The sequence below is a fragment of the Mustela nigripes genome, chromosome 1, assembly GCF_022355385.1.
Source record: "Mustela nigripes isolate SB6536 chromosome 1, MUSNIG.SB6536, whole genome shotgun sequence".
Classification (NCBI taxonomy): Eukaryota; Metazoa; Chordata; class Mammalia; order Carnivora; family Mustelidae; genus Mustela; species Mustela nigripes.
Window position 1 is genome coordinate 135398957 of NC_081557.1, and position 67163 is coordinate 135466119.

Sequence of the window (67163 nt, forward strand, 5' to 3'; positions counted from 1 at the left end):
CCTGGGGATAAAAATATATGTTTATAAAAAATAAAAAATTAAAAAAAAATGTGTAATTTCACAACAATGAGGATACATTGGGCAAACCTAAATTGAAGGCATTCTGCAAAATAACTGATCAGTACTCTCTAAAAATGTCAATATTTAAAAAAGATAAAACAAAAAACAAAAAGCAGGGCACCTTGGTGGCTCAGTTAGTTAAGCAGCTGCCATAGGCTCAGATCATGATCCCAGGGTCCTGGGATTGACCCAGCAGTGGACTCCCTGCTCCGGGTTGGGGACCAGGGGCTGCTTCTCTCTCTCCTTCTGCCACTCCTATTGCTTGTGTGTGCCTGCAGTTTCTCTGTCAAATAAATACATAAATAAATCTTTAAAAAAAAAAAAAGAACAATTGAGGATTCACTGATCAGAAGAGATGAAGGAAATACCAAGAAAATGCAACATGGGATCCTAGGTAGAATTCTGGAGTAGACAAAGGACAATGGTGAAAACACTGGTGAATTTTGAATATGAGATCTGTGGTTTAATTAATAGTGCTTTACTATTATTAATATTTACTTACCAATAATATTAATATTTATTACTATTAATTCCCTGGTCTTGGTAATTGCACTGTGGTTATATGACTTTTTTCACATTAGGGGGTGCTGAGTGAGGGTTAAACAGGAACTCTCAATGCTATTTTTATATTTTTCTGTAAGTGTAAACTCAGTTTAAGACGTAACGTTAAAAACAGAACCAAAACCAAAAACATTAGGTGCTTATTGAATGCTTGATCTTTATACTCTCATGAGCACATTGCACATATCAACTTCATTACAGGTGCCAAATAAATACATTTCTGAGTAAATCATCACCTTATACATGAACTTTATCTTAATAGTAAATATTTTATAAATGTCATAATTTTAATTTCATTACAGACTGTGAAAATAATTTTGTTCTACTCCTTAATTGCTCATTCCACACACCTATTATTTTCCAGACGTTCTGCTAAGTGCTAGAGATACATTATTGATCAAAAATAAGAAATAATTTCTTTGAAGACTCTACTTTTATTTTTCTATTTTTTAAAGACTCTACTTTTAGTAGAGAATAAAGGCATTGATCAAGTTATCACATACATAAATGTAAGTTATATCTACCATAAAGAAAGAAAAAAACATGATTTTATTAAGTTATATATGAGAATTTGAAATTGTTTAATAATTCAGTGAAGTCTCACCTGAAGGAAGTAAACAATTTACTGAAAATAATGAATTTTTAAGGGTAAAATGAATAAATATATGATTTCTCTGTATGAAAAATTTAAAGAAATCTTCAATTATTTGTTCTATCCAGATCATCTGTGTCATGTACATATTTTTTTGCTTCCACAGGCGATAAAATCTTTTTTGATTGGTCAAGAAATAAATGACAATGGAACTTTTTACTATAATTCAAAATCAATTCTTGATTAAAAAATTCAAATTAGTACCAAAAAACTTAAGCACATTTTTTATGCTAATAGCTTTCCTTTGGTCTAACTATTTACCTGCACCTTTTTTTTTCCTGTTAAAAAGTGCATTAACTTATTTTTGAAGTTAAATAACCTATGCATTCCTGAAATAAATCTCATTTAGTTGTCAGATATTATTCTTTTTATATATCATGGTGATATAATCTTTTTAGGATTTTATGTGCATTATTATAAAAGCAGTTTTTTTGTAATTTATTATGTTATATTATCTTTTCAGTTTTGGCAGCAATATTATACTGGACTCCTAAAAAAAGGCTTGGGAACTTTCTTCTCTGTTTTTATTCTTTGGAAGCTTTTATTTAAGAATGAAAGTATCTCGGGGAGCCTGGGTGGCTCTCTCAGTTGGTTAAGGCTATGCCTTTGGCTCAGGTGATGTACTTAAGTCTTGAGTTCAAGCCGAGTCCCCTGCTCAGCGGAAGCCTGCTTCTCCCTCTCTTTCTCCTTCTCTTTCTCCCTCTCCCACTGCCCTCACCCCCTAACTCCATCCCTGCTCATTCTCTCTTTCTCTGCTCTCTCTTTCTCACATAAATAAATAAGTCTTAAAAACAAACAAACAAAAAAGAATGAAGGCATATCTTCCTTAAATAAGAAAAATCACTAATTGCCCTGGAGTTTCTTTTTTCAGCAAGTTTTACTAATGTGTTCTCTTTTTTTTAATGGATATAAAACTATTCAGATTTTCTATTTCTTTTTCTGTCAAATTAACCTTGTTAATTTGCATTTTCAAGGAATTTGTCTATTTCATCCAAACTGTCATATTCGCTGGTATAAAGTTATTCATAACATCTGCTACTATTCCCGGATATGGATTATCAGAAACCAAATTTACTCTCTTATTAAAGAATTAGAAAACTAGATATTATATACGAAACTGTATTTTCTGCACATAGCGGAGACAAGCTGTGATCTCTGAGAGTGAAAATAAACCAGGAAAGCCCTCACTCATATTAGCTTACTATAAGAAGACACTTTCTAGGACATGGTACAGGAGGGAAAAACCAAACAGAGCCTGACTACTGTGCTGATTTGAGAAGGAAGAGTTTGGGGTTTGGGCAGATCAAAGTGGCTAGGATTTGCACAGAAAAAAAGGAGAGACAAGTGGAGAATGTTCTCATGATCTACAGAGATCTCTTTGAGTCTTTGGCTGAGTCCCACTGTGTGTATGAATGAAGAGACATGACCTAAGCCCTAGGAAATGACCACCAGGAAATGTAATAGCAATATGTATTTATTGTAGTTTACAAAATTATTAGCAACATATTGAAAGAAAAGCACAAAACATCAAAATGATAGAATCTCTTCAGCTTTCCTTGAATTAAATCATTTTTTAAAATTTTATTCGTCTATTTGACAAAGAAAGAGATAATGAGAGAGGGAACACAAGCAGGGGGAGTGGAAGAGGGAGAAGCAGCCTTCCCTTTAAGAAGGGAGCCTGATGAGGGGCTTGATTCCAGGATCCTGCACTCCTTAATCATTTTACTGTAATACCTTCCTCATAGTCCAAAACTTTCCTTGTTACTAGAAGGAAGTCTACAAGAATATGTTCCCTGGGCAAGTTCATAGTGGTGCTTGTTATTTTAAGGTGTTGGATCCACAGGCATAAACACTGACATATGTCAACAATGACACAGCCCCAATCTTTGGAGCATAGCAATTACCCAATTCTTGATTGATTTCCTCAGACTTTGCCAGAATCTCTATTCCTTGAAATAGGCAGAAAAAAATGTTTTCCCTGACTAATGTGTTCTTGTACAGTTTCAAATTGCATTTATTCTTTCAACCTAATACATTTCAGTATGACCCTATAGCAAACGTGATTTAAAGAAAACAAGAGCAAACATAAATATCAATTCACTCAGTACAAGCCACCATACAACTCCTGATAGTGTAGTACAGTGTTTTCACTTTATAGAATTATATGTGCACCACATCTTGGGAGATCTGGAAATAAACAAAAAGTGCTAATACTTAAAATTTATTTTCATAACAGAAGTAAACTGTTTCCAAAGGACTGTAAAGGACTGACAATACACGTTTTAACATATGGTAACATTTCTCAAAACCAAGAACAAAAGAATGTTTTTGACAAAGCTTAATTGCCTGGTTAAAAAAGTGTAATATATAAGTGGGTTTGATATGCTTATTTTATATGAGGAGTTATTTCTGTAATGACAAACAGTTATACTATACGCTTTCAGATTTTTCTTACTGAAATGATGACTTCTTTGAAGTTGCATAAGGTTGGGTGATTTGTTTTCAGAAATGTTTTCTGACAGGAGATAAAAGATATTGTTCCTTACAGTGTTTTTCATGCTGAAGTGCAGTTTTTTGTCCTGTTGCATTTATTTTTAAGGAACTTGTGAAACTTAACTATGACATTCCTTTCAAAAACTAGAATAGTCACTGTGATAAAAATAAACATTTGTCTAAGCATGTTTATGCTTTTAATATCTAATTAGGTAATGTCAGCCTGTTAGCAAAGCTAGTGCTGTACATCTTCATCATTCCATAAAAGCATTGTTTTTCTATTTTTAACCTTATATCTTTATTTGATAAGATATTTTAAAGTGTGGTACAAAAAACCTTATTTGTGGAATACTGAGTTAGTATGTGATTATCCAAGTTTGTTTGTTATTATTAATATTTCCATGTACCTAGAAACAAATATACATGGAAGTACACAGATATAAATGAATGTCCTTCATCATGTATATTTGTAGAGAAGAGTTATTCTTTTAAAAATTTGGATATTCATTAAATAATGTTTGTCTAATTTATATAAATAAAAATAAAGTCCTCTAGAAAACAAATATAACTGTATGCTTAAAATCCCTTCTAATGATGTAAAACCTTATCAAATTAATTTGAACACCTTGGTGAAACACGTAACTTTCTAGGACAATATTACCAAATTTGGCCCAGTTGATGGTTCAGCTTCTGGCAGGACAATGGCAGAAGTTTGATTTGTCAAACCTTCCCCTTTTGCTACCAAATACCAGGTAAACCAGTCAGGGTACTAAAGTTAAAACAAATAAGCAAACTTGGATGGCATCTTAAACAGAATATTTTCACAGGAAACATCCCCCAGAAAACAGGTGTCAAGAATGGCAAATCACCTAGAAGACAGCAAGAGCAGAGGATTTTAAAATCAGTGGAGCAAATAGTGATAAGGGAATGATGGTCCTACAAGACACAGAATTCAGAAATAGAAAACATATTTACTCAGTAAATATTATACAATAGTATAACAAAATATTAGAGTTATACCCTAAAAAATGATAAAGGAATCTGCAATCAAGCAGTAAAACGGGATAATGGACCCGCGAGAGCATTCCCTACAGGCTCGAATTGAGTGTGAGTGCCAACAAGTACACCACCCAAGACGGAATTGCATGGGGAGTAACCAGGGACCTCAAAGAGATCAAGGTATTCCAAGTTGTTCCAAGGTTCACTCAGGGAGATTTCAGATATCTCCAGAAGATTTCACAGATCACCTTGCAGATGAATGGGGACTACTCAGGGAAGGAGAGGAGATAGCATGGAGAAAGAAGGACCAGATAGTCAAAATGGATGGTTCCAGGGGAAGCAGATCTGAGAAAGAACCGGCAAAACACAGCTTTAAAAGTGAGAGCTTATCTTTGGAAGGTAAGTCCTCAGTCAACTTTTGTTTTGGTTTCCCTAAGACCAAGATATCCTGCACATCTTGATGTGTAACAACCTGAAGGCAAAGTTGTCCTATATGACTAAATGAAAGCCCCAAGATCTGCACCTGAACTTTTGTGGATGTCTTCTTGCCGGTGTCTCTTTCTCCTGCTTTACTGTATCTTTACCTTTCTTAAAGCTGTAAGATGGAATTCTCTATGGAGTCTTGTGAATTCTCTTGCAGAGACTTGTCCTTTTAGTTATGTGACCATGTATTATTGCTACATAAACTTCCATGCAAGATATGATTGGGCAGATTGCTGGGACTTCACTGAGCTTATGGAACAGGTGGTGAAAATTAGATTGCTTCTGCTATTAATTGCATTATGCTTGCTACTTTATTCTTGCTAATCTACTAGTAACTACCACATCTATATCCAAAATATGAATCATTCCCTTTTGAAAAGGTAGTTTACAGAGCACCTTCATTTGGATACCCTATGTGAATCTCACATTTAATATGTCTAAAACTCAGTTCCCAAAACTTCCACTTGATTATATACTCCTCTAACTATGAGTTTCTAGAATATTCCCTAAAAGGAGTATCTAGAAGGGCCCAGCTATCTTCCATAATGACCCCCAGAGACCCCACCACTTTAAATCCTCCATCTACTCTCAGGTCTCGGCACCACGTCATTTAAGTCCTCAATCAGAGAAGAGCTTGATTACTCTGTCTGTCTGGACTATTCAGCTGATTGCTTCCAAGTCACCCCAGGTCACAGCAGCAAAGGACATTTTTTGTATGGCATTCTTTCCATATGACCCACAAACACTAGAACAGTGATTGCTGCCTATTTCAGACAAAAGAGCATGATTACTTATAAAGTGTTGACAACATAAAGTCCTTCCATGCCTCTGAGGGAATTAATCCTCTCTGGTACACATCTCCTTAGATCAGATAAAGAAACAACTTTATTCTCTAGCATAGCACATCTTCAAGTTAGAAAGATGTGGCTCTAGAGTCAAACAAATTTGGCTCCACTGCTTTATCTACCAGTGTGATCTTGGACAGTTTATATCATGTTTATATATTGGCTTCTCATTTGTTAAACTGAATTAAAAAATAAAGTAGAGTCATAAAGTAAATGTGATTAATAAATGATTTTCTAACCATTTATTGATAAGCATAGAAAAATTTAGTAATAAATTTTATATGAGCTTATTTTAATTATTACAAACAAAAGAATATTCTCTTGTACTCCAGTTAACTACTCAAAATTTTCTAAACATATCTGAGTACCCAGTGCTGTACTCTAAACCATATGATCCTGCCTTCACATTCAGGTTAATTTCAATCCTCCTTAACTATCAGGCGGTACCAACCTCTTCTGTTCACCAAAAGTGCTTGACAATATAATGCATTTTTGCATCATATAGTAAGTTAGCTTTCCAGACATATATCCTACATATTCCATATAATTGTAAACTCTTCTACACAGGGAACTGGCCTCTATTACTTTATTTTCATAGCACCCATTTTAAAGGTTTAGAAATAACTGTTCAAAATGTTGGATATTTTTAAATTATTGACCCAGTATTGGATAGTTAACAAGATGAATTAGCAATTTTTGAGGTAGCAGAGAAACAGAAAAACAAAACACCTTTAAAAAAGTAAAATGAAACATATGAGAATCCCAAAGCCAAGTTACCAAGAAGTTATTGTATTTATACTTTTTAAAAAATTTTTTAGCTTTCCATTTTGAAATAATCACAGAATAATGAGACATCTCGAAACTCGGAAAAAGCTTCCCATACACTTCACACAGGTTCCTCCAATGTTAATATCTTATATGACCATAATGAAATTATCAAAATTAGGAAATTATCAAAATTAGGAAATTAACATTCATGCAATACTAATCTGCAGACTTTGTTGAACCCACCAATTGTTCCACTAACACTCTTTTTCAGGCTTAGGATCCCACACTACATTTAATTTTATGTCTCCTTCTGATCAGGAAGAAATTTGTCTTTCATGATCTTGACATGTTTGAATAGTACTGGCCACTTATTTTGTACATGTCCCTGAATTCAGGTTTGTTTGGTATGCTTTTATGAATCAACTTTGGATTAGTCAACACAGGTGTGACATTGTATCCTTCTCAGGGCACAGTATCAACCTGTGGATTATACTGATACTTCTTATTATCAGTGAGATTAATTTTGATCACTTAGTTAAGGTAAAATATGGAAAGAGTTCTCTAGATGACTTTTTTCTTTGTAATTAATAAATATTCCTCAAAAGAGAGTTTGAGATTACATAACTAACCTGCTTCTTATAACACTTCATTCATTAATTTAGCATCTGTTGATAAATTTAGCATCCATTGATTGCTTTCTGCAAGTGGTGTCCAACAAATGTTGATTTTTTAAATTTCCATTGTTCCTTCTCCATGTATTAATTGGAATTCTACTGTCCTAAGGAACTGTCCTTTCATCCTCATTTATTTATTTATTCAATTTTTCTTCTATATATCTATATAAACTTGTGGGTATTTTCCCCTATTGAGACCCATTACCATTATTATTATTTCTCTCCAACTCCCCACCCCCGATTTGACCATTAGGGGCATCTTCAATCTGTTTTCTATGTGCCTTTGACATGCCCCCAACATGTTTTGGCATTATATTTATTACTAATAAGTTTGAATAATTGTATGTATATTACTCATGGTTTTATTTATTCTTTTATGTACTGTGGACTTGTATTATTAGTAATTAGTAAATTACTAAATTAGTAAAGAAAATTCCAGGAAGATTATTTGTTTTGGGGAGATTCATAGTTATTGGACCATCTTGGACCTATATTTCCAAAATTTCATGGATTCTATAATTTCAAATCTTAACTTCTTTATTATTCTCTCTTTTCTTCTTCTCTCTTCTTTCCTCTTCTGACCATTATCTCTGTATACTTGATGAATGAAAGCAGGCAAATACACTGCATTTCTGTAATACCTGATTTGTAATTGAAAAAAAATAGTGATTTGATATATTATATTTTAATTTGGCTCCAACATCCTTATATTCTAAACTAAGGCTGCTTCTGTAGTTTTTTTTTCTATTTCAGAAAATTTTCCTCTAATGCATAATTATAATTTTTTAAAAGATTTTCTATTCATAGTTATTAGACTTTTCTTTGAAGGACCAAGGTGATTCAAATTTTAAAAAATAAAAAATTATAAAAAAAAGACTTTTTTCCCATAAAATGCTTACATAATAATCTTAGTGTGTTAAAGAGATTATAAAATATAAAATAAGAACAGAGGAGTGGTTGGGTGACTCAGTGGTTAAGCAATTGACTTTAGCTCAGGTCATGATATCACGATCCTGGGATTGAGCACCATATCAGCCTCCTGCCTCAGCATAGAGTCTGCTTGTCCCTCTGCCCCTCCCTCCACTTGTGCTCTCTCTTCTTTTTTCCCAAATAAGTAAATAAAATCTTTAAAATATATATATATATATATATATATATATATATAAAATAAGAATGGAGAAAACTACTATGAGTGAACATATAAAGATAACAAATACCTATGTAGCTTAATTTTTAGCCACCATTTAACCATTTTGAGAAAGGATATATGGAGACCTAACCTAATAATACAATACATTGCATTATTTATCCTACTCTCCCCTCACCTCAAGATCTATTTGTAAAGCAACCCATTGCTTTAAAAAAAAAAAAAACTATTTTTAGGGGTGCCTGGGTGGCTCAGTGGTTTAAAGTCTCTGCCTTCAGCTCAGGTCATGATCTCAGGGTCCTGGGATCAAGTCCCGCATCAGGCTCTCTGCTTGGCAGCAAGCCTGCTTCCTCCTCTCTCCCTCTCTGCCTGTCTCTCTGCCTACTTGTAATCTCTGTCAAATAAATAAATAAAATCTTTAAAAAAAAAACCCTATTTTTGTCATCTCTTCATATCCTTTCTTGGTGGAAAGATGGAATCAAATATCAATGGCAGATGGACATTGAAAGTTTACTTTTCTTAGACAATACTTTTTTTGACAATTCTTTATATAAGAATATTTTGATGCTGCATAAATTTTTCATATGTATAAGTTAACATGACCCTAGAAATAGTTTAAATTCAAGTCTTAAAAATTAATTAATTAAATTCAAATCTTGGGTGCTGCAGACCTTGATTTATAACAAAAAATATTCAAACACATAATTACAATTACAATGATAGTACATATAATCTACTATGTTTTATGTAATAAAATTAATGTAAATGAAATATGTAAATAAGAAAATATAATAATAGATATCAATTGAATATTGTAAATGACAATAAATGTAAGAGAAAAGAAGTTCCTAAACATTTCACATCCTGTGTCACCTTATTTCTCTCCATTATCACCCAGCAATTGGGAATGACATATTTAATATGACTTTCCTCCAGTTGTCATTTCCAACTTTGCTTTTTCACAAGTGATACACTCTTTTTTCCTCATTATGATTTTATCTACTTTCCCTCCATCGTGCTCCCTACCATTTTTTTCCACTATCTTTATAACTCTCTAATATAACAATATGTAAATATATAGTATAAAAAGTCCCAATATCTTTTTGATTAATAAAAAGTAATTAAGAAACATAATGACATTTACAGCAGAGAGGTTATTTTAGAAATGTCTATATTTAATCTAACTTCTTATTTTATAGTGAAGAGATCGAATTCATACCCTCTAAGTTAGCTCAAACTATAAAAAACAAAACTCAGATTTAAATCTTCAAGTTAAATGATATTTCCAGCACCTGCAGGCATTCTCCATGCTCTGTGTATTAAGTTAATTTTTAAAAATGTAACATAAAAGTAATACAGAGTAAGACATGATTGTGGAATAAAACTGGAAAATGAGAAGCTCCTCCTAAAATCTGAAAGACCTACCCGAGGGCCTATAAAATTGAACTTGCTTTGTAACTATAACTCGAAAACTATCAAAGACATGAAATAGTTTGATGAAACTAAAATAATATGCATAAAAATTGTATTTTCTGAATAACTGTATTCAATATTGAGTGCAATTTTATACAATATTGTATACAATTTTGTATACAATTATATTATTGAGTACAATTGTAATATTGAATACAATTGTAATATTGAATACAATTGTATACAAAATTGTATACAATATTGAATACTGAATAATTGAATAATTACATATTATCATTTTTCCACAGGTTTTAAATTTGTTATTCAGTTTCAAGGTATGAATGTCTATTTAATAAATGACAAATGAAGAAACATATAAAAAAAAAGACAATTTTCATTAACAATAATAAGTACTTTAGCATATTTATTATAATATAGGTATAAGCATAGTCATTAAGAGTTCAGATTCTGGAGGGAAAGAGACTGGTACGAAACCTTTTCTACCATTTATTAGCTGTGAGTTATTGAGTATGTTTTTAAATTTTCTGTGCCTCTCTTTCCTAATCTACAAAATTAGGATAACAAGAATAGCAATTTTATAGATTTATTGAGAAGAAAGAGGAAATCATATATGTTTTGTTCTAATTATTTGCTATTATTATTATAATCAAACCTGTTAAAATATTCCTATTCATTTAAGAGACCTCTGTCCCTTTAAAAATTAGTTAAGATAATACTTTTTCAACCTTTTCTACAGCTCCAAAAATAGAAATGGAGAGAATAATAATCATAAGTTTGACTGGAATGAAAAGGTAGTCAGAATTTTTTTTTTTTTTAATTTCAAACCAAGGTGAATGGACCAATGACACCCAAGTTACACACATTTCCTGGCACGGAAGCTTATTGTAAGCACTCTGATCTAATGTCCCACTGAGTACGGGACCCATGTTGGCACTTAATAAATGTTTGATTAAAGAGCCAGACTACTTTGCATTTCAAACATTTATTTCTAGAACTTTGTGTTCTTTCATTTCAGCTACAGGCACTTATTTCTAGCCTCTGCATACATATTAAGTTTCAAAAATGCAAGAATTGGCAGTAGGTACTTCATGAATGGTATTATCAAAACTCTTTTAAGGAAATCCAGATACAAAGAACTGCAACACATGAAAAAGCCTTGCAAGCCATATTGGGTGAAATTAAAGTATAGAGAACTTTCACAACCAGTTTTTCCTGTCAGATGAAGATTTTAAAAGAAATGGAAATACACATTCACTAACCAGGTGAATATTTACAATTTGTACTTATTGTTAAAGATTATATAGAAGAGTGTATGCTATCATGGTCCTTTTCTATTCAAACTGTTTGTGTTTTAAAGGAAAAAGTTCTATAAACTGAGTATCCAGTAAATCTTATACATAAGGAAAATTCCATGACTGAAGAAAATAGCTGGACAAGATTATGCTCAAATAATTTGTTTTCTGTTTACTTTTCTTGAAGACTTCAAAATGAGAGTTTTCTCCAATTTGTTCATTAAAGGAAATTAACTGGTTTTTTGCTGGTGACTTTGTATTAGGATATGGGCCTACACAGAGAGATAATAATTATTTAAGAAGATGATTTTCCAAGGCTCTGAGACTTCCTTTATTTCCTGTAACTCAGGGCTGAAATCCCTCCACAACATGGCTGACAAGCATTCTATTTCTTTTGGACATTTTGAGCAACAAATAAACCACCTCTGATTTCTAGTCAAAACTAAATTAGTTAAATAGAGACCTTTTGAAGCATTTAGAAGAATCTGTTAAACTAAACTTACAGCACTAGAAACCTGGTTTTATACAAGCTAGGCAATTTTTATTACTAGACAACTGTAATAATTAGAAGTAATGTATTTTTTTTTTGCCATTTTATTTTCACACCAGAAGCTCAGCCAGATCCAGACTGAGAACCTTTAAAAAATTGAAAATGTGGCAATTATTTTTAATTGCCAGGTTCAGGGCAAAGCAATTTAAAATTACTAGAGCTTCCATTTTGTTTCCAGCACTTTAACTTGGAACTGTGTCAAGTAATTCTCTACTATGGCAGTCTAAATTACATTAAGCCAATTTACAAATGGAACATTTTAAGAATCATAGATGAGGAAAAGGCCATTAAAATAAATAAAAATGGATATAGAAGACTATTAGAGTGTAACTATTCTGTACTGGGAGCAAGGATGTAGTCATATTTTTTAACATATGATATAGAAGGAGAAAAATCTTATGTAAACTCTAATTTATACTGGTAAGATCATACTCTGATAATCATGATCATTTATAGGCATTATAATTTAAGAGAGTGCCAATCTATAGCACATAAATAGGAGAATAGGTTCTCGATCATTAAAAAAAGATTCAAAATGTTTTATATGTTAAATAAACTGATATAATTGGTGCTATTTAGTTAAGAAAAGAGAAGACCAGGAAATAAATTACAACTGTTTTAAAAGTTCTTGAGTAACTATAATGTGCAGTTGGGATGCTTGTCAATTTTGAGGAAAAACTGGATAAAATTGGAATCAAAGAATGAATGTGACCATATGGTGGGTACACTTGTAATTAACTTGAAAAATAATTTTCTATTAATTAAATTTAGACAAGTGTGCTTAAAATTAGAAGTCTCCATCACCAAAATTACACCTGTAAAACCTAATAGATTAAATTTTACAGAAGTTGTAACAAGGATATATGCATCAAGCAGAATATTATATTAGACACATTACAAAGTTATAACTTGTCTGGTATAAGAAATATGAATGGAGATTCAGAAACCAAAAATTCAATTTCCTTTCTCCTGGCATAGTAGTTTGATAGCTAGTCTTATCTTTTTATAGGAAGTTACAAATTAATATATGTGATCCTTTTCTCTAAATTCAAAACCAGATCTGAAATTAGAATCAAATATTTAAAAAGTTATCCCTTATTTTTATTGCTTTATACCTTTTTATCAAGAATATAAAATTCAACTTAACAACATGCCTGAGCAAAGACTAAAAGAAGTTATTTATAACAAATTGTCTTTCTTAAATATTTTCACTTGAAATAAGCTCAGTATCAGAGGCAAGTCAGTATGTACCCCAGGTCTTAATGTTTGGGTTTGAAATTCCCAACTCAAGTAAAATGTTTCTTTGAAAAATCACTGCGGGCCTTTAAAATGTATTTGAATGTTTTATTCTAATAGAATAAAGTTGTTTAAATGTTCTATAAGGTTTTCCCAAAACCTTTTGAGTTAAACTGATGCTTTAGAAAAATATTTATACAATATGCCATGTTTATAAAGCCCTCACATGAAAACCTGGTCTACAGTTTGAGAGAGACAACATGAAGATGTCAGATATATATAATTGGAAATCATGACTTTTGTTTTAAATTACAATTATTGATATTTGAATATATTATTACCATATTTTAAAATAACTATAGTCAAAAGAACATTGATTCAAGTTAATAAAAACAAATAAAAATATATAATTGTAGAAAAGCTATTAATATCAAAGAGAATGTGCTAGATTTACTCCAAAAGCAATAGCTGAAACTATTTTATATGAAGTGGTTTAATCATTTATTTTCATTTAAAAAATGTAAAGCATTTCAATTCCAATTACTTTAAATTAGTATAAAAGCTTTCTAAAATTGAGTCATTACAGTTTAGACCATTGGTCTAAAGAGCTACTTAAGGATTTGAAATGAAAAGTAAGACTATGACAAATACGTTTCATTTCTCCCTACTGCCTGAGCAACCAAGTGGGAGATATGCTTCCAATAAAATATGATGAAATAATAAAAGTGACAGAATTCTCCATCCAGTACACTGAACCCTAGAATTTACTTCAGAGTCCATCATAAAACTTAAATATTAGAGAATAGTCCCTGAATTGAGAAATGGAAAACTACTGAGTATCCCACTACTCTGCTTCCCAAATATGGCAGAAGAAGCAAAGGACTGATCACAAACAGTTTTGTGCTGATTAAACAGATTTTTCTTAAACCATCAAAAAATTTAAGAATGTTGAGGTGCTCAATCAGTTAAGCATCTAACTCTTGATTTTGGCTCAGGTCATCATCTCAGGGTCATGAAATCAAACCCTGTGTCACTTTACACACTCAGCAGGGAGTCTGCTTGGAATTCTCTCTCACCCTGTGTCTCCCCGGCCCCAGTGTGTGCTCTTGCTCTCTTTCTCTAAAAAAGAAAAGAAAAGAAAGAAAGAAAGAAAAAAGAAATTAGGGCACCTGGGTGGCTCAGTGGGTTAAGCCCCTGCCTTTGACTCAGGTCATGATCCCAGCATCCTGGGATGGATCCGCATATCGGGCTCCTTGCTCTGCAAGAAGTCTGCTTCTCCCTCTCCCACTCCCCCTGCTTGTATTCCCTGTCTCACTGTGTCTCTCTCTGTCAGAGAAATACATAAAATCTTAAAAAAAAAAAAAAAAGAAGGAAAGAAAGAAAGAAATTAAGAATCCGACTGACACGATCTTTTTTTAAATTTTAATTTAAAAAGATTAAATGACTAGAAATTTTGAATAAGAATATGGGAACAGATTAGAGATAGACAATATGGAAGTTTTTAGGTTAAAAAAAATGAACATAGGGAGTAAGAACAGTATTTACAGGATATTAAATAAATGTAAATGAAAAGTTCTGGTAATCAGTTTGATGTAGAAGGGTAGAAAAGATGAAGAAACCCAGAAAAAACTCAAAATGTTTAGAGTGACTGAATGAAAGGGGATGTCATTTTTGGAGAGAGATACTAAAGAGAAAAGGTCAAAGCATCATTTTGCCAAGAGGGGAGATTAAAACAAATAATGCATTTGTATATGGATTTGTTGAATTTGAGATGTGCATTAAACATTTGGGGAAAGATGCCTGGGAGAAAAGGTGTAAATATTAATCTGAGGCTAGAGGAAAGAGATTTGAATTGGAAACAAAGATTTCCATATCATCTGTTTTAGGTAAGATCTGAGTCTGAAGACCTAGGAGATATGTCTGAACTTAATTTGCAGAGTATATTGTAGAGTATAAAAGTCCAAGGATGGAGACTTAAAAAACAAAAACAAAACAAAACAACAACAACAAAACCCAGCATCATTAAAGGATGTTTTACAAGCAGAATTAAAAAAAAAATGTAGTCAGGAAAAAAATCTTCAAGCAGAATTGTCCTGGAAACAAAAAATGAGAAAGCTTTAAAAATACTCATCAATGAGTATTTATTAAAAATAAATTTATTAAAATGAGTATTTTTAATTTATATTTATAAATATAAATAAATAATTTATAAATTTTAATTTATAAAAATGAATTTATTAAAAATGAGTATTTATTTAAAATACTCATGTTCAATACATGAGTATTTTTAATAAATTAGGAGCTGTGTACATTTTCTGTTTGATTTGGTAACTGGATGGCTTTTGGGTTATGATTCCACTTTGGGGGGAAAAAAAGTCAGATTGCTTAGAGTGAAGTGATACAGAAATCCATGTAAATGAAAATCTTTAAGACTTTAGTATCTCTAGAAAAATATGGAATGTAGGGAGGGCTTTATCAGAAGAAGAGATTTAAGATGTTTGTAGCCATAGGAAAGCAAATTAATATACAAATACAGCAAAATCTAGAAAAGAAAACGTAAAATCGTGGATGAGATCTTTGTAAGATTTGGGAGGAGATAATGGTGAATTAGTGGAGGAATTTGGAGGAAAAAAACCTTTCCTTTTAGAATTAAAATAAATGCAGATATAATTTAGTTTTGTTTTATCTAGTACCAGTTAATCAGCTTTTTTTGTTCATTTTTTTTTTTTTTAACCGATGGGGAGTTGCAGTTTCTCAGATGTTTCTTTGCTTTCTCTATGAGTGTTTGATATTAGTTGTGTCTATTTCCAGGGAGAGGCCAAAGCCCAGATCCAATCCTTCCTTCAAGTGTGGGGTAAGAAGGAACCCAGAGGCACGCTGATATTAAAAGATAGATTTGGCCCTGCCCTGTTTTCAAACCCACCGTGGGGGCATGAACATTTAGTCAATCTGTTGATTTCCCTATAGCCCATATGTGTTTGCTTCCTTTCGTCTCAGTCCTCTTGATACAGCATCCCCTATGCCATCCACTCCAGGGTGCGGATGCTACTTAACTCCCTTGCCCAGATGATTTTGCAGACAATGATTTTCCAAAGGCAATGTGGACAGGAGGAAAAGAACTTTCATGAAAATCTTCTATTCCAAAGCATTTTCCATTTGTAAAAAATTCCCCTCTTTTGCTTTCTGCCAAAATTTCTCCCATTCCTTGTGACCCAATTATCTTTGGCCAACCCACCAATTACCTGAGAGTTCATGCTGGATTTTTTTGAGGTTTGTCAGCTTTTTTCTTTGGTACCCCTGGCTATCAGAAGGGAATATTAGTTTATGTAATTAGTCCTTTCATCAGGAACCAGTAAACATGTATCATTTGTTTTGTTTTGTTTTTTCCCCTAATGAACATGATTATGAGAATAGGAATATTTCCTGTATGAAAGTATTATAAAGATGTTTTCTTCAAAACTTTTAAGTATAAAACTCTCTGTTTTGGGGAACAGTTTTTTTCCTTTCTCTCTTGTCCTCTCAGATCTGACTCCCAGAACACAAGTATGTTAAAAGAAATATACTTAGTCAAGTCATCCAATTCAAAATAATCTGCTCATTGTCTTATATTCACAAATAAAACTATCTGGAAAATATGGAGTTGGGTTCTTTTGAGAGGGTATATTCATTAGCATGGGAGAGTTATCTTGTTCCTTAGGCCAATTTGATATACAGGTTTTAATTTATACTACTAAAGATTGAAAGTACTTCTTCCTGTTATTGGATATATATTTTTTAGTAACTTTGTGTACTAACATATCTGTGCCTAAATGTACATTCTCAGACTCATCTCTAGATCTATGAATCAGAATCTTTATCTTAACAAAGTTAACTGTGGGGACGCCTGGGTGGCTCAGTTGGTTAAGCAGCTGCCTTCAGCTCAGGTCATGATCCCAGCGTCCCGGGATCGAGTCCCACATCGGGCTCCTTGCTCGGCAGGGAGCCTGCTTCTCCCTCTGCCTCTGCCTGCCATTCTGTCTGCCTGTGCTCACTCTCTCCCCTCTCTCTCTCTGATAAATAAATAAAATCTTTAAAAAAAAAAAAGTTAACTGTGAAGAACCATTTCTCTAGGCCATAATTAAATCACAACAAATATTTGACATTAAATAGACAGTGTTCTATGACCAGCTTATAATTAAGTTAGAAACATAATGTCAAATATAACTTAAAATAATCTGTGTTTGTGAATTTATCAGCTGAAAATAACTGACAGGGCATAAGTGAAATTGAAGTAGAAACTTAAAATGCTTAAAAAATATAAAATAAAATTAAAATGCTTAAGAGTAAGCAAGTAAAATACTACATGTGATAATTTAGGGATCCGCTAAAAATATTTAGAAAAATTATACAATCTTTCATGCTTATATTAAAAAATATGGAAAACTGAGTATAATACTTAAGATGGTAGGAAAAGAGAACCAGAATAAACTTGGGAAAATTTAATGGAGGGAGTAATTATGATACACATGGAAATAAGCAGAAAATGGGAAATATGGGATAAAGAAGATTTAAAAAGCAGAGGATAGTTTTTCTAAATACTGATAAAATAAAGATATAACCACATTGATTCAATAAAAAAGAGAACTGAATAGTATTATGAAATTAAAAAAAAACAAATTTGAAAATTTGTTGCAGCTACCATTTGTATTTCTGTTTTACAAATAAGAAAATTCAGATGTAGGGATGCACACTGCCCTAGTGAATATAGCTTATAAATAGTTCTAAAATGTGAGCCCAGATCAGTCTGACTCCAGTGTTAGTATAATCAAGTTTTATGCAATACACTATTCCCTTATTATGGCAAGCAAAACCAAAAATGTAGCTTATCAATTCTCCAAACTATATTTGGCATAGTTATCCCTTTCACCTTGAATCTTTTACCTTCTATCTAGCTTCTATCATAGTTCTCAAGCCATTCTGTCCTCTCCAAGCAGAGTACATAGCATTTTTCCTGATAAAGAAAATTGAGGTAATCAGGCATTAACTTTATCTTTTAACATCAATGTATGCCAGAAACTGATCTTTATGCATATATATATGCATTAATTTTGTTTCCATCCATATATTTACATACACACATATATATATGAAAATATGATATGGAGTGTATACACACACACACACTTATTTGCTCACCCAAAAATACCAGATCAAAATTCTTGATCCTTCCTACATCCTCTGGCCATTTAATAACAGCAGGTGAAATGGGTAAGTGGTCAAAGATGTTAAATTCACAGTATTACTAATAAATATATATTAAATAAGTAAATAAATTAGAAAACAAATAGTACTTGCTAAATGGAAGTGAAATTATCTAATAATATGTCTCTCTGACTAGCTATAAGCTCCTTAAGAGCAGAAGTCATGTCTCCTTTTTTCCCCTTATACACCTTATACACCTTTGTACTTAGTATATTAAGTGACCAAGGTTGCACACTTGGGGCAATTTAGTATATAAATATTCCTGCCCATCATTTTTACTTAAAGTTGCACTGCCTCTTAAGAAAGGGTTAGATTTTGTTCTGACTACCCTGTTTATCATTGTAGATATGTATCATTCATATTGTAGAGGCATGAAAAAATACATTTTTTTAAATTTTAATAAATATTTTTGAAGGATTTTTTTTTTTCTCAAAGACAGAGAGAGGTGGGGAGAGAGGGCACAAGCAGGGGGAGCAGCAGGCAGAGGGAGAAGTAGGATCCTGTTGAGCAAGGAGTGTGATGTAGGACTCAATCCTAGGACCCTGAGATCATGACCTGAGCCAAAGGCAGACGCTTAACTGACTAAGCCACTCAGGCATCCCCCAAAAATACATTTTAGAACACTGCTCATCTCAAAAAATTATTCAGAAGAATGTGGCACAATATCCACACACACACACACACACATTTGTCTCCTCCCTACTATCATTTCTCTAACTCTTAATCAAATATTAATGAAATGGGGTACATCAATAAAGAACATAGCTACATTCATGATGCAGTTATTTAATTTGTGCCCTATAAAATTTATATCAGTACACTGCCAGAAAGCAATATATAAGGTGAATATGTTAATTAGTAATAAACATTATTTGCCATGATAAACATCTTTGAAACTTCTGCTGTCTCCCTCGTTATAACTGAAGAACATGCAATGGTTTTCTTTGGGGAGAATCTTTTAAATTTTACAACTAGGGAAGCAAGGGCAAAAATGAACTATTGGGATTTCATCAAGATCAAAAGCTTTTGCACAGCAAAGGAAACAGTTAACAAAATCAAAAGACAACTGACAGAATGGGAGAAGATATTTGCAAACGACATATCAGATAAAGGACTAGTGTCCAGAATCTATAAAGAACTTAGCAAACTCAACACCCAAAGAACAAATAATCCAATCAAGAAATGGGAAGAGGACATGAACAGACATTTCTGCAAAGAAGACATCCAGATGGCCAACAGACACATGAAAAAGTGCTCCATATCACTCGGCATCAGGGAAATACAAATCAAAACCACAATGCGATATCACTTCACACCAGTCAGAATGGCTAAAATCAACAAGTCAGGAAATGACAGATGCTGGCGAGGATGCGGAGAAAGGGGAACCCTCCTACACTGTTGGTGGGAATGCAAGCTGGTGCAGCCACTCTGGAAAACAGCATGGAGGTTCCTCAAAATGTTGAAAATAGAACTGCCCTATGACCCAGCAATTGCACTATTGGGTATTTACCCTAAAGATACAAACGTAGTGATCCAAAGGGGCACGTGTACTTGAATGTTTATAGCAGCAATGTCCACAATAGCCAAACTATGGAAAGAACCTAGATGTCCATCAACAGATGAATGGATCAAGAAGATGTGGTATATATACACAATGGAATACTATGCAGCCATCAAAAGAAATGAAATCTTGCCATTTGCGACAACATGGATGGAACTAGAGGGTATCATGCTTAGCGAAATAAGTCAAGCGGAGAAAGTCAACTATCATATGATCTCCCTGATATGAGGAAGTGGTGTTGCAACATGGGGGCTTAAGTGGGTACGAGAAGAATAAATGAAAGAAGATGGGATTGGGAGGGAGACAAACCATAAGTGACTCTTAATCTCACAAAACAAACTGAGGGTTGCTGGGGGGAGGGGGTTTGGGAGAAGGGGGTGGCATTATGGACATTGGGGAGGGTATGTGCTTTGGTGAGTGCTGTGAAGTGTGTAAACCTGGTGATTCACAGACCTGTACCCCTGGGGATAAAAATATATGTTTATAAAAAATAAAAAATTATATTAAAAAAAATTTACAACTAAACAGACTACTTTCTAAAGTAAGAAATGTTTTTATGTTATGAAAAAAAAATCTTCCAATATCCCTTTCCAGTTCTAATGAGAGATACAATATTAGCTACAAAGTTTATATTTAATTATATAATATCCATTGAGTTTTAAACTGTAAATTACATAGATAAGAAGGAACACACAAAATATATGGGAAAATGGCACATGCTTCTTTCACCAAAAGATAATAGTTTAGAATAAGAAAGACAAATTGACTTTTACACCTGAAGAATAATCACCCCTAAATTTGTCATAAGTTTGTATTCATATAATTAAATATTAAATAACCCAAGGCTAGTTGAAAAAACTAAGAAAATGAGAGATGAGAATTTTAGAAGTGCTTCATTTTGAAGAGAGCTTCACTTTAGAATAAATCTAAGGTATTTTTCAATGACAAATATGGAAAGATGAATAAATGTTTTTACTTAGGAAAAGAACATGCATCTACAATGTTCATCTGTATTCTTTTCCTTAAGGATAAACTGTTTTGAAAAAAATAACATGAAACTATTCAAACAGTATGTGTAATATGCTGATAACAATGGTATGAACCAAATAGACTTGAGACTTTTTATTCATATAGCCTGTAATCTTTCCATAAATACATGCAATCTTTTCAATCTCAGTATGTGATGAAAATGTAATGTCTCAAAATTATTATTACAATAACTAAATGCTGCTAACTGAAGTTATGTTATTCTTATAACTACTTACCTGTGTTTTTCTAATTAGGTCTTTTGTTATAATTATTTAGAAAAAAGTTGGTTTTTTGATTTTCAAATTTTGTATTTAAATCAATCAATTCAGCATTAATACTGACTCATCATCAATAACAATATTGAAAAGAAATTTGTTCTGTAGTTTGAAATTTTTACCATTTGTGAGGATTTAGAGTTAATTTCAGGTTAACTTCAGGTTAATTTCAGGTTGTTTTATAGGTTAGGAGAATAATGTCAGTAGGAACAAAAAGATCTCAAACATAACAGTATATTTTTAAAAATTATATTGATGAGATAAAATTTATAGTGGGTAAAATTCACTCTTTTTAGATATACAGTTCTATGAATTTGACAAATACATTCAGTACTGGAACCACTTCCACAATTGAGATATAGACCATTCCCTTTAACTCATATTTCTTTATGACCCCTTGTAACTTGTTTCTGGACTCTATTCATTTTAGTAATATTTACATAGTTATTTTGCCAATATTACAGTCTTTTCTTTAATTTATTTTTTATTTATTTTCAGCATAACAGTATTCATTATTTTTGAACCACACCAGTGCTCCATGCAATCCGTGCCCTCTATAATACCCACCACCTGGTACCCCAACCTCCCACCCAATATTACACTGTTTTGATTACTGAGACTTGATAGTAAGTTTTGAAATCAGATGGTGTGACTCTTCCAGCTTTTTCCACTCTCAAAATAATTCCAGGTATTCTGGCTAATTTACTATCAACATATATTTTAGAATAATTTTGTCTATTATTGCTCCCCAAAACGTTTTGTTATAATTTAACTGGGATTGTACTGAATCTATAGATCAATACAGGGAGAAAAGATTCCTTAACAAAACTGAGTTTTCCAGATTATGAACATGGGATATGTATACAATTCTATAGGTCTCATTTGGTTTCTATCAGCAGTGTTTTGAAGTTTCCAGTATAAAAAAACAATACTTCTATGTATTAGTGCATAGAAATTATTTTTTTAATATTGACTATGTGTTTTAATGTTGACATACTTATTCTAGTAGATTTATATATTTACCGTTTCCAATAGTCTTCATTTTTTCCGCTGTATTCAGACTAATATGTGATGCCATTTCCCATCAGCCTGAAGAACCTTCTATATTATGCTCTCTATTGTACATATCTTGCTGATGATTCACTCAGCTTACATTTATCTGAAATTTTCTTTGTTTTACTTTCATTATTCATAGACTTTTTTCACTGAATATGGAATTCTGTCTCAACAGATTTTTTTCTTCTGACATTCAAAAAAATCCATATTTTTTGAACATCCAGTATTTCTGATAAGAATCATCATTTATATTGTTTTCTAGATAAAAATTATCATTTTATCTGGATTTTTATTTTTTTAAAAGATTTTATTTATTTATTTGATAGAGAGAAATCACAAGTAGGCAGAAAGGCAGGCAGAGAGAGAGGGAAGCAGGCTCCCCGCTGAGTAGAGAGCCAATGTGGGACTCTATCCCAGGACCCTGGAACCATGACCTGAGCTGAAGGCAGAGGCTTCACTCACTCAGCCACCCAGGTACCCCTATCTGTATTTTTAAAGAACTTCCTCTTTAACTTTGGTTTTTATCATTTTTTTATTTTACCAGTTAGAGCATGACTCTTTTTTAAATCTTTATTTATTTATTTATTTGTTTTTTGTTTGTTTATTAAGAGCATGACTCTTATTCCAAGGCTTTAGCCTTATTTTTAGACAGATTTTATTTACATGGATTTCCACTCAATACTTGAGCTACAGAGTAAGATGTCTCCCTTCTGGCTGGACCAGAAGTTCAATATTTCCAGCATTAAAGGTACTCTATCATCTCAGCCTTTCAAATTTTCCAAAGTCCCTAGGTGACTCTCATGAAGATTTCTGTCCCCTTTTCCCAACTTCCTCCCAGACTCATTTTCTCTGATAAATTGCTCTATAAATTTTAGTTGTCTTCACAACTCAGAATGGATTATCCGTACTTCCTTAGTGAGACATCTATTCCACTTGGGCTATGTCTCCCTGTGTTATGACAAGAAAGTCACCCCAAGTAGGAAACCAGGGCAATCATGGGATCCACTTCTTAGTTTTTACTTTTCACAAAGATTACAATACTGCACTGCCTATTTTTTAAGACCAAAATGGTTATCTCATATGATTTTTCCATTCTTATAATTGCTTTTGTCAGAAAAGAAAGTCTAGTACTCTATCTTGGCAAGAACCCAAAGTCTATTCCAAGGCATATGTAGCTTTAACAGTAAGCTCTTAGCTCTGAGTTCTTTTGCACATGTTCTTTATAATCAGAGAATGTTTTCTGTAATTCTGAGTTTGATAATGGATTGACAGGCTGAATACTCTTAAGATGTAAAATTTCCCAAAATTGATCTGTAGATTCATTAAAATCACTAAAAAGTCTCAGCACAAAATGCTCAATAAACAGTGGCAGTAATTCTAAAATGCAGATGGAAATACAAAAGGTCTAGAGTAGCCAAAAGGATCTTGAAAATGATCAGTGAAGTTGGTGGACTTACTCTAAATTCCTAATCTAGAACAATATGCTTTGTTTTAGTAAAAGGATAAATATCAATAGAACACAATTAAAAATCCAGAAATAGACTAGCCAAAGTTTGGCCAACTGTTTTATGAAGCTGATGGCATCATCAGATTGGGATAAAAACTTTTGGGGAAAAAAAAAAAAAAAAAGAACTGGATATCTCTATAGGAAATAACAAAAACAAACAAACAAAACAGAAACAAAAACAAAAACCCAATCCTTGATTCACACTGTATTAAAATTTATCAGAGGGGAGACAAACCATGAGAGACTATGGACTCTGAGAAACAAGTTGAGGGTTTTGGAAGGGAGGAGTGTGGGGGGGTGGTTGAGCCTGACGGTGGGTATTAAGGAGGGCATGTATTGCATGGAGCACTGGGTGTGGTGCATAAATAATGAATCTTGGAACACTGAAAAATTAAAATAATTTTTTTATTTTAAAAAATTTACTAAAATGGATTATTGACCTAAATGTAAATGATAAATCTATAAACCTTTAGAAAAGCATAGAACAAAATTCTCACAGTTTTGAACTGAGCAGATTTCTCAGGTTACAAAAAAGCACTAAACACAAAAGAGACATTGATTGGACTTCAAAAAAATTAAAAATGTTTGCTCTTCAAAAGAAACAGTGAAGTGAATAAAAAGATAGCCTCATGCTATAGTAAACTATTGGCTGTAATATATCTGAAATATATATATATATAATATTTTTGTATATATTATATATATGCATTTATACACATTATATATATGTAAATATTCATTATTTTATATATGTCTACACTCCCAAAAATGATAATAAGAAGAAGAGTAAATGGGACAGAGGACCTGAACTGATAGTTCATATAACCAATATTCATATGAGAAGTTGCACAACACGAGTCATGAAATACTTTCAGAGAAATGCAAGTTAAAACCACAATAACATGTAATTCAAACAATTCCATGCCTACTAAGATAGCTAAAATCAAAAAGACTTAAAACAGGAAATACTGTCAAGAAACTAAAGCAACTGCAATCTCATACATCTTGATGATAGTATAGAATAGTACTACAGCTTTGAAAGATGACTTGACAGTTTCTTGTAACTTTCTCAACTTGTGCTCTGATCTTGAAATTCCACCCCTAGGAATAAAAATATACATGCATACCTCAGAGATATTGAGGGGCCAGGTCCAGATCACCACAATAAAGCAAAGCAAAGATCACAATAAAGTGAGTCAAATGAATTTTTTGGCTTCCTAGTGCATATAAAATTATGTTTATATGATACTGTAGTCTATTAAGTATGCAATAGTATTATGTCCAAAAAAATACATAACTTAATTGGAAATACTTTATTGTTAAAAAATATTAGCCATCTTTTGAGATTTTAGTGGGTTGTAATTTTTTGGTGATGGAAGGTTTTGCCTCAGTGTTGATGGCTGCTAACTGATCAAGGTGCTTGCTGAAGGCAGGGGCGGCTGCAGAAATTTCTGAGAAAAAGATGATAAGGTTTGCCACATCCATTGACTCTTCCTTTCACAAACGATTTCTCTGATTGCCTAAGCAACAGTTCTCAACAGTGGGCTTAAAATATTCAGTAAACCATTTTGTAAACAGGTATGCTGGCATACAGGTTTTATTGTTTCATTTGTAGAGCAGAGGCAGGATAGATTTAGCATAATACCTAAGGGCCCTAGGATTTTCTGAATGGTAAATGAGCATTAGCTTCGACTTATAGTCACCAACTGCATGAGCTTCTCATGAGAGTCAGCCTAACCTTCAAAACTTTAAACCCAACCATTGCCTTCTCTCTGGCGAGGTAAGTCCTAGGATGACATCTTCCAATAGAAGACTGTGTTGTGTACATTGAAAATCTTTTGTCTAGCGAAGCCCCCTACATTATCTTAGCTAGATCTTCTGGATAACTTGCTGCAGCTTCTACATCAGCACCTGCTGCTTCCCCTTGCCCCAGTTATGCAGACGTCTCCTTTCCTTAAACCTCATAATCCAACCTCTCCCAGCTTCCAGCTTTTCTGCTGCAGCTTCCTCACCTTTCTCAGCCTTCAGAGACTTAAAGAAATTTAGGTCCTTTCCCTGGGTCAGGCTTTGATTTAAGGGAATGTTGTGGCTGCTTTGATGTTTTATCCAGACGACTTAAAATTTCTCCATATCAGCAATAAGTCTTTCATTTTCTCATCATTCCTGTGTTCTGTGGCATAGCACTTTTAACTTCCTTTGAGAACTTTTTCTTTGAAGTTACCTTTTGGATAACTGGCACAAAAGGCCTAAATTTGACATGCCTTTCTCCCTAAGCTGAATCATTTTTAGCCTTTCATTTAAAGTGAGAGAGATGTGTGGCTCTTTCTTTCACTTGAACATGTAGAGGCTATTGTAAGGTTCTTAAGTGGCCTAATTTCAATATTATTATGTCTTAGGGAATAGGAAAATCCAAGGAGTGGGAAAGAGACAGGAGACTGTTCAGTTAGGGGAGTAGAGAACATACATAACATTGATTGATGAATTTTGTTGTCATATCCAGGCACTGTTCAATGTATTGTAAATAACAATTACAATAGTAACATCCAAGAAAATTGATCACAAATCACCATAACACATATAATAATAATGTAAAAGTGTAAAATATTAGAAGAATTACTAAAAGGTGACACAGACATAAAGTGAGTCAATGCTGTTGGAAAAATGACACTGATGAACTTGTTCTACGTAGAGTTACCACAATCTTATAATTTGTTAAAAAAAAATTCTGGGAAGTGAATAAAGTGAGCTGTGATAAAAAAAGATATGTCCTCACTACCTGTATATTTAAAACTAACAAACTAACAATATATGTTAATTATACTAGAATTAAATTTTAAAACTTAATTAAAAACACAATATATCTGCATGTCTATAAAAAGACTTGCACAAGAATATTTTTAGCAACTATATTCATAATAGCTGAAAATTATAAGCAATAAAATTGTCTAATTGAATATTTACCATTTATTAATATTTATTTAAGAAACATTAGAGTATATAAGTACATTCTGTGTGATTTCTTTTATATGAAGTATAAAAACAAATAAAATTATATTATGGTGATGGAAATCAGAACACTGGATTCCTGTAAGGAGCAGGAGTTGTTAGAAGCACTAAGGAACTACCTGATATGGTAGAAATGCTCTTCTGGGTTTTGATTTTAGTATTTGTTATATCAATTTATATATTTGTCAAACTTTATCATATTGGCTCTTGCCATTAGTGGACTGACATGATCTCTGAAAATGGTTTTCTCTTCAGTTCACCCCAGAAACCCTACAAAATCATGCAAATCAAGTGGTTAAAATCTTCAAGTTCACTCTAGAAAGACACTTGAAACTGCCATCAGGGAACCTGGGCAGCTCAGTCTGTTGAGCATCTGCCTTCAGCTCAGGTCATAATTCTGATAACTGGGATTAAGGGTCCTGGGATTAAGTACCACATGGGCTCCATGCTCAACAGGGAACCTGCTTCTCCCTCTCCTCTGCTGCTTCCCTTACTTGTGCTCTCTCTCTCTCTCTCTGTGTCAAGTAAATTAATTAATTAGTTAATTAATTAAAAGAAAAAGAAAAGGAAAGAACACTGCCCAGGCCCTTAGGGGTATGCATATCCAAGTAGCCGCCAAGTATCTGAAAGACGTCACTTTGCAGAGGCACTGTGCCATTCTGTCACTACAATGGTAGAGTTGGAAGGTGGTCCTGGGACAAACAGTGGGTCTGGACACAGGGTCAGTGGCCCAGGAAGAATGCTGAATTTTTAGTGCACATGCTTGAAAATGCAGAGTTGTGCTGGACCCAAGGGTTTAGATGTCAATTCTCTAGTCATGGAGCACATCCAGGTGAACAAAGCCCCAAAGATGCAGTGTAAAACTTACCAGGCTTCTAGTCCGATTAACTCAGAGAGGAACTCTTTCTGCCACAGAGAGATGATTCTTACTGAAAAAGAGCAGTGTATTCCTAAGCCAGAAGAGGTTGCACAGAAGAAAAAGATGTTCCAGAAGAAACTGAAAAAACAAAAATGTATGGCCCAGGAATAAATTCTGCATAAAATAAATGCAAAACGACAACAAAACCCTACACTGAAAATTCTACACTGAAGATCTGTGCCTTAATCTGTACCTAGATTTTACCTTAAATAACTAAATAAATAATTATATACACACATATCCATACACAAACACAAAACACACTTCTTAAACTAACAGAGAAATCTGAGTTATTTTCACATTTTGGCCAAAACCCCTGCATTTTCCCTCCCAGAAGTCACTCACTCTGTCCTGCAAGGTCACATTTGCCACCTTGTTCTTTGTCAAACTCACCATTTACAATTCCCTTGTAGGGTCATTACAGTGTCTTCCCTCTACCTGGGCTACTCTTCCCCAGTGTCTGTGACCAATGCCTTCACCAATTTGAGATCTTTGCTTATATTTCAGCTTCACAATTAGTAAGTGTCCCACTAAGTAGTTTTCCCTTACTGCCTTCTCTCCTTATTTATTTTACTTTACTTATTTTTTTTTTTGCATGAAATTTCTCACTTTCTAACATGCAATATAATTATATTGGTCTTACTCTTATTGCTTACTTTTTCTATTGTTGTTGCAAAACCTAGACATATCAAATGGGCAAAAAATTAGTGTCATTTGCAGTATGTTAAGATAAATTACCTTTGAATGAGATCTTCCTTTCCACATTGAAGTCTACAAGATATATTTAGAAAACGTACTACTGTGGAAAATGCTTAAATCAAACAAGGGGTGTGGTTTCTCTTTTTGATTAATTATTGTAACACTGTCCTTCAGGTGGCTGAGAGAGTTTCATGTTTTCTTTAGACATCCTTAGACACTGGAGCTTTTACAGGACAACTTTGATGCTATATGAATTCTGCCACTTTGCTAGCACTGATATGACTCTTGGGTCCACCACTCCACTAGAACATTAACTCCATTCATATTAATTTTTGTTATAAATCTACAAAGGGGGATGTTTCTGGGTATTTAGATCCACATTCTATCTTAAGACTGTATATTTGGTTTTCATAAATTGTTTCTAGAGGCCCAATTATCATCCCTGTCCATCTTATAAGTGTTGTGTTCATCATCTTCCAGACCCCAGCAAACACTGCCAACTCCTACTCCTAATTGATCCTCTTTTTATTGCTCACTTCCATTTTGTTTCTCCTGCTCCCACTAGTTTGCAAGCCTTTATTTTTGTCACTCCTTTTTACTGGTGGATCACACAAAAACTCCATGGAATTAAATAAAAAGAAACAGTTGCCTTTTGTTCAAAAAAATATATGGAATTGAATAAGAAATGACAGTTTCCTTTCATCTCAGATCTTTCTGATAAAGTCAGACATTGTTAAATTTCAGGGTAGATAAATGACCCAGAATTCTCCAAAAATTTTCCAGCATAAGCTTCTTCTCTTATTGTCCTTCACTTCCTGTCTTCTCTCCTTCACTTCCTGTCTTCTCTCCTTCCTTCCTTCCTTTGTCCTTTCTTCTTTCCTCCCTCCTGCCTGCCCTCCCTCCTTCTTTCCCTCACTTCCTTTCTTTCTTTACTTCTTTTCTATTCACTCTAAAATTTGCAGAAAATGGGATCCTCCTGAAAAAGTAGCCATTTTTTTACCTTCCTAGTAGTGAATTGCAGGAGGAACTAATGAATAACAGAAAAAATAGTCTTTTTTTTTTTTTTACACCATTAATGAATGCTTTCCTAAAAGAGTTGCTTCTTTGTAAGTTTTCTTCATAGCAGGGCTAGAATATTATTATTAAATAAATTTTTAGTAAATGCAATTTTATATTGAATAAATAACACACCAAAAAAAGTTTCTAACAGTTATTTTCGAAGTAACTTTCTCTCTCTTCATTCCTCACAGAAGTTCACTGAATCTACTTTCAAAACTAAAATACAAAGTTTGTAATTGAGCTAGGTAGGCAATAAACTTTTAAGTTATAATTGAAGATTGGAAACATTTCATAAGTCAGAAAATACAGACACTATTAAAATTGAAGAACTATGGGCGCCTGGGTGGCTGCTGACTTCGGCTCAGGTCATGATCCCAGGTTTCTGGGATCGAGCCCCACATCGGGCTGTCTGCTCTGCAGGGAGCCTGCTTCCTCCTCTCTCTGCCTGCCTCTCTGTCTACTTGTGATCTTTATCTGTCAAATAAATAAATAAAATCTTAAAAAAAAATTGAAGAACTAGAAAATCCATACAGATGGAATGCTTTCTTCCCTAGTTTATACCTGATTAATAAAGTATGAATTTTCATAGCCTCTGGAAAGATCAAAGATGAAAGAAAAAATGAAAAAATTCTGAGGTAACTCCCACCAAAAAGCTAACTGGGGAGGTAACGAAAAAGAAAAAATTCTGAGGTAACTCCCACCAAAAAGCTAACTGGGGAGGTAACTTTATATTTATCAGTTGTTGTCAAATTTATTCAGGTGAAACTAAACTTGGTTTATATATAGTATAAATTGAGTGATTTGTACTAAGGCAGCTTAATGCCAGAATATTAACCAAATGTTAACCAAATAGTGAAAGAAATGAAAGTTATGAGTCAATATTAAAGCAAAATACAAAATGAATAGTGGACAATATAAAAATATATTTAAATGTCAAAACTAAATTAAGGCAAGGAAGTAAAAGGAAAATGAACTTTGTAGTCTCTGATTTGTGTGTGATTATCTATATAAAATATTACTATGTTTTATATTATTATACATAATATATATTAAATATTTGTTATATATGTATTATATAATTTCTATTACTATATATTATGTAATATTATAATCTATGTAAATCTATATCATCATATTATTATAAAAAATCACTATAGAAAATAATTAGAATTGTAGAATACAATAACTTATTAAATGTCCAAGCCTTTTTTAACATGGAAAGAAAGTCAAAGACTATAAACTTGTCCAACACTCTAGTTTGTTCAGAACTCTTAGGAAATGAAATAAGGACTGGCAATAATTGAATAATGCTCTAAATATTCTATGCTTTTTGTGCACAAAAGCCTAGGAGCCTTGAGCTTTATGTGATGTGCTTTCTGTATTATAGCTATAATGAAAGTTACAGTCATTGAATAATAAGCACTTAGATTATTCAATCCCTGGAAATAAAGAAGCACTCAATTCAATGTCTGTATTAAAGTAGAAATATATCTTTTAAAATTGTCTCTTCACATAAGTTTTGCTAAATGGCTCATATTTACTATTTTAATTAAATCATGTACAAATTATATTAATATGTCAAGGTCATTTAACTCTTACTATATAGTGCACCAATATTAAATTAAATTATCAAAGAAAGAGCAGTTCTCAAGAACTCAGGTTCTCCAGGACAATGTATTATTGCTACTGGTAGAAGAGTCTGCATTGTGTGAATGGAGATCTCCATCGCTGGATTCCCCACAAAAAGATTTACGTGATGATCCACCCTTGAATAAAGACAGCTGGAAGGAAAGTATCAAACACAAGCAGTTTATTAAAGCAAAGTACAATCTTAATGGTGGGAAAGCAGGAAGGTTCTGGGAGATGGACCCTGTTCATAGGTTGTTCTGAGATTGGTATTTGTTGCCTCTCTGGGTTGGGAGGAGCTGGGAGGAGCTAGGTCCTCTCTAAGAGAGGCTGCTTCTACACCTTTGGAAATTTCCTCCCAAAGATTAGAAGTGGGAGTTTTTGACCCTGGTAGGTTTTCTCCAAAGAGGGGGGAGTATACCTGCAATGGAAATGCATTATAAGAATCTAGGGTTTTCCCTGGAGCAGAGGTGGGAGAGTAGAGTGCTTATTGCTACCTGTGGCTCTTGATCTGTCAGCCCCACGGTCTTGAAGCCATAAGGTCAGGATGTTGTGTCCCTGGGACTTTTACTTTGTGACTTCCTTATCACCATCTTTGCCTCCAGCTCACATCTCTATCAATCCCCCTCAAGGACTTGGGACTCTGCATCCATTTAGTCTTTCCACTGCTCCTGTTTACTTTATATATAACTATGAATATATGTATGTATTTATGTGTATATATATATATATATATTGCTTCCTGCAATCTGATCCCTTTAAGATAATTTTAAAGAAAAGCAATATTAACAATTTTCTGAACACCCTCAAATGTCTGTGTTGAGTTAACCCTCCCTTGGTTGCACTAATGTTAATTTGGTTCAGAAAAAATTATCCTTCTTTATGAATGTAAATAGCTTCATTTAAAATCTATAAACTTGTAAGGCTAGAATTTTAATTAGAAAACAAAACTGTTGCCCCATAGTCTCTAAAGGGAACTCTTGCTTTGATTATAAGTCAAGAATAAAAGCTGCTATAAAATTATGTTCTTACTTGTGTAACAACAACAATCAAATTGATTCAAACTGCCTGTTTTATACTGAGCTGTGAACATAGGTCAACAAGATCTTAATGAGAAAAAGGATGTGTTAACTTGCTTCAAATGGCCAATAGTTTCAACAAACTGAAAACCTATCAAATTATAATTATTTTAAAGTTTCAGTATGTTTAACCATAACACATTCAATTTACCAATATTTATGCTTGTCTTAGTCTAAACCATGGACAGCAACAAGTCTGTGATTAAAATGAACAAGTCTTATTAACATCATTTTATTAAGTATGTCTTTCTAGAAGTCCTTTTGTCGAATGTTTTATATTATTTATATTGCCTTGATTTGTATTTTAAATTTTTATTTTCTATTTTTAAATTTTTATTAATTTTTTTATTTTTTATTACCATATAACGTATTTGCTTCAGGAGTACAGGTCTGTGAATCATCAGTCTTCCAAAATTCACAGCACCCACCATAGTACATACTCTCCCCAATGTCCATCACCCAGCCACCCTATCCCTACTCACCTACCTCCAGCAATCCTCAATTTGTTTCCTGGGATTAAGATCTCTTATGGTTTGTCTCCTTGTATTTTAATTTATTGCATGATTTTGTTGCTGTCTGTGAGAGAGTTTTCAAGTTGTTTTGCTGACCTCATTTAATGAATAGTTAATGATTAGATCTCAACAGTAAATGTTTTTGTGAATTTGTTGCTACCATTTTTACAGATTAATTTCTTACCTCATTTCTTAAAGCAGTTTATTTTCTTTTTCCCATCTAACTTTCATTCTCATTAGCAGCACCTAAAAACTACCATGAAAGTGAGTTTTACTGTAATCTTAAAGAAAAAAAAAATACCAATATAGCTGAAGGATCAAGTTGAATTAACAAACAATTGTTTGTTGTAAAGTAAATTTGTTTTCCAAATATGACACCATATTTCAGAGACACCATCAAAATAAAGCATGTCTTTACATGCATTGTTAAATTCAGAATTTTATTTATGGGAAAAATTTTATCACATACATTTGTTTTTCTTTTTCTTTTTCTATTGTGTCAACTTATGTTTATCACAGACCAGGGTAGTTACAAATATTATTTCAGATCGGAATTGTCATGGAAGATACAGAAATAGACCTCAGGTTAAATAAGCAAAAGGAGAGTGAATCGGAATCACGTCATTGAAGGAATCACAAAATCAACAAAAGACCAGAGGACAAGAATCAGAGAACGCTCAGAAACTAAGAGGTCATTGAAAAGCTGGGCCTAAGAATTTCCCCAAAAGATTTATCTGCAAAAGTTTCAGTCTGCTTTGCTGCCACCACTGATACTCTGTGGTTTTTGTTGATGTGTCTAGATCATTCACATTTAATGCGGTTACCAATATGGTTATGCCATCTATTATCGTAATATCTATTTTGCTTGTAACTATTTTCAATTCATTGCACTGTTACCTTCATCTCTCTTTTTTTACTGCCTTCTTTGGTTTAAAGTTAAGTTTTTATATTGTTTTACATTTCTTAAAATGTCAAATATGCCTCTTTTAAAAAGTTTGCAATATGTATTTTTATCTAACCCACTCTCAAATAGCTCCATTCAGCTTCACTGGTAGCACAAGTTGTCTTCAGAGTGCTCCCGGGTGGCTCAGTCATTAAGTGTCTGCCCTCATCTCAGGTCTTGAACTCAGGATCCTGGGATTGAGCCCTGCATCAGGCTCCCTGCTCAGTGAGAAGGCTACTTCTTGCTTCTTCCTCTCCCACTCCCCCCGCTTGGGTTCCCTCTTCCCTCTCTTGCTGTCTCTCTTGGCCAAATAAATAAAATCTTTAAAAAAAAAAAAAAAGAGTGCTCCCTCTTCTTCCTTCACATCCTTTATAACATCACTGTTACTCATTTCACCTATGCAGAGCTATTATCACCCAATGCATTGTTACTAATATTACTTGAGTAAGTTATCAATTAGATCAATTAAGAATTGATCTAATTGTTCTATGCTTTGCAGTTGCGTATGGTTTCTGTCACAACTACTCAGTGCTGCCATTGTAGTGTGAATGAAAACAGACACTATGTAAACAAATGGGTGTGGGCATGCACCAATAAAACTTGGTGCATGCCCACCAAGAAAAGACTTTATTTACTTTCATTTATTTTTTCTCCAACATTCTTTTATTTTCTTTCAGTTCTGAGTTCTGATCATCCTAGTCTGCCTGGGCTGCTATAACAAAATACCATAGACTGGGTGATTTAAAAAGAAATGTATTTTTCACAACTCCAGAAGCCAAGAAGTCAAAGATTAAGATGCCAGTATAACCACCTTCTTCCTGTGTGCTCACATGGCCTTTTTTGATGCGTACTAATGGAGAGAAAGATTTCACATGTTGTCTTCTTATAAGGGCACTAATGCCATCTTGAAGGAAATACATTTATGAGGATATCTAAACCTAATTACCTACCAAGTGCCCAATTCCATATGCTATAAGATTGAGGATTAGGGCTTCACATATGAATTTGGATGGAAAACAAATATTCATCCCATAATATTTATTTTTATCATCCTTTTCTCCCAGATGTATTTCTTTTAATGTTTATTTCAGGTAAGCTCTACTGGTGATACAAATTCTTTCAGTATATTTGTCCTACAACATCTTTATTTCTCTACCACCTCTTAAGGGAAATTCTGATGCATCTAGAATTCTAGACTTTTCTCTTTCAGTACTTTTAAATATTTCACTTCACTCTCTTCCAAGGTTTCTGATAAATGGTCTGATGCAATTCTTATCCTTGCTTCTCTACAGGAAAGATGTTTTGTTTTTATTGTTTTCTTTTTGTTTTTTTCCCTCTGAATTCTTTCAATATTATCCCTCTGTTTTTAGTTTTCTGCAGTTTGAATATGACATTCCTACATGTAGCTTCTTTAATGTTTATACTAGCTGGTAATCGTTGAGTTTCCTGCATCTGTAAATGGTTTACGCCATTACTTTTATAAAATTTATAGCTATTTTACTCCAGATATTTCTTATGCTTCATTTTCTTTCTTTATCTTCTGGTATTTCACAACCATATATGTTATATTTATTAAAACTGACCACAATTCCTGGATATTTTGTTCTTTTTTTTTTATCTCTCTGCATTTCAGTTAAAGAATTTTCTATTGGCATATTCTCAAATTTGCTAATTCTTTCCTCAGCTGTAACCAGTCTACTGATGAGCCTATCAGAAGCATTCTGTTTTATATTTGTGGTCTGCCCCTGTAACACTTTGAGCAAAAATCCACTGTTATTATACTGCAGCCCTGTTGGCATATGATGAACTGTTCTATAAGCTTCTGATAAAATGTCAGTATTTCAGTCAGCTCATATCTTATGTATGACTGTCACAAGTGTTTTCTCCAGGTGGTAAGAGGTGGTATAATATTAGATTATATTCTCATTAAAGCCAACAGGATTGGCTGATATTTTAGATGACCGACATGAGTAGAGAAGGAGTTGAAGATGACTCCAGTGTTTGTAGCCTGACACTGAGAAGGAAACGGTTGCCTCTTAGTGAGATGGAAGCACTTGAAGAAAGAGTCAGTGAGATCAGAAGTTCAACTTTTTAAAATGTTAACCAAAGTTAATATTTTTAGTTACCCAAAGGGCCAATGGGGGAAAAAAAGGATATAACAGTGATTAAAATTATCAATTAGGTACCTCATATACATTGGGAAAATAAGTAAATATTTAATCATGATATTTCTTCCCTCTAAATAACCATCTGACTTGGCAATGCTATGAGAAGAGAGTAGTCATTATACCTGAAGATTAAAAAGTTACATTTGTAGAAAGGTGCTGAAAGTGCTTCATTATTTTTCTTCTACAAATATTCAAATTCAGTCCTACGTATAAGAAGTTCTATAAAATAGGGATAAACAAGATTACCACCGTGCCCCTGAAGGTGACATGCGTTTCTACACATTTTTTTAGTACAAGTCATCTTGAAAAGCAAGTATAGAAAAGATTACTGCAGCTTAACTTTTAGGACTTGAAAGTTACTTAAAAGTTGCTAATTTGGCAGAAGCAGAACTGCTTTTGTGAAAGATAAAGATAGGAAAATTAATTATTTTCATTGTCTTAGCTTCCAATAATATATGACAACCCCAGATAAAAGTTCTAGTAAGAGGTCACCTTTAGTTGTCCAGGAAAATGCTATTATTAATTTAGCTATCAGAGAATGTACAAATTAATTTAAAATGTCATTACCAGAAACTCCTGTACACCTTAATTGCTCCTGTATTATTTATAGACTACATTGTGAAAGAAAGGGAAGTGAGAAACTGGAAACTATAAGGCTATTGTGTGTTACAGAAGACTAGCAGAAAGAATTTGGGATGGAGGCATTTATTTCTTTAACAAACATTGATAAGTATCGACAATGTGCCAAACAACATTTCCAAAGAAAATGCAATTATGGGATACAAAGCAGTTCTCCTGACGAAACTATGTAGACAGAATTATTTTATTTATTTATTTTTTTGTTTCAGTTGTATCACTGGCAGCTATAAATCATTTGATGATTCAAATTCCTCCAGTAATTAACTAACCCTACAGAACAAACTTGGAAAGCGAGTTCACAGTTTTCATTTATTCAACTTTTCTTAGTATCAGAGTGTTGAAAGAGAGTTCAAATGTTTTTTGGGATTTGTCCACTAAAATTTACATCTAAATCCAACACAATTCCAATGTAATTAGCACAGTCACAAACATTTCCTAAAGAGGTCTTCAGGGAACTGAATGGGTCCTGGAATGATGTACCTGCTTCTCTCTTAATATTAAGCTGAGGCAGAATCTGATAAAAATGAGTTGACACACTGAAATTATTTATACATTAAGACACCTAATAATTAATATACTTAATACATTAAAGTTATCAAAGCAACATCTGTTGGATTTCAACTCCACCTAGCCAGGCAGCTGGAGTATCTGGGATCTGTAATCCTTTGGGCTTCAGTGATATATTGTGTGCCTAACCTTAGTTGTAGATTTGCCCCATCTTGAACTTTTTTCTGTGATTATTTTGGACCACAAAAATTATTGTTGATTATTCTGTCATAAACCAGACCCTGTTCCTTAACTATATTTTATTTGTTATTAAACAAATCAGCAAGCAAATATTTTTTCAGTTTTCCCCGACTTCCTTTCCTCTTCCTTCCAATATTTGTCTGCCTTATTCTATAAAGCCAATTACTTCTTATTTTTCTTCAAATTCATTATATCCACATTTCTTAGGTTTGACCACTCCCTTTTCTAAATCTTAGTTCATGGTCTCTCTACTGGCTACTTCTTTTACTTATGCATTGTATTATAATATCCTAAGTACTTCTCTTCCTTGTCTGTGATAATGTAAATTGTGGTTCAGTGTTTTCCATTTGTTTACTATCTAATCCTCCCTTCCTTTCTTTATTTTGTCCATAACAATAATCCCGCAGTTTTGCTAGTATCCTTTTCTTTCACATTCACTAATTAACAAATGCAATAACCAGCTCTTATTTTTTTTTTAATTCTTTGACACTATTCTCAGCTTTTATTCAGTTAACACCTTTCTTTTGAGATTGCCATTATAGGAAGGAAAACATATTGGGAAATAAAACCCTTATAATAAAGATGGATCAACATTATATATAGAACTGGAAAATTTAATATGAATTCATAATCTTAAATGGCATATGTTCTCCCATATATGACTCTAGAAATGGCCCAGAAGAAGCAGCACTTTTATGTATCACCAGTGCTCAACCAACACCAAGATTAGGCTTACACTTTTATTCCACCTGTGCCAACTGCAAGGCAGCTCTTTCCATATCTTGAGTCAGAAACCAGAACACGTGCCTGTAATGAAATAGTAGTCTATAGTAGCGTGTTTCAAGATAATGCATTAGCTAAATGCCCTAACAAGTGGAACTTAAGGCACAGGTGTATCCTCATCTCCTAGGACATGATGTCTGTGCATAAGATTAATAAGGCAGTTGTAATTTTTGAAGTAATGATAATAAATCAAGTAGCTATATCATTATGATATATAAATTGATTATGCAAGGATGGTCAAGGTTGCCAAAACATACAACATTTAGTGATTGGGGGAATGAACAATATGATGTTATAACTTAATGCTTAAATAAATGGATAGGAATTAAGAGCCTTATTTATCTAACAAGTGAAGTTTATCATAAAAAAGAAGCTAAGCTTGATAATATGAATTAAATGTGAAATATTTAGGGTCAATGAGAATAAACTGATTCATAACCTGATCTGACCTGAGACTTTGTGTGTGTGTGTGTGTGGCTGGAATGGAATGGAGAGGTGCGGTGCTTTAAGATTACTATACCCCTGGAAAATGTCGTGTAAATATTTTTATAGTTCCTAGAAGTTATAAAATTCAAAACAGAAAAATAATGACATGGATTAAACCACCGGTGTTGTAACTTACAATAGACTTAAATTTAAGTATTTTTATAGATTTTATTATTATCTAAAACATTTGGAAAATTTTTTAAAAATCAGACAAAATAAATGCATTATTTTATATTTAAATTTTAAGAAAATTTAATGGGTTTAATTTGTGACCATTGTTGTTTAAATAGTTTTATTACATCAAGTTTTGATGTAAACTGAGTATGAAGCATATTATAGGTAGTAGAAAATGAAATGAAAAGCCCTGGTGCAAAAGAAAATATAATTAATCCAATAATGCAAAAAAATAACTGATATCCTTCTTTTCTATTTTATTGGCATTTCTTTATTGTATGCTTTTTTAAATTACACATATATTTTCAACTATCTGTAGATGTTTTTCCCCTCTATGTCAACTTAGTATGTATAAAAATAAGCACATCATGATCTCCTAGGGAGAAAATGTTATCTCTGTGTACAAATTTTTGGCACCTTTTTCTAGACTCAAACTATAAATCTTGAGGTCATTTTAGCTCATCTCTTTACTTGAGCCTTAGTACCCAATCAAACATGAATTGTTATTTTATTTTTTAAAAGATTTTATTTATTTATTGTGAGAGAGAGTCAGCACGAGTGGGGAGGAGGGACAGAGGGAATGGGAGAGATACCCTCAAGCAGACTTTGCCCTGAGCACAGAACCCAAAGCTGGGCTCAATCTCACTATCCCAAGATCATGACCTGAGCCAAAATCAGGAGTCAGATGCTTAACTGAATGAACCACCCAGGTGACCTTGAATTATTTTTTAAAAATATCTCTAACATCTGGGTCTTCTTTTATATTTCTACTGCCACCATTATGTTAAAAGTTTCTATCACTGAACGGAGTTTTCTAACTGGCACCTCTCTCTCTTTCAGTTTTGTGGTATTATAATTGACAACATTTTGCAAGTATAAGGCATACAGCATCATGACTTGTTATATGTACATATTACAAAATAATTACCACATTGTTCATTAACATACCCATCACCTCACATAGTTACAATTTTTTGGTGCATGAGATAAGAATTTTCAAAATCTAATCTCTTAGCAACTTCAAATATATAATACAGTATTATTGACTACAGTCACCCTGCTGTACATTACAAGCCCAGGATGTACTTATCTTCTACCTGGAAGTTTTTACCCTTTGATTAACATTTCCCTATCCCCCCCAGCTCCCCCTGGCAACACACACATCTTTTCTTCTTCTATGAGGTCTGTTCTTATAGATTTCACATACAAGCAAGATGATACAGTATTTGTCATTCTCTGTCTCACTTGTTTCACTTAGTATAATGAATTCAGATTTCATTGATGTTTTTGCAAATGGCAAGATATACTTATTTTTAAAATCTGAACTATATTTTCTTTGTATTTTTATAAATATCCATTCATCTGTTGATGAACATTCAGGTTGTTTCCATATCTTGGCTATTGTGCAAATGAAACAATGAACATTGGGGTGCATATATCTATTTAAGGTAATGATTTCTGGGTGCCTGGGTGGCTCAGTGGGTTAAGCCTCTGCCTTTGGCTCAGGTCATGATCTCAGGGTCTTGGGATAGAGTTCCACATCCGGCTCTCTGTTTGTCAGGGAGCCTGCTTCCCCCTCTCTCTCTGCCCGCCTCTCTGCCTACTCGTGATCTCTCTCTGTCAAATAAATAAAATCTTAAAAAAAAAAAAAAAGATAATGATTTCTTTCTTTCAAATATAAATCCAGAAGTGAAACTGTTATATCATATGGTAGTTCTACTTTTATATTTTTGAGGAATCTCCATACTGTTTTCTATAGAGGCTGTATCCATTTAGATTCCCACTAATAAGGCACAACCTTTTTGTCCATATCCTTACCAATATTTGTTATATCTTGTCTTCTTGATAATAGCCATTCTAACAGATGGGAAGTAGTCTCATTTTAATTGTCCATAGCTAATAATAATTGTATACACTGTGATCAAGTTAACTTTTTTTTCGGGGGGGGGGGTCTGGTTTTATCAGATAAAATGTCTTAAATTCAAGTCTATTGCCTTCAAATTCAATGGTGTGCTTATTTGCGCGGCTTTCAAGAACATCCACAATCATCATTATCCTTATTTAGACTCAGTTTATATCTTCCCATTCTCCAACTTGAATTATTCACTTAAGTCAAAGTGGTCAGTCACACCACTAGACTTTGGGTTTATCACTATATTCAAAGAGACTATCCATTACTAGTTTAGAACATACTGTGTACTCAATACCAGTTTATTTAATTGCACTTAATGTGTTTCTTAAATGCCAAACTTAGGCATGAATATTCTGAACATTCTCACCCTTGGAACACACTCCTTATATCTCCTACATGTGTACATTTGACTCAGCCTTTAAAGTACACTAATTTCCAGCTGATCTATGACATAGTCCCATAAGGTTGTACACTATCATCTGCTCTTTCTTCATAATATTTTTCCATTTAGAATATTGTACCGTGAGCTTTAGCTGTTTATACAAGTGTATTACAACCTCCTGAAAGAGGATATATTCTCACTTTTTTATGAATTCATTGTAAAATCTACCAGAGTGCTAAGCATATAATAAATAATGAATAAATTATACAATTATTCATTGATAGATAATTTTATATACTAATTACCTCAGCAAATATTGATTAATTTTTCATTGATGTATCCGCTAGATATTGATACACAATGAAAATAATAGACCCTTTTCTGGTCTCTACTCTGCACTTTGCAATGGGGAAAACAAATGTAATTTCAATAGAGTAGGAAGAAAACACACACAATCTGCAATGAGAATATAAAGAAAGAAAGAGAAATGGAATTTCCAGGAAGATGGTTTGCATGTACAAAATATTAAGAAAGGAATATGGAAAATACATATAGCCTTGCATTCCGCTACTCTTTTATTTATTTCCTTTTATTTTGTAGTTTACTTGTTCATTATTAATATCCCAAACTAAAATGTAAATTCTGTGAGAAAACAGATCATCTCCAGCTAGCTCTCTATTATAGACTTTCTGATTAACATATTGCCTTGCATATGATAGCTCCGTCAGTAAATATAATATAAATAAATATTTATTTATTTATATGAGATTTCCAATGACTTGGTTTATAGTCTTTTATGTGTCTGCGTTTGGCAGAGGCTGTGGGCATGAGACATAGGCAGTGGGGAAGAGAGGAAGTTTGAAATGTTATACACATAAAGATTGTGACTCTATCCTGAAAACAAAGATGACCCACAGAAAGAGATAAGGCAAGAGAAAGTACCATAATCAGATATGTCTTCGGAATGACAACTCTGGCACTGGTATAGGTGATATGCTATTACTTAGAAAAGAGAGGTTAGAATACTGGAAAACCTACTTGGAAGCCATTGCATCTGTAATTTGGGACCTAAGCAAAATTAAAAATAATGAGATTCCAGAAATATTAAAGTAATGGGAATGTAGACTGATGGAGTAATTCTGGAAAACATTCTGGCATACTTATGATTAGTAATTTACACTCCTGGGTATCTATCACATAGAAATGCTTAGTTACTTAAGTATATATGTACCACAATATTGTCACAGTATTCTATCTGGCAGGCAGGCATCCTAGGCAATGTTGTTATCTATGATTGGCAGAGTAGATAAGTAAAATATGTATGTACACCATGGAATATTAGCAACAGTTATTAAACAACAGTTTAAATGTATATAGAGCACAACATTGATGGATCATAAAAATATAGTGTTCAGTTTAATAAGTAAGGTGAAGAATGTAATATCCAAGAAAATTATATTTGTGTAAAAATATGCATACATACAAAGCAGCCAATTCTTCAATAAACAAAACAAACAAAATATATAGTTAAGTACAAGAAAATAATCCTGGCTTATTTTAAGGAAAAATATCTGTTGTTTTTATTGGTAATATAGCATAAATATTGGTAGATTTATGAATTTGTACTGGTAGAATTAACACTATGATGTAGTGTTCTTATCCAAAAACAATAATATAGATTTTCATTTGTTCATTCCACTCTTGTCTTTAAGGTTAAAATTTAAAGGCAACAAAAATAAGAAGGCATCATAAATTATGTTTATTTGAGTAACATCTTGTTGCCCTTATGATAAGAATGATTGGATTACCTCTATTATGGATTACTACTCATTTCCTTTTATAATTTTGCCAAAAGTTTAAATAGCATGACTAAGGAATAAAGTTTTTCCCCATTCTGTCCTCTTCAGAAAGGGAAAGGAGCTCTGGAAAACCTTACCTGTGCCTCCTTTATATCTAGCCTTTGGTGCTCTTATAGGTCTTATTCTAAAGACACCACTGAACAAAGACTATTTCAGATATTACTGACCAACCTGATAAATGTTGAGATTATGACATTCACAGAATTATACACTAATTAAATTTAAATAATTATGTAAAGAAAAATACATTAAGGAAAAATCAGGTCTTATTTTTAAAAAATTAACTTTAATTTATGCCTAGAAACCTTTTTTCCAATTGTTAACACTTCTCCAAGTGAAATTGCTGATTCAGATCTAGCTTCCTTTCTTCCATTCTCTCATTATCTCAGAAATTAGGAGGTAATCACTCAGGTTAAGTGGCTCTCATTGTGATTGTGCTCTAACTCCCTGTCTCTATTGACTATCGATTGTGTCACCACTTTGAAGGTGAAACTTTTTCATTTAAATGATCCTGTAATGATGTGTATATCCTTCTGATGACCCTTGAACTAGTTCATCCTTGGCAGGATGTTGCAGAGCATGAATAATTATTGCAGTGTTGCAGACTCTGGTCTTCATGAAACTACTCAACACTTCCTAAGCCCAGTATTAATGATCTTCCACTTCCTCAGTTATTCTAGCTATTCTTCATTTTAAGCTAATTTTGAAAATGTTAACAGAAATTTCCTTTCAAAGAATGGCAGAGTTTATAAATAATTTCACTGACACAGCTTTCATTTATATTTTTATTGCAGATTAAAGAAAAATATAAATTATACTCTGCTTTTTTAAAGATGCTATAATTTTTTAAATTTCTTAGAAAAATTAGAGAGAATTCATCACTAAATTCTCTAAGTTTTAAGATCCTTGAGAAGCAACACATAGTCAATGCGACAACTGAGCTGGGGTTTAATGCTGCTCTTTCTAGTTATAAAACATCATTCAAGTTACATAAGCTCTAAATATCAGCTCTCTTCTATATAAAATGAGAATAATACTGTCCACCTCTTGATTAGTCAGATTTCTCTAGAAAACGGAATGAATGGAATACAAAGAAAGATATATTAAAAGAGATTTATTATGAGGGGTTGGCTCACAGAATTATGGAGGTTGAGAAGTTCCAAAATCTGCCATATGCAAGCTGGAGCCCCAGAAAATCCAGTAGTGTAGTTCCAGTTCCTGGCCTAAGTACCAGGGAAGCTCGTGGCTCATGGTGGAAATCCCAGTCCCAGTACAAATGTCTAAGAACCAGGGGTGCCAATGTCTGAGGACAGGAAAAGATAAAGGTACCAGTTCAGGCAGTGATAAAATTAGCCTTTTCTCCACCTTTTTGTATTATTATTCAGGCCCTGATGGATTGAACAATGCACACTTATATTGTTGAGAGTAATAATCTTTATTTAGTCTCTCGATTCAAATGCTAATCTCTTCCAGAAACACTTTCCCAGATACACCTACAAATGTTTATTAGCTCTGTAGACTTCCCTTAGCCCAATCAAATTAACACATAAGATTAAACATCACAATCTTATAGAATTATTGTGTAGATTACAAGTCATAAATAGGTTGTTGGCCAGTGTTGCTACTAAATAACTGGCAGATATGATTACAACAATTTAGAAATATAATAGTGAAGTAAAATAAGGGATCGGGTTTATTTACTTATTTTAGATTGAGAGAGAAAGAGCATGCATGCAAGCAGTTGGGAGTGCAGAGGGAGAGAGAGAGAGAGAGAATATTAAGCAGGCTCCACTCTCAGTGTGGAGCCCAGTCGGGGTCTGGATCTCAGGACCATGACCTGAGTCAAAATCAAGAGTTGGATGCTTAACTGACTGAGCTACCCAGGTGTCCTGGGGACAGGGATTTTAGAACCTATCACAGATGGAATGAAATCTTAGTTCTGACCTATCAATAATATAACTTTTCTGATATATATTTCCTTCTCAGTAGTGTGTGCGTGAGTATGTATGTAAGAGTGTGTGCGTATGTTTTGTTAAAAGAGATCCATTTATAGATCTTTACTAATATTTTGTTGGAGAAAACCTGGGAAACTCCAAGTTAAGAATCTTTATGCATTGTTTTTTTAACTGAATATTTTATCATCTGACTGAGGACTACAAGTTGTTCACAATTTTCATCATTCCTTCCAAAAATTTAAGTGTTTTTTATGCCTTTTCAAATTTCTGGTCTTGGATGTTCCAATAGGTTTTGGTCCAATAGACACCAATCACAGAGAACCAACAGATATTTTAGTTATATCCAACAACAAATATATGCATTATGCATCTTCTTTCCAGGTAAACAAAATCTCACCTCTGGTCACGGTGGCACAGTTTTCAGCATCCCTATCCTCATTGCTTGCAGGTAGGAAGTCAGCAGCAGTAATTTGAGATGTGTTATTTCAAGATATCTTCAAGGCTACATGCAATTTTCCATATTGAGCACAAAACCATCTTAATTGACATTAGTTTTACGTCACAGAATAATCATATATCTAGCAAATTTTACCAAGCATTGTGTCTACTGCATTCAGCAATGAAGATGAGCAAAAGACGGTGGCCAACAAATTATTCTTGGAATATGATACAAAAGGAAGAAGAGATCATTACCTCTGAAAACACTTTAATCAATAGCCAAGATGGGTACAAATTCTCCACTTATTTATGAGTATATATAATCAAATTTGGGGGTTTAAGATTTAGTCTTATTTTATACCTAAAAATAAAAATTACATCACCTCAATGTTTCTTATTAATTTAAAATAGATTATCCTGATCTCTTGAATATAATATACAAAAAAGATCATATTTGTACAGTGACAGTTGTACAGGTTTTTAGATCATATATATATGGGGGGGGAGATGGTGTTGGTAAGAATCAGTTTATGTAAATATACTAGAAGGAGAAAGTTTGGTTCAAGGTAACTCCACACAGTTTGTTATCTATAATGTTCCTTTTATACCTATGTTATCAGTTGGTAGTTCCTTTCTAAACTCCTCTAAATGTGACTTCTTTTTTTTTTTTTTTTCCTGTACTTCTTTATACAACTTGCTTCTGTAAATATCTTCAGTCTAGCCAAATCCCTGGTTGAACAAAGCCTGATTTTCTGACAGGGACCAGTTAGTGTTAATGTGTTTATGTAGCTGAACACATTCAACTTTGTGAGGGCCACAAAAGTCTCCATAACAGCATTGTGTATTTATATCCAAACACGTTTCCCCAAGAGTTTGAGTTTGAATTCAGTTGATGACCTTGTGGGGGCTGATGGTCTTTGTGGAGTTAAAATATGTGAAATTGCTTATTCAACTTCAGTTCATATAACTCCTCAAGCTCAACAACCAATTAAAGCTCATCAAAAATCCTACTTCCATTATTCACCTACTGGCTGGGAATATTGTCAAGTCTCAGACCACTTAGTAAAATTGTCCATGTTAATTATAATGTCAAAAGGCTAAAGAAGATAAATTATTTTAAAGGATTTTTTTTCTTAATGTATCCACCATATACATTGGCTGATAATGCATACTTTAGGGCATTTTGGAGCTTGTATGATACTTCCTGGTCCTGGGATTTATTGAAAAGACAAATTCTCTGTTAATACCTACTTCAAATGTAAAATGTACATTTCTTTAACATTTTGTTTAAGAAAAACCCATAGTAACTATGAAGGACAAACATTCAGGATAAGCAGATTGACGGATTTGACCTTTGACTCCACATCAACATTTAAATCTCAGTTGTCCTACTTATTAACAAGCTATTTATTAACAAGCAATCTGTCACTAGACAGTTTCAGAGAGTTCATCTGTCATGATGATGATCTGAGGTATGTTTACCTCAAAATCTTACCGCTGCATATTTCTCCAGGGAACTTCCATTGAAGGAAGTCTTTAGTTGTCCTGTGGCCAGTGCTCCTTTATGGGCTGTCATTGCCCTTGTAAAAAGTGAACCGTTTCTTACTAGAGAGTAAGCTAGTAGCCATTCATGCCATCTCAAACTCAGCATGGTTCTCACATGTTCGGCTTGTCCTCTCAGCTTTAGACTCATCCTGGAACTTTTTAATTAGTTTCCTGACATGTCCAAGCAGCTGTCTTCTGGATGAATTTCAACTACCTACAGTTTTTCCCTTGACTGACTGAGAGAATCTCAATGCAATTATGATTATTATAACACATATTAACTATCTCTGATGATTGTAAGTCGTGACCCAATCCTCATAATACTTTGTGGCTGTAAGAATTTAAGCTAACTACATTTCTCTGGAAAATATTTCTTAGAATTTGCTTATATTCATTAATTTAAACAACTGTCTTTGAACACATATAATAACACTAATGTTAGCAATGAGTCAATATCTATTAATATCTGTTGTTCCACAACAATTTTTTAAAGACTTTATTTATTTATTTGAGAGAAAGAGAGCATATGAGAGCCAGAGAAGGGGTGAGGGCCAGAAGGAGAGGAGAAACCCAGCTGAGTAAGGAGCCAGTCAGCTTGGGGTTTGATTCCAGGACACTGAGATCATTACTTGAACTGGAGATTGACATTTAAGTGACTGAGCCACCCAGGCATCCCCACAATAATTTTTTTTTTCAGTATTTGATTTTATTTCCTTTAGTATTTCAGAAGTGCCGGCTATATAGAAAATAATGAAACAAAAGTACAAACAATTTAAAACAAGGAACTGGACTATGAAAAACAGCTATAGTCTTAAAGTAGCTAATGATTGCTATTCCTATCATTTGCTTTCCATTGTTTTTCTGTTAGGATTTGTGTTTCTTAAGTAGAATGAGGTAACCATTCTACATTTTTTTTTTTTAATATTGGCATCAAGTTTCATCATTCAGTTGGGAAAGGCGTTAAATATTACAGAGTTGATAATATTAAGATAAAAAAGTAGGTTGGTTTATTGGGCATATTATGCAAAGAATAATAAGGAATAATTGTTCAACAAGAAAATCAGAGCTCTTTAGGACCTCCCTTTCTCCTCAGGGTATTGACGTTTGGGAAGGAATAAAAGGCGTGCAATAGGGAAATGGAATGCAAATGTAGAAAAGGGAAACACATATGAATGAGTAAGTATTTGGCTGGACAAACTGCCAGGGAGAATGCAATTGAAACTGTTGTCAATTTATACATTTGTTATATTGGAAACTTATAAAACTGAAGTATAAGTAGGCAATAAAATTTGTTCATTAATATTTCAAGTAGGATTCTTCTTTCCCGTTATTTAACTCAACACTGTTTTCTAGGCTTCAGTCTTGTCTCAATTTCACTAATGTTTCCCTTTCAACTAGTAGTCTACATAGTAATGAAATCTAAAACTCCTATTTTTAGTAACCATTAGCAAAACCCACACTTAAAGTAAATTTGAAGAGAGAAGTAGAGATGCTCCCCCACCACACAAAACTTACTGATTATATTTAGGACACTGACCTTCTTTTTGATTCTTAAATGACAGGATTTTGTTTCCTCTTTGCTTGGAATAATGCCTCCCAACCTTTGCCTAGCTGCCTCCTTCACATCAGTCAGTTTCTGTAATGTATCTAAGGTCCTCACTCCATGAATCTTTGTGCAATACCCTATTTTATATTTTTTATTGTATATATTGTTATACATAACTAACTCACTTATTTATTTACTTTTTATTCACGGTTTCTCCAATGCAAGAATATAATCCCATAAGAATAGCAGTATTATCTGTTTTTTACCCTACTCTCTCCAGAACCTTCAGACTTTCAACCAGGGTTTGGGTTACTCTATTACAGAAATCCATATGACTGTTACACATATGTTACTGAAAAATAACTCTAATGCCTAAAACTAAGGCAAATTGCCAGTATTTATGACAACTAAAATATGTTACAGATAAATTCCATTGTTAATCCAATACGCATATCTCACAAAAAGTTAAAGGCATTTAGTTAGAATGTTGTTGATTTAACTTTCCTGAGGGTTGATGATTCACTGTAAGATAATGTACTTTAAACTTGTTGGCCAATATTCCCTGCATCACTGAATAACATTTACCTAGGGCTCTTATGTACCTTTCTTATAAAAAGGAGGTACAGATAGTTAAGTATTTTCAGGAAATCTACAGTTCTTTACTGTATTTTCTGCATGAAAAAAAAAAAAATCAATCAGTTAGCAACCATTCAGTGAGAAATGAGATAATTGACATATTTGGACTTTAACTATAACCCAATTACCATTGCTTATGTTGCAATTCTTATAAATTTGTTACAGAAATAATTGGTTTATTCAAGACATATCCTCGTTATTAAGTATTACAATATATGGCTGATATAGTGCCAAAGAATCCATGAGAAACTATAATATGGATGATAAGAAGTAGGAGAAAATATTTAAGGTGAGATCCTTCATAATATCTTTTAAAGATGTCTGAGTAACAGACTAGGTAAGGCTACTTTTTCTTATTATTAATAGGTCTGATGATGCTTAGTACAAACTTCCAAACTAAAAATGGTATGAACTCATGACCATGGATTTGGGGCTAAAATTAGATGATTTTTTCCCATTTATAATATTAAGATATTATAAACCAGAGGTACTTTTACCCATTGCAGTGCCTATCTTACAAATTTTGAATTCTTGAGTCATTCTTTGAATGCTTTCTTTTTGCATGTAAGTTCTTTCATCACTTATAGTCTACTTCTGTGTCTGAGGATCTGTCACATACTAGGTCAAACAAGGAATTCAATTTTGATTTTTCTAAGCCCAAAACTTCTGTTTTGATAAACTATTCCACAAATGGAGACAAAAGACAGAAAGATATGTTCAAAATGGATGAAGGACTTAAATGTGAGACCTGAAACTAAAAATTCTAAAAGAGAACACGGGAAGTAATGTCTCTGACATCAGCTGTAGCAACATTTTTCTAAATACACCTCCTGAGACGAAGCAAGTGCAAAAACAATTGTTTTGACTACATAAAAATAAAAAGCTTGTACACAGCGAAGGAAACAACCAAGGGAACTAAAAGATGACCTATTGAATGGGAGAAGGTATTTGCAAATGACATCTCTGGTAAAGAGTTAGTATCCAAAATACATAAAAAGAAACATTTATTAAAAAAAAAAATCTGGGGCGCCTGGGTGGCTCAGTGGATTAAGCTGCTGCCTTCGGCTCAGGTCATGATCTCAGTGTACTGGGAGCCCCGCATCAGGCTCTCTGCTCAGCAGGGACCCTGCTTCTCTCTCTCTCTCTCTGCCTGACTTTCTGCCTACTTGTGATCTCTCTCTTTGTGTCAAATAAATAAATAAAATCTTAAAAAAAAATCTGTTGTTTTAGTTCTTGAACTTTTTTTTTTAATTAAATTTATTCATTTGACAGAGAGAGAGAGATCACAAGTAGGCAGAGAGGCAGGCAGAGAGAGGAGGGGAAGCAGGCTCTCTGCTGAGCAGAGAGCCAGATGCAGGGCTCAATCCCTAAACCTTGAGATCATGACCCAAGCCGAAGGCAGAGGCTTAACCCACTGAGCCCCCCAGGCACACCTAGTTCTTGAACTTTAATAAGAGTCTGACCATGCTTCTTTGAATATTACTTGATCATTCTTGCAGTCATAAAATAGCTACCATCCTATGTCCTGCCATGTCCTGCCACATTCTCTCTTAGCTTTAACATGATTTGGAATCATTCTTTCTTGCTTTGCATATCCTTTTTTTGGTTTTTTCTTATAACTCTTCCCCATATCATTATGCTCTTGCATCTTCTCTGCATCACTTTTGCGAAATACTAACACTATGTGTAATAAATAAACTTGATTCTTACTCATGTTTGCATTTATCTATTGTTCCATAAAAATCTACCACAAAACTTAGTGACTTATATTATGCTTATAAGCTTATCATTTGAGCAGGGCTCAGAAGGTCAACTTCACTCCACTGGCCTCAAGTGAGGGCTACAGTTTTATGAAAGCTCTCTCACTCAATGTTTGACAGTAAATATCAGCTCTCAGTTGAGACCATACTGGGACTATGACCAAAATACCTATGAGTACTTTTTTTCATGTAGCTATTTGTTTCCCTCACAACATAGAACATGGTGACTGTGTTCTAAGGCATCACCATGTCCCATAAGGACCAGGCAGATGCTGTTCTGTCTCTCATGACCCAGACTCAAATGTCATGCGGTAAGATTTCTACCACATTCTATTTGCTAGAAATGAATCATTAAAGTCAATTCATTTTTAAGAAAAAGAGAATTAGATTATACATTTTGGTGGTTGTCAAAAAATTGCAAATATGTTTTGAAATTCCCAGCACACTTAAAGTTTTCACCTATGATAATAGAGGGAAAAGCAAGAAAATTAATAACAAGTCCTAAAGAGGGGTACCTGAGTGGCTCAGTTGGTTAACCATCTGCCTTCAGCTCAGGTCATGATCTTGGGGTCCTGGGATTGAACCCTGAGCACTGCATGGGACTCCTTGCTCAGTGGGGAGTCTGCTTCTCCTTCCCCCTCTGCTACTCCCTCTACCCCTTTCTTGCTCTCTCAAATAAAGAACAAGTCATAAAGAGTCATTATATAGTCTTATATTTGGCGATACACCTAGAAATTTAGTTTTATTCTCTCATTTTAGATTTAAAGGAACTGAAATTCAGTAGATTCAAAGGGTCACATGGCTAAATGCTGTAGATCCAACAAGTAGAATCAATATTTTCCAAACTGAATACAAATTGCTTCCACATACATGAGTAATGAAAAAAAAATCAACCCAAAGAAATGTTAGGCAGGTATAACATGCATAAGATAGTCAAACCATATAAATTTCCTGTAACTCCTTGATATAGAATAATCACTATTTAGGGGAAAATGACAATGACCATTTCTTTTTTGTTACTATTTTTTTAATCAAGGATGAACTGAAGTCTCTTGTTTTCTTTGAATCAGAACCCTAGGTGTTTCTTTATCTTTATTTAAATGGAGTTTCTCTCACTGCCACAAAGAAACATCACTATAAAAGCATTCTAAGAATATACCTTGGCAAATGTGAGGTGGCAGAGTGAGTTAGGTGTAGTTCCCATCTTCTTTAAAATTAAATTAAAACAGACATATTAATGGGTGCAGAGTTTCAGTTTGGGGTGATGAAAAAATTCAAGAGATGGATAATGGTGATGATTGAACAACAGTGTGAATATACTTGATTCCATTGAACTGTATACTTAAAAATAGTTAAAATAATAATTTTTATGTTATATATAATTTACCACATAAAATATGAAAATTAAATACTAAATAAAGACAGATTTTAAAATATATAGGCAGATAAAATCGTATGTGACAATATGGTATTAGATGAAGGCAAAGCTTACTGATTTATGAAGTGTTAATTAAACTTCTTTTAATTAGACTTTTAAAAGATAATTATAGATTTTCAGAAATTTACAAAGTTAATACAGAAAGTTCCCAATTACCTTTCACTCAGTTTCTTCTCACGTTAACATGTATGTAACTGTGGTACATTTGTCAAAACTGAGAAATTAACATTAGTATATTACTGTTCACTACACTCAAGACTTTATGAAGAGTTCATCAATTTTTCCATGAATGCCATTCTTTTTTTTTCAGGATTCTATACTGGACATCATATTGCACTGCACAAATAGTTTTAAATTTTTTTTAGAGCCTGAGGTTCAGAAAATATGTACATTTTCTAAAATGTAGACTATTGGTGACATCATATGCACATGATGATTTTTCTTTTATTCTCTTCAGTTTTTTTTTTTTTAATTCAGGTAAATTTTACCCACATTTAAGCAGGTGTGCAACTGTTTACTATTAATTCTATAAGTAAGTTTTTTTTTTTACTATGCATTTCCAAAAATTAAAGCAAGAAACACATGCTGAACTGTCACATATTTCATTCCCTAAGGCAGATGTTATCAATGTAGATGTTTAAAACCACTAAATCCAACAATTAGCTTTATTTTCCCTTCCCCCGAATTGTATTAATGGCTCCAACATCTACTACGTGACCTTGGGAAAATTATCTAACCTCTTTTTAAACATTTTAAATAGTGCTATTAGCACTATATTATGAGTAACTAAAGGGTAAAAAATGTTAAAGGAATTTAACATAGTACTCTAAGTATTGAAAGCAGAGATAGAATTTTAACTACTGGCATTCTAGTTTTAGAACACAAAGTAGTGGAGGTTATCAAAGTGAGCAGGAAACAGACTAAAGTTAAGTTATACTTTATATTTCAAATACTATGATTTATGTCATAGGCAATGTATTTATTTATTTATTATTTATTTATCTATCTTTATAAGCCACACATTCAACTTTTATCAGAACCTCACTTATATAGAGAATACTGTGTGCATTAACAAGAAAATGTTATTATTAAATAATCAAGGTTTAACAGCTATTTGGAGAATTTAACAGAAATTTATGACCCATTTGAAGTTCATAGTGAAGATAGATTTCCTTCTGATAATTTCCATTCCAGAATTTGTTTATGGCATAGCATTTTTCCTCTTTGATACAAAGAGCATACACTGGTTTGATTCTTAATAAGTTTGTTATAGAAAATTTAAAAAGTAGAAGAAGAGTTCAAAAGCATCTGTGTCTCCATGAAAACCTAGATAATGCTGTTAACTTTGTGATAAATATTGCATAAGTGTTTTTTCTATCTGTCTCACTTTATTATTATGAAGTTCATGAACATACACCTCTCTACCCATTCTGAAACAGCAAAATAATATTTTGTAATCATGTCCCTATTTAACAGTTTATCAACATGCCATGCATATTTTCCTTTGTTATTAAATATTAATTGTATTATTATAATTATATTAACTTATTATTTGTTATATGTCTTAATATGTTAATATATCTTAAGTAATTTCAATTTGTATATCATATATCAATCTATAACCAATATTTGGCTTTCAAGTTTTCCATTGAGTGGATTTATTTATTCAGTCTTCTATTTAATAATTTCAAATATAAATAATACTATAATGAGTATTTTACATAAGAAAGTATATAACACTGTAATTTTTTTCAATAATTTTATTGTTATTGGGAAATAAATTTTTAGATCAAAATACATATATATTTAAATGATGTGAATATGGATTTCTCCATTGAAATCATTTACCAATTTATTCTGACACCATAGTATAAGAAGAGTCCATTTTTAAATCCAACAGAGAAAGACAAACACCATATGATTTTACACATTCTTTTTAAAATAAATTTAAAAAGAGACAAACAAAAAAACACAGACTCTTAAATACAGAGGACAAACTGGTGGTTTTCAGAGGGGAAGTAGGTGGGCAGATGGGTGAAATAGATGAAGGGGATTGAGTACATTTATCATAATGAGCACTAAGTAGTGTATAGAAGTGTTAAATGATTTTTTTTATACCTCAAACTAATATAACATATATATATATATGATATGTATATTATATATATAATACACTTCAATTAAAAAATAAATAAAACAACATCAACCACTTGAAAAAGAAAAGAGGGGCACATTTTTTCTGACACTTTGAATAGTATTCAAATGGCAACAACCAAACATATTTTGTTTTCTGTTCAGTTCATCTTGTGGACATAAAGAACAGCTAATTCTCTTTGTGAATTACAGTGACAGACCAAACAAAACAAAACAAAACAAAAAATTAACAGTATTTACACTGTCCCAGTGTTATCATATGCTAAGGACATATGCACACTGGAAATGGTCAACAACATCATAATATTCAATATTCTAAATATAACAACAATATATACAGTTTTGATGATAGGGAGATAATTGATATCATCATATAGCTTACTGCAAAAATCAAGTTTTGTTTGTTTTGTTTTGGTTTTGTTTTTGTTTTCATCTACCCATTTGAGATGCAAAACACTCAGGTCACTGGACTTCCAACATGGTTTACAAAAGTCTATTGCATGCTTTATTTATTCAAAAAAATCCCTCAGAGAATTAGAATATTCAATGTTGGCCACTTCAAATTCTGATTCTTTCACAATATGAATGCAAAAAACATTTACATACATATTATAGTCAAGACTCAGTTAAGGTGATTTATTTGTGTTTCATCAAGTCAATTGGAATTATTAAATTTAAAAGTCATAGGAAAAAAGCTAAAACTCAGCCCTCTATTTTTATTAATATACTTTAATATTTTCAGAAAATTACATCAATATTTTAAGAACTCATATTTATTGCATGCTACAAGAAAGAATAATATAGGAAAAAGTAATGACTAGTAAAAACAATCTTTTCAAAACAAACCTGCTTCTGAAATGGTATGTTAAAATACATGAATCAGTATGATTAATACTCTCTATTGTAAGCTTATTGTCTTTATTTGATCTTTTTTTTTTTCTACTTTTGTTTTCTTTTTAACATCTGACTTTTGCTATAGGATGATGATTTAGTTAAGTGTTCCTTCGGATAAGAGTAGCTCCTCTTATCCATCAATATCATTGAATATCAGTTTAATATAAAACAATAGAGAAATAAAACCTCAAGTGATAGAGAAGTGACTCTCAAATTTCTGCATTATAAACAGAGTCTCTCATTCCATAGAATCACTGGGAATTTGTATCTAAACACTTTAACAGAACTTTCCATGAAATTGATCAAAGTAAGAGGAAGTGCCAAGTAAGCAATTATCATAGATTAAAAAAAAAAAAAAAAAAAAAGAACCGAACTTGACTGGAATGCAGTAGAATTTAGGAACTACTTTTATAAGATTAAGAAAAAGTAATCTAAAAATTTTAGAACAACTTTATTTCTCACGTTGACAAAAAGGACAGGAATTTTACTAAAATGTCACTGGGCATCTAGATTAAATTTCTGATAAATTTTAAAATTAAATGTTTGTCATTTAAAAAGTCACTATTAATTAGAGCTAGTAGCTTCAGGTTTACAGAATCACAAATCTTATAAAGATGCAAGAGAGAATGTTTGTAAAATAGTTTGAGTATACAATTACTAGCTTCAGTATACTCTTAGTATTTAATGACATCTTTGTATTTTATGATATAAGGAATAATCGTTTATTACTACGTGAAAAATTCATGGATGAAAAATTCTAGTGGCAGAAGCAACTTTACTAGTGTAGCCAAATTCAAACAATATAGTAGTACAATATTAGAATATGATAGAAATCTCACTATATGACATCAAAGTCTGGGTCATAAGAAGCTAAATGTCCTTAGGGACATGGTGACGCCTTAGAACCCAGTCACCACGTTCCATGTTGTGAGGGAGCCAAACAGCCACATGCAAAGTGTACTTATAGGTATTTTGGCCATAGTCCCAGCTGTGGTCTCAATTGAGAGCTGATATTAACTGCCAAACATTGAGTGAAAGAAACTTTACTTTAAACTTTAAAGTTTAGCCTTCACTGTAGCCCTCACTTGAGGCCAGTGGAGTGAAGCTGACCTTCTGAGCCCTGCCCAAATGATAAGCTTATAAGCATAATATATAAGTCACTAAGTTTTGTGATAGATTTTTATAGAACAATAAATAACATAACGTGAGTAAGAATCAAGTTTACATATTACACATAGGTTAGTGTTCTGCAAAAGTGATGCAGAGAAGATGAAAGAGCATAATGATATGGGGAAGAGTTATAAGGGGGAAAAAAAAAAGGATATGCAAAGCAAGAAAGAATGATTCCAAATCATGTTAAAGCTAAGAGAATGTGTCTCTGACATGGCAGGACATAAGATGGTAGCTGTTTTATGCAAAGAATGCAAGATCAAGTAATATTCAAAGAAGCATGGTCAAACTCTTATTAAAGTTCAAGAACTAAAACAACAGAGATTTTTTTCTTGAAAAATATTTTTTTTTTGTATATTTTGGAGACTAACCTTTAATTGTTTTGTCTCTGAACTTAGATTTTTATGTGAAGTTTGATGGGACAACTGAGCACATACACACATGGGCAGAGGAGCTAGGGCAATAGGCATGCCCACAATTCTTTGCCACTCCTGTCACCAAGAGCTTGTGATGTCCCATAAGCATAGAATCCGTATTGGTCTCTGGTGGATCTATGATACGTGGGAGTGCTGTTGGACTCAAAGCCAGCACAGGGTACATGTGTGAGGCCTATGACTCAGTAACTGCTGGGTGCTAACAACCTTAAAAGGCTGCACTTGGCCATCCAGGCCATAACTTGCTTCAAATGTAGAAGAAAATGTCCTTCTAAGACACATCAGTGAGCAAGGAACTCTTTCATATCCTTTCTTATGTTACTTCCCTGAGTTAGCTAAGTACTTACACTGAAAATTATGACATAGAAAGAAAACAATAGCCAGTTCCTTTCCTTTCAGTCCTTACTTACTCATCAGTAAACTAAAGGTAGAAAGCTTTGGTAGAAAGTGCATAAATCAAGAAGTAAAATAAAATCAGTTGAGTTTACTTATGGTGACAGTAGATAGCACATTTCAAAACACTATGACAAGTTGAGAAAGAGAATTCACAGGGGAAAAACCAGCTTTATATCTTGAGACCTTGGAAAGCACCTTATTTCTACTTTTTGAGCAAGGACCCCATATTTTTATGTTGCACTGGGTTTTTCAAATTATGTAGCTAGTCCTCTTCATAAAATACTAGTGGTATCTGAAATTATACATTCTGTTCAAACTGATGGCTCTATGGAGTAGCAGGACCTTAAAGAAGACCTTGAGATGGAAAAAGTCATAAATACCAAGAACAAGAAGGAGAAAAAATGAACAGTTTTTGTTATGGACAACAAAATGCCAAGAAATATGAGCAAAATCTGTAAAATTATAAGGATTATGGAGTATTTTATACAAACAAATTTAATACATCTTAAGAAATAGAATGTACCATTCTTAGAATATTCAGAGATATAAGTTGAGCACAAAATAAAAGTAAAATAATAAAGACAAGATAAAAATTTTTAAAATTAACAGTATACCTCAAATCTTAGAACATACTTCCATCCATGCAGGTTGGGACTACCAAACCCCTTTTACATAAGTCTTGTTTCGTTGACTCCTCTGTTAATCTATGCATATGACAGCATGGAGACTTCCTTACAACCAACGGACTGAGACATGAAAACTCCCACCTGATTTACATGGGCGTGCAGAGTATGTCAGCGCTAGCCAAAAGTGAAGAGCTAAAGCATTATGGTATGAGGCCAGGGATGCCTGTGAAGACAGTGGTGAGGGAAAATAAAATTTCCTAAGTGGTGAGTTAAAATAGCTGTCATATAAAAATGTATATTCAACTGTACCATCATTCAAGAAGGATAAAATAAAGTTGTGTACAGAGACCAGTGTTCCTCCAGCTCCCATTACTGATAAAGTTTAACCACTGCTAATAAAGTGGCAACAAAGAAATGCATATAAAACCTAGCTCTCAAAATTCAAAACAGAGCAAAGAAAGGTGAGTTTGTATCTGAAAAGTATGCATTGATACCTGCTGCATTCCATTCTTTTGGCACGCAGTTTTCTTATGCATTTTTTCTACACATGTGGTTCCAGTTCAGGCAATCCGTATTGGTCTTTGGTGTCGACAAATAATAGGCGGAGCAGTAGCATTAGTCAAGTCATCTTGGAAAGGAGAAGTCCAGGTTTCTGAGCCCATGCATAATCTCTGTTTCTGCCACTGTGGGATATTTGATTATGGGCCTATTGAGGGATGGCTAGGAAGTGAAGCTGGATATCAGTCAGAGGCTGATATCCATAAAGCACATCATTTTTTCCCACCTGATTAAGAGCTTCCTTTGTAGTGAATGTCCTTTGGTGCACATTTACATGGGATATAATATCTTCGTAATATATTCTAGTTTGAGAGGTTCATCCACATAGCTCTTCCTTGAGGTATTCATCCACATAGCTCTTCCTTAGAATTCCTTGTCATCAGTCTTCTAACCCTATTCCTCCCAAGTCCTGAACATCCACCAAAAGTGGTGGCAATAGCCAATGAGCCTTTATAGATCTGTGCTTCTGCACATCTCACCGTTCAGGCAAAATAAACCCCCAACATGCTGCTTAAAGTTTTGCTCACAAGGAGTATGTTATGTATAAGACTGTTTTCTCAGGTAAAAGCTATAGTGCAAAACAAATCTGCCTACTAATACAAAGAACATGAAGCAAACTTGTCTGTCTTGGCTTGGACACTGAGGTGGAATAATTGTCATCAATATTTATGGATTTATGCATTACAGTTTTGATTTATATTTTTACAATTCATGAGATTAGGAAGCCAAAATGAAAGACATTAATGAGAAAATATATCAGTTATGGCAATACCACTGGATTTCTCATCACTACCAAATCCAAATCTTTGTTGGATGGACATGACCTCTATCCAGATCAAATATTATTCCCACAGATTAAGCTCAGCTGACTATGAGTTCACCTGTCAAAATGACAAAAAATACATAACACTGGTGAAAAATTCATCATGAATGAGTTTCAAAAGGCAAAAAATCACAGTATTAGAATCCTTTCATTCTTCTTAACTTTAGATAATGAAGAGTTGGACCCTAACTTAAATGTCTCATATTACCAAAGACATAAAAGACTTAAGTGCATAAAATTGAGATGTTCTAAAAAGTGAAAAAAATAGTTTTGAAAAGAGAACCAACTCACAACTTGTATAAATAAAAATTGTTATTCATTCAAAATCAACAAGATGCTGAATGTATAGCATAAGAAGCAAACTACACGCACCGAAGAAAAAAAAGAATTAACATAATATAGACCTGAAAAATATTTGTAATACAGCATAGAGAAATTTTTAAAAAAGAAAAATAAGAAACAAAATTTGAGTCACTGAGGGTAGAATTAAGATTACACTATAAGAAGGTATTTCAGAAAGAGGGAATAATAGAGAATAGGAAAGAAATATAATTTAAACAGACTGTAATTTTAGGAATCGATGAAAGAAACATACCCTCAGTATGAAGAGTCATAATGAATCCTGAGCAAGATGAAAATAAATGCATACCTGCAATGTCATACTGAAATTATGCACTCAATGGTAAAGACAATATTTAAACATTTTTAAACACCTCATTTTCCACCTCTGAGAGCTTCAGTTCTGGCTCTCTCACACACTGCTCTTGGCTTTAATTCCTGTCAACTTTTAGCACAAGAACATCACTACTTGTAAACTGAACTAAGTTTTTAGATGATGGATGGTGTTTTAATATTTTATTCTGCTGTTCTAGGTATGGTCTGTAAAATCTTTGGAGATAATTCAAATCTGGCATATTGCCAAAAATGGAAGTCTACAGGTTAAATTTGAATCCAGAATACTAATTACCTATTATTGATTGAAAATTTTATCATATACTTCTTACAGTACTTAGGACTTACCTGTTACAAATTTTTGGTCTCTCCATCCCACTATTATGTAAACTTTTTAGGGGTAAAGCAGTTTGTCTCTTGTTCATTGCTGTACCCGCAGCCCAGAGAAGAGTGGCTGACACATAATAGAGACTTAATACTGATTTTTTTTAAATAAATGTATAATGAATAATTAAGTTCAGAAACTTCCTGTTAACCTAATAATTCCCATACTCTGAAATCTACATATGAATGAAATCATATGAAGAATCTTCCCATTTTTATCTTATTTGCTATGTATCAACTTTTCTGTAGGTAAATGGATAGATGTTCAATTTTGCCTTCAGATAATCTTTCCTTTGATATTAGTATTTCTGGAAGCCCAAATCATGAAAATAGTTTTTTATATTAAGTTGTTTTATTCACAAAAACTTATCCCTTAACCTTACTAAAATAGCATTATAACAATCTATTTAGAGAGATGATGGAGAAGACAAGTTATCTTATTAGTTTAATTACTCATTTCCCCAGGACAGACTGGGTCTATTCTTCTGAGCCACTTTCATTTCCCTTCTCAATTACTAATTATTTACATCTGCCAAAATCCATTTTCTTCATGTTCTTCAGAACTCTCTTGGTGTCATAAGAATATAAATGTTGAATATGGTGGGGGTAAAGTCAGTATGACTACAGGAAAAGAGAACAATACTTAGAAGGACAGAGTTTACTGTTCTCACAGGTGTCAGAGAGGGGATCACCACATGCCAAACAGTGCCATGGGGGAAGCACCAGATTTTGATCAGTTGGTAGAAGGCAGAAGATGAGGAGAGGCTGAGCCCAAGTTCATTGGGATTTCCAATGGAAAAGCAAGGTAAGGCAGAGTAAACAGTTTAGAACTGCTAGTTTGAGTAATTTCTGTGGGTTTGGAATACATGGATGACCTCTGGTTGCTTGGAACCCCTGCCTCAAAGATGACATAGGGGCAGAGTAAATACTGGCTTGGCCTATGAGAGTTAAATAAAGAAATAATTGGGGCTATAGATTCTGGATTGGTTGGTTTGCATATGAAAGACCATGCCCTGAGCCCTTTCCTGTCTCTAAGTAATGGTTCACCTTAGAAGGGGCAGTCTCTTCCCAGCCAGGAAGCATTTTAGGATATCAAAACATCATAAAAATACAGAATTTTAAAATAATGATTTATACACCGTAATTTAATTTCACTGTACTCTGCCAAAAAATATGAAAATCTCATTCTCTGAGCCAAGTTCATAAGTAGAAAAGGAAAAATGCAAATGATTATGCACAGCTTTTGAATTGGATTTTAATTCAGGCTGCAATGTTGGACGCTGTATAAAAGATATCAGAACTTTACTAATCAGAAAATAGGAAAGAGTATGAGTATAGGTATTCTATCTGAAGTCATAGTTCTTGTTATTATCTAATCTTAAGATTTTAATCAGATAAAATCTTTGTTTTTACATGATTCAGGTCATAATTTAATGCTAAATTAATTAAGTCCCCCAGTAGTCATATTCCTCTAACCTAAATAAATAAATAAATAAATAAAATAAGGCAGAAATTTCTCCAAATCTGAAGATATTTTGAATCTTCAGATCGAAGTGGCTACTTCCTAATATTGCAACACACCGCCAAGTCTTGATGTGCAGACAAGCTCTCTCTCCTGCCTTTCACCTGTAGATCTAAATTTCTATTGCAAATCTCTTAACAACATGCTGAATAGCTAAATAACATGTTCAATGAGGTCACTGTTTATTACCCTTCCCTTTTCCCCCAAATATAAAATATCTGATTCTTCCCTATATTGATCATCTATATTGTTCAACCTCTACACTTTAGAGGCTTCTGATTGCCAATTCCTATCCCCCATGCATCTTATAATATGTCTTGATTCCTTTAACTCACTCTCATCTCTAATGTCACTCCCTTAGCTCATGCCATCATTATCTCTCACCTTGTTTAACTGGGTCTTTTTTTCTCTAGTTTGATTTCTTTTCCCTATACTTCAGGAAGCATGGACTTAAAGTTAAAAGGGTATTCCACTGTCAGGTCCTACAAGGTCCTTCTTGCTCTGGATCTCATTTAACCATTTATCCCATATATTAAGCTCCAACAATGCTGACCAGTTTTCAGATTATCAGAATGACCATGTTCTGTCTAAACTCTTACCTGACATTTTTTTAAGACTTTTTATTTGTTTGAGAGAGAGAGAGAGGGAAAGAGAACACAAGTGGACAGAGGGGCAGAAAAAGAAGAAGACTCCCCACTAAGCAGGGAGCCTGATCCAGGGCTTGATCCTAGGGTTCTGGGATCATGACCTGAGCTGAAGGTAGATGCTTAACCAACTAAGCCACCCAGGAACACCACACCTGATACATCCTGTTCCATCTATCTGAAAGGTTCTTCTTCATTTCCCAGAAAGACAGGCCTGATTTTCCTCACACCAGGATGAAGTCATATTCTTTTCCTAAGCACTTTTCATAGATTTTTAGAATTAGGACCATGGTACACATTACCACACTGCTTAATTGATTCTTTCATTTCAAGGTAAGTTAATCTTTTTTAGCAAGCAATCAACAAAATAGCAATATAAATGTTATAATACACATTTATATAAATCTACACTTTCTGCAACTTCTTATAACAATTTTTAAAAGGAACCAGAAATATTTCTGAAACTTCCAGAACTGACTGGTAAATGGTTTCCCATTAGGACATCACTTAAAAGAGGCTGATGATGAAAATGGCTGCCATCTTGTTGTAATATATATAACCTAATTATTATAAAATATTGGTTGCCTATTATAGATAGCAATTTTATGCCCCACCCTTTGACAAAAAAGTTCTATGGTACCTTCCTTTGAATCTTGCGAATATTTTGATAGAGTTGACAGAAGTGGCTATTTGTGACTTTTAAGATTATGTAATAAAGGGCCTTTTTCACTTAAATATTCATTAAATAAATATGCATTCAATCACTAAAGTCCTGAGTCTTGGTGTAAGAATTCCAACTACCCAGAGGTTGTCATGCTGGGAGAAAACTCAACCTACATAGGTATGAGGCATTCCGATTGTCTGGCCCAAGAGAATTCAGTGTTCAAGTCATACCATCCCATGTATAAGATATGTGACTTAAAGTATCCAGATGAGTCCAGGCTCCAGGTGTTCCAGTGATCTTAATTATTTGAAACTTTCAATCTTAGCTCCCATTCATCATGGAATAAAGACTAAATGTTTGAAGTCAGAGTCTGTAAGCATAATGTAATAATTTTTTGTTTAATACCACTAACTTAGGGGGTAGCTTTATGTGCAGTAGTAGAAAACTGAAGTGTGTGTGCTTGTATGTGTGTGCAGATAGATAACTATTTTTGTGTATATTTATATATTATAAAATTTTGTAAATTGATTATACTTGCATAAAATTTATTTATGTGTCTTTATATATATAGTCAAGTAGAATAATAGTAATATATACAAAGGGTTTAGGTGATTTAGATGGCTGTCCTAGTTGTGTGCAAGCTAGTCTTAGCTGTGAGGAAGTCAGTTAACCCCTTAATATCAAGTTTTGCATTTATCAAATGAGAAAAATGATATTTCTGCAAAGTTTCTACAATGCCAGCATTAAATCATATAATAAATGTGAAAGCCCTTTTTAAATGGAAAGACTGATTGGAAGAAAATATCTTCTTTCAAAGCAAACATGTAATTAGAGAAAAAGTCATGATATGAAGCAGGTGCCAAATTAATGACCATGTAAAAGTTATTACTATAGATTTGCAGATTGAGAGATGCATATGATGTCATGGGCTATGATTATAGTCTGCCACTCAGATACATTGCGGGGAAGAGAAGGCACTAACCAAATCTATAAGTTCCTTGTGCTTAAGCTGAAACTAAGTTTAAGAACTAGAGCTATTTGAATGTTTTATGGAAGTACTATTCAGAAATATACTCTCTGCTTTTTCCAATTTTTTTTTAAATAAAATCTTGCATGCTTACTACAAGTCTGTCCCTCTTCTAGTACCTGATCCTCATCTGCATAGCTCTTAAAAAAGTCTGAAAGATCAAAACATTAATAGCTTTTCCACTGATGTCTCCCTTGACCACCAAGACAATCCCATCAGTCCCAATTTAGTCTTCCTATAGACTTGTCTTAGTTAATAGAAAAGCCTTCCCCACCACCTTCCATCTGCACAGGACCAAACTCACAATTTCCCATGAATCTTTTATTTTTCTCATAAAACACAACTCACTTCTATTTCTTCAACAAATTTTATTGGTGCTACCTGCAAACATATCCGGGATCTGACCATCTGTAACTAAATCCATTAGTACCATTTTGGTCTAAGCCACCATCTTCTGCATTTTGAAATAACAAACAAAAAATAAAATAACAAAATCACTGATCTCCATAATTTCATAATTGCCTTCAGTAGAGTCTAAATAAGGTAGCCCTAGTGGTCCTTTTCAAATATCAATCAGATTACATTCTTCTCTGCTGAAAATCTCCAACAGCTTCCCATCTTACTCATGGAGAAATATTATAATTACCTACACAACCTGGTTATTATTGTCTTAATTGATGTGATCTTACAATATTATCAACTTCTGTCATTCTGTACTAGCAATATTATAAATATTATAAATATTATTTATTTATTTGAGAGAGAGAAAGAGAGGAGGAGTGGAATGAAGGAGCAAAGAGAGAGACAGAGAAGCAGATTCCCTGCTAAACAGTGAGCCCTCATGTGGGGCTCAATCCCAGGACTCTGAGATTATGACTGGGGTTGAATGAAGGCAGATGCTTAACCAACTGAGGTAGGTACCCTAATGCTTTATCTTCAGTCTTCCAGGCATGCAAGCATTTCAAGAGTTTGTAATTGTTATTCCTCCATCTGGATTTTTCAACTCTCTTCGTTCTTCATTCCAATGTTATTTTCTCAGTGAAATACTTTATGAGTACTTTTATTGAACTTATGAAAATTTTCAAACTTTTACAAAAGCAGATAGCATATTATAAACAATCGTGTATATTTTACACAGATATAAAAAAATTATGAGCTCATAATCAATCTTATTTCATCTATATTTCCTCCTATATCCTTGAATCAGAATGAAGATTATTTTCAAGAGTATGCCAGACATCATAACATTTCATTCATAAGTATGAATATATATATATAAATACATATATCCCACCTTAAGCAACATCCATTTCCTTTACTTGCTTTATTTTTCTCCAGATCACTTATCATTATCTAATATTGCATATTAAGTCATCATCCTGTTTATTTTTTCTCTCTAAACTCCATTAGAATGTATGTTACATGAGGAGTTTTATACTTTTTGTTCACTACTATATCTACAGTGATTGTTATGATAATACTAACATATTTGGTGCTAACACACATTTGATGAATAAGACAATTTATTCCCTAGAGCTCAAAAATATGATATTATGTGACTTGTCTTTACTAAACATACATTGTCCCTCATAGCGGCACATAAAATGTAGCATACTCCCAAATGATGAATCTAGCACTTGAGTGATCAAATTACACACTTGTGAGGAAAGGGGTTTATTTTGCATTATCCTTACAAAGGGGGTGAACCACATAGCATTTATTTTCTAGCATAGTTGAAGGTAAGATTAAAATGCTTTAAAAACATTCAATTTGCATTTCTGAAAAAGGAACTATCAATCACATATTCAATCTAACAATACATGTATGCACCTGCCAACAGACAAATACATTCATTAAGCCTATAGAGGGATGTATGCATGCGGAAACAATACTGCATTCACATCACTAAAAAAAAGAAAGAAGGTTTTTTTTGTACAAATATGCCCACTAGCATTAACATTGAATACTAATAACATAACAGTGCCCTGAAGTGACTAAATACATGCCAAAGTGTGCTTACTGTTTCAATCATTTTAAATAATTTCAACAAATGCAAGTATTTCATAATTCATCTTTCATTCAGAGAGGTATTCTGCATAGTCTCCTTGGGGATTCATTTAGGACTAGCTTTTCCTTATTATACTTTGCACATAGCCTTCGGCTTATTGTGAGTTTTCATGGTTGATTTTACTTTATATGAATGCCAGGATCATATACTTTCATTTCAATTCATTATTTCTGGCCTTAGCATGACCTTTTCGTTTTATTTTTATTGCCCTTTTCTCAATCATCAACAATCCTGGTTTTATTGAAATAGTTCAGTCATGTTAGTAACTTCGGAAAAAATAAGGTAATTGAGATTCAGTTTCAACATAAGCACTTTGAACCAGAAAGTTAGGGTACTTTTCAAAGCATTTGAGTGTCCAGTGGTCATATATAAAAATGTATATATGAAATGACATAGATTGGGAGACAGAATTATAGGCAATATTATCCCTGACCTCTGTTTCTGATCAGAATAAAGGTATCCTGACTGTCTCTTAAATAACCAACTGTGTAATTGATACCATTTAGGTTCCCTGCATCCCAGGTTCCCAAAGCAGAAGACAATTCAACCTTTGAACTTCCTTTTTATAAATATTTACATATAATAGTTAAATTGCTTTCAGATCTTGGTCAAAGGATTTATTGCTCTAAAAAATGGCTGCATTGATGCATTGATAGCTTTCACTCTTTTTCATTTCTCACTCTATGGAATTAACAGAAGGCTGTGGAGAAAGACACAAGAAATGAGGGAAAAAGGAAAAAGAGAGGAAGGGAAAATACAGTAATCTAAAAATGCCATCTTAGTACAGTTTGAAAAGAGATAAATTAACTCAGGGATTTCAAAAATAAATGAATAAAATAAAATATACATTTAGATTAAAATAGAAATTTCAGGGGCGCCTGGGTGGCTCAGTGGATTAAGCCGCTGCCTTCGGCTCAGGTCATGATCTCAGGGTCCTGGGATCGAGTCCCGCA

The 67163-nt window shown here is 33.2% G+C and overlaps 1 pseudogene; it reads right to left on the reverse strand.

Annotated features, from left to right (window-relative positions):
- Positions 1–28635: 28635 nt before the first annotated feature.
- On the reverse strand, positions 28636–28960 carry LOC132024683 (ubiquitin-conjugating enzyme E2 variant 1-like; annotated as a pseudogene).
- Positions 28961–67163: the final 38203 nt, after the last annotated feature.